The sequence below is a fragment of the Aptenodytes patagonicus genome, chromosome 4 (assembly GCF_965638725.1).
Source record: "Aptenodytes patagonicus chromosome 4, bAptPat1.pri.cur, whole genome shotgun sequence".
Taxonomy (NCBI): domain Eukaryota; kingdom Metazoa; phylum Chordata; class Aves; order Sphenisciformes; family Spheniscidae; genus Aptenodytes; species Aptenodytes patagonicus.
This window is the reverse complement of record NC_134952.1, coordinates 85,247,944-85,312,749: the sequence shown is the minus strand read 5'-3', so window position 1 is coordinate 85,312,749 and position 64,806 is coordinate 85,247,944. Positions and strand designations below refer to the sequence as shown.

At 41.0% G+C, this 64,806-nt stretch overlaps 2 protein-coding genes across 2 annotated transcripts; both read right to left on the bottom strand.

The window, feature by feature from the left end:
• Positions 1–4,338: 4,338 nt before the first annotated feature.
• Positions 4,339–13,972, bottom strand: EPGN (epithelial mitogen). The gene is made up of 5 exons (XM_076337483.1): positions 13,923–13,972; positions 13,327–13,416; positions 7,658–7,778; positions 6,734–6,886; positions 4,339–6,422 (listed from the first exon to the last, which is right to left on the bottom strand). The coding sequence occupies exons 1-5, from the start codon at positions 13,957–13,959 to the stop codon at positions 6,368–6,370; spliced, it is 456 nt and encodes a 151-aa protein (XP_076193598.1). The 5' UTR covers positions 13,960–13,972; the 3' UTR covers positions 4,339–6,367.
• Positions 13,973–16,466: 2,494 nt separating this feature from the next.
• Positions 16,467–57,971, bottom strand: MTHFD2L (methylenetetrahydrofolate dehydrogenase (NADP+ dependent) 2 like). Its single transcript, XM_076337479.1, has 8 exons — positions 57,805–57,971; positions 47,949–48,133; positions 45,618–45,740; positions 39,636–39,788; positions 38,750–38,857; positions 32,929–33,021; positions 26,252–26,377; positions 16,467–17,992 (listed from the first exon to the last, which is right to left on the bottom strand). Exons 1-8 carry the CDS (start codon positions 57,939–57,941, stop codon positions 17,880–17,882), a joined length of 1,038 nt encoding a protein of 345 aa, XP_076193594.1. The 5' UTR covers positions 57,942–57,971; the 3' UTR covers positions 16,467–17,879.
• Between the last annotated feature and the right edge of the window lie 6,835 nt (positions 57,972–64,806).

The following is a 64,806-nucleotide window of genomic DNA, read 5'->3' as shown; positions in this document are numbered from 1 at the left end:
GTGGACCATAACTAACCGTTCAAAATCAGCTACATGGAAAACTCCGTGCAGAAGTCTTCTGAGCATTACGCTTATTTTTGTGTGTCGCTTACTGCTTACGTTTTTACTTCCTTTTCTATGTGAACATTTATCAATTTAAAGCCCCAGCAAGATGGACAAAAAGATTGAGGCTTTAGTGCTACCAATTTCTATCCTTCCACTAACAAGATATCCACCAAATCCAGCAAACGGCAACTCGGCTCTCCTTCGAGGCCTTAGGCCTCTGCCGTGTCCCTTACATATAAGGGCAAAATGTTGGTCCGCAAACAGGAAAAAAGCAGTCATCTAGATCCTGGATGGGTAGGCTAAAGGCCCAGGGTCTATGCCAATGCCTGGCTTCCTGCAACTTAGATAAAGCAACTTGCCCTTTTCTGTGCCTCTATTTCCTCTTCTATCATTTCATCTGGCCTCCTAGGAAAGAGGCATTCACCTCTTCTCCCTGCAGTTATCTAACCTCTCATTTAGGGGCCTGCCTGCCCACACAGGGAATGGGCTTATGTACGGAGTCCAACTCTGCCCTCAGCCAAAACAAGTCCGTGTCCCAGCTTCTAACCCCAGCAGCCACGTGGGAGCGTGCTCTTCCCATCTGCGCACAAAGTAGCAAAAGGGGCCTGGAGTAACAGTGCTCCCAGCAATAGCACAATAAACATTTTACTCGTCTGCACAAATCAGTGGTGTCGGCTGTGCTGTGACACCTCCTTCAGCTTGCTAGGAGCTGCTTCTTACAGAGCCTGCTCTTGCTCCCATTCGATTCAGCGAGAGTAGGAGCAGCCCAAAGTCTAGTCATAGTACAAGATTTTATTGCTGTCATGATAATTACTGACTACTTACACTGAGCTTTTAACGAGTACCTGCACTTTTTTTTGTTTGTTTGTTAACTGGGTCGTAAAGAAGGAGTCCCAAATGATTTCCTGGATTTATGGTACAATAGGGACCTCTGCAGGCGTTTCCTTCTTCAGAGCAAGGCTAATGACATGACATGTACGAGCAGCCACGCATCACATCAGAGCTCTGCAACGCAGAGAGACTACAGAGCGCTGAGCTGTGCAGCCAGCACTTTGACTCTCTCAGTCGGCAGGTCAAGTTGCTCACTGGTACCTTCAGGCCACCCAAGTGACACCTTGAAATGCAAGCAATAACCAGTGCATTTTTCCCCACTCCTCGTTTTTCATGCTTCTTTTTCTAGAAGCTGAATCCAGCTACCCCACTGCCATTCAGTTCCGTGCCAGCGGCTACTGAAATGAGCAGGGCTATTGAAGACCCTACCTATGATGGGCTGGACGTGACTGAATAGAGCCTTCAGATTATTTATCTGCATCATGCAAATTGTCTTATTTCAAACACCTACATTTTGTCATGATACTTTTCTGAATAGCTCCAAAAGTTAAAACACAAACAAAAAAAATTGCACTCATGTCATACAAGATACAGAGTTGAAATGAATATTCAAAAAGAAACTCTTGCTGTTTGCCATCAAACTTCCATTTTACCAAGACTGACCCCTCTTTCCCCGCTCTCAATACTGCTAGCATGTTACTGATCTACTCGAGAACCATTTCTTCAAAGGACTCAAAGGAGCAGAAGAATCATCTATTGGCTACAGCACTATGACGAGGTTTGAAAAGTTTGATGCCTCTCCTTCATGTGACTTTAATCCCTCCCCATCTTAGTTCTCCACTGAACATCATCCCCAAAGCACTGCCTCGCTTCATAGGGATGCTCTAAAGACAAATCCATTACGGACCACAAGCTTCAGGGGTCACGAGAGCTATTCTGAACTTAATTATTAAATCAATTATTTTGCCAAGCTAGCCTTCTCTTTGTGGGATGCTTTTCCAGCTACAGTGTATTTCATGGACCAGAAATTAATCAAAACATATAATGGGTGTAAAGAATGACGAAGCTATAAAATTTTGCTGAGAGCCGTATGATTTTTAGGGGTTTTGGTTGGTTGGTTGGTTGGGTTTTTTTGTTGGTGTTTTTGCATGAAGTCCAGAGTCACTAACAAGTAACCGGTTTCACAGCTAGTTCTTAGGACACAACCCAGTACTTACACTCAGACAATATGCTAGTTAGCCTCGTGCTAGCCACATGAGCACAAATCAGTTTTTTACTTTTAATATGCACTAGAAGAAGCTGCGTTGCCATAGTAAGTGGGAAGGACCAGAAACCCTGCTGTGTTATTATGCAAAACATACGCTTGGTTACTAAGAATAAGACAAAAACCTTCTCTGAGGGAAAACTGTCTCCTACGTACCTGCCTGCCACCAGACCTCTAAGACCTTCTTCAGGAGCCTCTGGCACTGTCTGCAGTTGCTGGCTGGCTATCGGTCTAGACAGGCCAGCGGCCTGGCTATTCCTATGCCCTTGCAGCTCAGATTGCTGAACCAGCCGTGCGCGATCACGCACACCGCTGTTAATCAACAGTGAACCCTATCAGGCAGGGAGGACAGGGACACTGAGGACTCCAAACATTAGCCACCAATACACTTCCTTCCAAGATTAAAAGCAGTATTTTGAAAGGACAGTCATCTTTTCCACAGGCTTGCATCTTGCCATTTTAAATAGACTTTGCTGGGATCAGGTAAACTGCAGGCCACCCACACACTTCAACAGAAAATGGGTGTTGAATTCAGGGGAAGTATTCAAGTCACAGCCAAGCGTTAGCAACAAAGTACACCTGCATGGTGACTGCAGATGCCAGTGAATCAGGTAGAGGGCTGGGTGGCTTAAGGGCAAGTAGGCTCGAGAGATGCGCTGCAGGAAAAGCCAGTGTGGTTCCACCAGCCAGGATCATACACAGAGCGAGTGCTCTGTCCTTTGGAAAGGCAGGTCCCAGTCTTTAACATCTCTCTCTCGGCCCTGCTGAGCTGGTGCTCCAACAAAGCTGATGCAGGACTGCCTAAAAGGCACACAAACACAGGGTCTCCTCTTGAAATGACAGTTTTTGGCACGTGCAGCTAATGGGAAGCAGAAGCTTATGACTCTGTTAATTATGCCATTACAGAAGGAGTCTGAGCCTGATAAATGAGCCAGGAAAGATGATCCTGATCCTCTGACAGGCCAGTTCTGCAGGAAATTCAGCACCGTAAGCAGCAACGCACCATACTAGCCCAGTAGCATCTGTCACTTATCAAGGCAGGGCTCAGCACGGCTGACTCCACGAAGCAATCTGAGGCAACGCAGACTTCCTCAGCCAGGTCACTGCATCAAACAGCAGAGTGATTCATTCATGCAGTGATGCCTCAAACACAGCTTGGGCCTGATGAAATCCCTTAAAACTGCAATGACAACACTCTTCTCCCACATGGGCTACAGCCTGTAAACACTGCAGACTGATGGAGAAAGCTGTCATCTGTGTTGGTGCCACCAGCCTTGGATGTCTAAGAAGCTGGTAGCCTGCTCCAAAGGGCACACAGCACCCAGGTGGCGAGGAACCCATTTCTGGAAGCCTCGATACCATTTGGAAAAAGAAAACTAAAATAAAGTAAAGACCTCCTTTGCCTTTTTCTTCCCATCTTCGTCTTTCCGTTTTATTCTCATTGTGCCCTTACACAAAGTCTCATTTTGCACGGCACAGACTCTCGAGCTTTTCTTCCACTAGCAGAAAAATCTCAGCAAACTTTCACTGGCAGCCCTTCCAAAGCTGCCTTGGACCAGAAAGCAAATCAGAAAAAAAATATTTCACTATTTAGTCTCCTGTTAAATTGTGGCCTTGAAATAAACCTTCCTTTCCAGTCATGTTTAACCAAACATTAACAGAAGGAAGTCAGCGTGTGTTTGTATAGGTACAGAGCGTCTCACTGCAATGAGTAAATACTTTTGAAGAAGCACTTGCATATCCTGCAAGGCACCTGCTTGGCCAACTGGTATGTAAAAGGTGTCAAAAGAGTCAGTAAGAGGACACACAAATGGTTAAAACCAAGCAAAATCCGTCTCTCCCCGGCAGCTTTCTTTGGACAAGTGAAAGTCCAGTTGTTCAAACTCCTGCCCTTAGAGCTCCTTTAATAACTTCGCGTACACCCTGAGCAAGTTGTGTTACTGTGCGGGTCTGCTCCAAGACACAGCCTCTGTGATGCAGAAGGATCGGTCCTCTAGAAGCAAATGCAACACTCGCAACGCGCGTGCAGGAAGAGACAACTCACTACAGAGAAGGAGATTCACTCACATGACAAAAGCTTTAAGGCTTTTCAACCTTTGGCCTATCTAGCTCTAAAATTTTCTCCGAGACCGATGAGAAAGATCTCTCACCTGTGTTTTCCTGATGACATGCATGTTTCTAATAGGTATATCCATTCAGTCTGTCCAGTGTGTGTGAGGGGCGAAGGGTGTTTTTTGCGTGTGTGTGCAGATGCGCAGATTGTAATTCACATCTAATTGCACTCTCACTACATACATGTGACAGAAAACATTAGGGCAACTACTGAAAGGTGACTTGAAAATCGTGAAGAGCAGAAGTTGTCTCTCAGTGGATACTCAGAAAAGGTCAGAAGAATGGAAAGGAGCAAACAATACAGAGATCTGAACATTTAACTTGAGATGAAGAAAACAAAAAGGCTGAAAGTTGGAAAATCAGCTCAGTGCCTCTTACAAAACGCTCATGTCAATGCGTAGAGGAAAGGACTGGTGTCTGTCTCCATCCAGCTCCTCACCAACAATCCTTTCTGCGTACACACGTGTTGCTTGCTCCAGTCTGTTGCACGGGGACTCCAACCAACCAGTGTGTGACGTGTTGTTTTATTTATTGGTATCAAATGGAGAGCCAAGATGACTCAGATACTGACCAGGATCCCCCTGTGTGAGAAGCCCACTGAACTTCAGACCACTCGAGTGCCAAATGTACATTTACCCTTTCAAAACCCAGTCTTTCATAGACATTTCAGCATTATCATTGTAGTCTCACAAATACACAGGGTTTTTTCAACAAATGACATGCATCCTGTTGTGAAAATTAACTCGCATAACAAAGAAATTGAGCTTTCCAGCAGGGCACCTAAATTTAGGAGCCTATATCATCCCATAAAGTCGCAAAGCACCTAACTGCCTTTTTCTCATAGATGACTAAGTATAGCAGATGCGTCTACAAAGTGCAACAGCTGAAATGAAAATCTCTTAGAGCCATCCCCAGTCTCATCAGCACTGGCAAACACTCCAACGGTCAGTGAGAAGTCACAGTTAGTGCCACCATCTTCAGAACCAATTTTCTTCCCTTTTCCTTGAACAAAACCTTTTTACCTTTGCGATTCTTCGCAGACAAGATGAATAAAAACAAGCATCTGATATGTAATCTGTTTGTCCAGGGGGGAACAAAACCCCTACGGTCATTTCTTTCTTATTTGAGCGGTCACATTGTGCACATAATGGGAGAATGGAATAGCGAGAGTCTGTTTCCTGGGCAAAGCTATACTGGAATTTCATAATAAAATTTCAGCTTCTCTAACAACTGAAGTCTTGTGTTGAAATCACGGTGCAGCAAGGTAATGTTCTGCCTGACGTTCCATGAATCTGATGAGCCGCTATACAACGTTAGGGAAGACTAGAGTTCTTTGTCATGAGCACACTCAATAATCCATTTTGAGGAAGATGTCCGATTCCTTTACTTGTGAAAACAGTAAGAACTTGCCATGCCCAGAGGTGTCATGATCTAATTTTCCAGGAATTGCTTACGCTTTATTCCTAAGTTTAAGCAAGCTTTTGAGAACCATCCATTTTCCTCAGTCCAAAGCATTTTATGATTTTGTCCTTGACGGCAACAGAAGCCTATACTTTGCTTAGCACACTGCAGATAACTGCTGTGTTGGAAGAGGGCTGTTAATCCACACACATAGGCAGCAGACACTGAAATCAGAACCCCAACTGTTTCTCGTCAGTACACGATGTTCAGAATACAACTCCGTTGAGAGACAGGTTGTGCTTTTCCTCCAGAAGTGAAAAAAGGAGAAGAAAAAAAAAGAAAAAGAAAAAAAGACAGAAAAGACCAGAGCAGAAAACTGTACCAGGGCTCGAAATGACTGAAAGCAGCTAAAACCAACCAGTCCTGCCCTCAGGAAATACCAGCCACAGGAGAGCATTAAGAGGGCTGCAAGTATCCTTAGCTGTTCGGACCTGCTCATCTAGCAACCTTTACTAAAAAGAGGAAGTCTTTCTTCAAAAGTGAATGGAGCCTGTCAGTTCTGCAGGAGTTCCTTTTATGTACTTGCTCTGTCATTCCCTTTATTTTGTCTCATCAGCGAGGCTGGGGTGCCCTGCCAGATAGCGCTGGGTGGCCTTCCCAGCAGAACTTCCTCTCGTTTACAGGCAAATTGGTAAGTGTCCCAACGCCAGATCTTCACAACGCTGTCTCGCCCATGCAGACTTTGTAGGGTGATTTCAATTTCCTGCATCTAAAATGGACAACATGATACGATTTTAATCAGACAAGTCTAAAATCACAGCAGTCTGAACAGAACCTAAATCTAATCGCCTAACTCATTCAGGCAGCCCCAACGAAATCCCTGTTTCAGAGAATCGCACCATTTGACCTGACTGTCAGATTGGAAAGCAGAGGTATAGAGCGTCAGCTGCTTTAAGATCGCACCGCAGAGCAGTAACAGGCAAGAACACACTCCCAGTGCCCTCAAAATTCTGCACACTGTTTCCTCCGGCCCGCTGTAATTCAGAAGACTGTAATGAGAAGGTTACATATCTCCCGTACCTCTTTCTTACGTAGCAGTAGATGATAGCAAGTATCCCACTTGTCAGTATTCCTACACCAATTCCCACAGCAATGTAGCGTTCGTAAGAATTATGTGCGTATGAATTTAGTGTTAAATGTTCACACCTCTCTCCATTATAACCTGCAAGGCACCTACAAAATAAACATACACCATGCAAAAATCATTCAGAACTTCTTATGCTTTGTATTTCAGAAACACATGTTAGTTTTCGTCAGTTTTAAACAACATAGAACAAGTCTAAAAGAGGATGGGCTGACTCTGCTGCTCAGTCAGAACCTCTTCCCTCCACCAAGACTACCAGTTGCCCCAGTCTATCTAGTTTAAAGCTAGCTGAAGTACTGCAGTCACAGCAGCAAATGCAGTCTAAACATACCCTCATCGCAGAGGGTGTGGATGGAGAGCACTGTGCTCTGCTCATCCTTAGCTGCTATAATGTCTCCAAAGGCCAAAGCTGCCCAGTACGGATCCTAGAAAATTTTAAGGGCACCATAGTCCTGATTGATATTTAAGCAGCTGCGGAATAAGGGAGTTGCAGCTGACATCTTGGAAGATCCTCCCCACTTCATCATGCCCACTGTGAAAATCTACTTATTCCTCTATGACTTACTCTAGCACCAGTTGTGTTTTGAGATGCCATCATGGCAGTGACATACAAAGCTGTGGATTTTCCCTCTCCCTTCCTTAGTATTCACTAGCACAGCACTACTGCCTCGTTAACAATCCTGAGCCACCAGAGCACTCGAGCCTGTGCCAAACTTTAAGCCTGCAAATACTTGACTGGCTCTTGAAAGCTGCGCTCTGCTGAATATTAGTCACATTACATTAGTAACATGTAGCAGACAAAGAAACAATGCTACTGTTGTTATTTTCTAAGAAGGATACTTATAAGCAGCATTCTTTACTTGCATATGGGTTTCCTCAATTCGCTGTGGAAAGCACAGAGCCCGTTGATACAATAGCTGTGGTGTTCTTCAAGACAGGTCTGCATGAGCTTCAAGAGCTTTGGCTGCTCTGTGTAGTCTACTGTAAAAGGGGAAAAAGTCATGTTATATTTAGGGAAAAAAAAAAATCATTTGAATATATTTTCACAACTCAAGTTGAACACACATTGCCTGCAGAAGACACTTAATACATAGACTTACTGTGATATGTGTCATGAGCAGATTCAAACACCGCTAAGCAGAACAAGCTTCTAAGACATTCCAGCATAGTTTTAGGGAAAGAACAAACTGTAAATAAATTAATTGCTCTTGAGAAGCAGGTATAAAAGTGATTATGGAAAATTCACCTGGGGTAACATCAGCACTAGGAATATCGGGGGTTTAGGACACAATGACAGCATTGAATTATTCGCAGTATGCTTCCCAGTCTCAATTCAAATTACTAATTAGTTCCTGTTTTCTTTCTAACTCTCCTGCCTGCCAGCTCTGCAGCTACGAGTGAGTGATGAATGGTGGATTACTCCCTCCATCCATTCTCCACGGTCTAATGTTAGCAGAGTGTCCAATTATGCTTTTAAGAACCCAAGACTGCCCGGATGGTCTCCCTATGCAAAAGCATGGTCTGTGACTATTAAGTTTCTGAACTTGCGCAAAATTATATGCGTCCAAGTCAGTAAGCATGCTTCTCCTTTGAAAGCACAGAAAATGACTACCTTAGTCCCAACCATGGTGGCTCAAATGGGAACAAAGGAAAAGTCAAAACTGTTCTTGGGGATCTTATATCAATATTACATCGGGATAGAAGAGCACCTGAGCCCAGGAGCGAGGCACCCTGCTGTGTAGGAGTGCAGAGGCCGGCATGAATCTGAAACATGGGAGCAGGGGTGCGGCAAGTGAAGAAAAAGCTCAAAAGCTTCACCATCAAAGCAAGTATCTGTTTGAACTGGTCTCTGTACCCAGTTACGGGAATTGCTGGCGGGGTGGGGTGTCCAAGCAATGTCTTACTATTTCAGGGGACTGTTTCAGTGATGGCTGAAGGCGATTTCCTAACCGAGTGTATGTCAACAGCAGCTTTCAGTTATGAACACAAGAAAAATAACATCACGCAGGACGGTGACAAGGTCTGCTCAGAGTGACTAAACAATGGTACAGCAAGCAGAAACCATCCTTTCTGACTAAGTGCTGAATCAAGGTCTGGCGATATTACACTGATGAAACCATTGTGATAGACGTCAGCTTCTAGCTGTTGTCCTGTGGGCAACTCGAGATCCCACGACACATTTTTCAGGAATAACACCACCAACCCCCTAAATTCCCGATAAAATGCCAGTTTGAGTCATTTAATGGCGGGAATCCCCCCCGTGCACTCAACTACACGATTTTTTTTTCTTCTTCCTTTATGCAGCTTCATCAGAGAGATGACAAGCGATGGTAAACAGCTGCTCTACTGTACACCCGCACGTTAGAGCAATTCACAACTTCAGTTGTGAATCATGTGGTTTGGACACCTAAGAGGCATGATGCTATCACTGTTACTCAGCTCAAACAACACTACTTGGAAAATAGTGCCCTCTAAAACATGACAGACTAATCAGACTTCCAGCTTATCAAGAGACTTAGAGAGAACAAATAACAATTCAAGTCTGCTTGGAAAAAAAAAAATGTTCGTTTAGTACACTTTCTCAGGAAAAGCTACAGAGGTGGAAAAAACATGTCTTGCTTTAAAATGAACTTCTCTGGGCTGAGAAAAGGGCATCTTTTTCATTCTTTTAAGGAAAAATCACATAAGTTTCTCTTCGTGCCTAAAGCTAGAAACACAACGCTAGAAACTATAAGGCAAATCCACAGTTTTGGCCTAGCAATCAAGTGACAACACATACACACCAAAGGATATGCCAAGACTGAGGCCCTACCTCTACCGCACACTACGATGCAGCAAGGGAGTACCTGAAGCAGCTCACAGACTAGATTTGCGTGCAGCATCACGTAGCAGTGAGCTCTATGCTACCACAGCTAGGTTGTCCCCATATACTGAAACCAGAACGCTATCTCTGCTATAGAAAGCCCTGTGTAGGGCAGACACACCCATAGCCTTGAACCACACACTCTGCAAGGGAAGAAGTTGGCGCTGGCTACACGCTAGCTCTAGTATCTAGCTCTGGCTGTTTTCTGGCTGGCTCCGGGAACGCTGCCGACAAGCTCCAGGGACAGACTTGTTGGCTGAGAGCACAGTCAGCACAGGACCAGGCCTTGGAGGGACAGATTTAAGGAAGAGAAGAACAACTTAAGAAAGGACAGATTTCAGGAAAAAAAGACAGATTTTATGACAAGAGATGGATGATACTACTTTCTGCACAGGAGGACTGTACAATTCTCACTGCTGGGGAAAGCACAATGGAAAACAAAGCACATCGTAAACACAGCTGCAGGGCTCAGCATGCCAAGGAGATTCAAGATGCAGGAGACATGCAAAAGCCCATTTTCACTCAGGCCTAAAGTACCTGCAGACCAGCTACCAAAGCTCTGCAGGGAAGAGTTCCAGAAAATAGGCAAAGGCACATTCACGCTTCCCCCGTGCCTCTCCTCAAACACTTAAGCACCAACTCTTTTGAATCACCATCAGCACAAGGGGGGCTGAACAGTGCACTACAAAACCGCTAAACATAACCACCCAACAGGACCCTTTAATGTGCGTTTCCTGCCACCCAAAGTACTACTCTTCTACCGGGCCCTGAGAAGATGTCTCCTGCACAGGTTTAATATTTCACTTGTACCAAAGAAAGTGAAAAGAGCGAGGAAAGTACAAATCTATACGCCAGAGGTGCGAAATCCCCAGCCACCTCTACTCAAACTCCCACCAGACCGATTCACGCAGCCAGAACATCCCTCCTCGTTTACCCCACCGCTGCCGAGAGGTGGCAGCCTTCCATCTACCAACGTCTGGAAGAAACCTCGCTTGGTGCAAGTACGCAAAACCTCTTCCCCTGAGTGCTGTGAAAGTCAGTACTGTCATTAGAAACAAAGGTCAGCCTAGAGCAGAAGCCTGCCTAGAAAGCGTTTCAGACAAACATCTTGCTGCGCAGTCGACAAACAAACAATACATTCCTCCCTCGTTGTCAGAAGCAAGAGCTTTGTCCATTGTGGGTTGCAGGATCAGATCTTAAATGTACACAGAAAAATTCTAAGTGCTAATTATTCTGACATTGCAAAAGTACAAATTACCTCTGAAAGAATGAGTCTTGACAACAAAAAGAACGATTTTCTAACCCATCCCAGAGTATCATGCTAATTCATATCATATTATCCACCTAGATACTAAATAAGCTGTTGAATAAACACATCCATGTGCCCTTTCATGTCACGTGAGGAAAGAAAAGCATGCTGTGTAAGCACTTGACAGTTGCCTGCAACTGAGTCATTCGAACAGATACACTTGGCAAGATCTGACATGAAATCAAAACTACAGGTACTTGGAAGCCTGGGCATGCCAAAACTGACAGACTGGCAACAAAAAAGAGTCAGCCACTAAGACCACGACAGCTCAGCCTTCAGGTATGGTGCGTCAGGGAGGAACGGGAGAGTCAGAAAGGGGAGGGAGGGAAAGGGTCAGCCTCAGGTTCAGGGCCTCCCTTACAGGCTGCACAGAAGCAGCAGCTCATGGCAATGAAGGGATCTCATTTTTCCCTCAGTAAAACCAAGCCCTTCCCTACTCCTAGCTGCCCATTTTGCTACAAAGGCTCCCCTTCAGCCCAAACAGCATTAGAAGTTCTTTATCCCTGCCGTGTCAGCTCCCAGCCAGACATCCTGCCCACTACCTCTTCCCCCCGGCTGATCACCGAGCCTAACGTTTCCTAGCCCCCGCACTGGTGACAAGTAAAGCCTACGTAACATAAAATAAGGAAGTAGGACATTATCTTGTAAATAATAGGAGGCAAACGGATTGAGCAGAAGTTAATGGTTTTCCACAGACTGCACCTCAGTCCCCAGAGGACTTGCAATCCCACAACAAACTGTCAGTTCCTCCAGTGATACTTAACGAGGAATTCATTTTCTTAGGATCCGGTATTACTGAACCTTGATTAAAAACCTTACTATAGACTTGCACGGGAACAGGAGCTACGAGAAAACTTGAGAGATACAGCCAGTTTCTTTGGTGACTCTTTAAGCATTTCTTTTCAGTCTTCTTTATGGAAATGCTGTTTTCTAACTTTTCAGAGGCTTTGCAAAGGTCCACCGAAACATACTTTTAACTACCCGTGTAAATGTGTGCTACTACGTTTGTGAATTTGCTTCTACCTTTGAAGGGAACACACTCTCAAATAAAAGCACTGGTATCTAGTTGACTTGCACAGCCACGGCTAGCATAAAGGCACATGGGACAATTACAGACATGTCTGTGTCCCTGTAAATAAGCCTCTTATTTGTTAAAACATGACCCACAACTCCTGCTTTCTACAAATAATACTAACAAGGTACTCAACGAGTCACAGCATATTTCTACTTCATTATACTCCTGTTTGCTGTATGCAGCTCTGGAAGAATCGTGTCACAGACAAATCCACTAAACCAGACCACAGTGCTGCGCTGATAAATCAAACTACTGCAGTCAAAAATCAACATCTTGACTTCACATACATATATTTTACATGCATATAGATGAAACCCACATATATAGTATATGTATGGATGAATGTAGATATATCTATAACACTGTACCACTATGACAAATGAGACAAAAAAAAGAACAGTTTAACTTGTTATGAGAAAAATAAAAAGCATATGGATCTACTAAGAAAAGCTTTTAAGACATCCTGTGATGACTTACAATTACAGAAGATGATTTGTATGCGTGTTTATGTTCTTTTTCAAGTACAAAGTCATTAATAAGTATCACAGTTAAAATCCTTTCCTCCTTTACTGACCTGCCAAAACCTCAGTTCCAGATCGCACAGTTCTCCAAAAGTAATGACATCACTAGCACCTGAAGTAACATCAAGAATGCAGCTTGCAGGATAAACACAGCGCTCTGGTCTCAAATGTTGGCAGGTAAATAGCTTGAGTTCACATTTCAGTCAGAAAAGAAAAAAAGAAAGAAAAGAGAGAGCTAGCACTCTGAAGAGGGCTGTGGAAGCTGCGATAGCCGAAAGCGTAACTTCAACAGAGAAAGAAACTACTGAGTAACAGTAATGAAAGGCATCACTTGAAGTTATGCTTGCTGCATTCTGACTTGTGTGCATAAAGATTCACACTGAAGACAGCTAGAAACCAAGCACTAGTTAAAAATAACAGAAATGGCCGTCAGAAATGCAGATCATCTATCCCAATTAGCCTTAAAGTATCTTCTTCAAATTATAACTGACTGTGGATAAACAATCCTTTAGCTGGTCAACGCTGAGTCTACCCCAGCTGAGTGGCAGCTATTACTTCAGAGAGATTTTTAAGGCTCCATGAAGAAAGCAGCTCATCTCACAAATAACACACATAAAATTCAACAGTGTCCAAGTGACAGGAGCATTATAGAAGCTATCATCATAATAGATTTTGTTGCTGTTTCTTTGTTTTGGTTTTTCTTTCTTTTTTTTTTTTTAAGCAGCAGATCAATAGAGACAAACAGAACAAAAAAGAAATACCTTCAGCGTTGTTTTTTGTCCAGTTATTCCATAAGTCTGGGCTGAGGGATGAAACAGTAACAGCTGACTCTTCACTCAGTGCCCCCATTGCTGTGTAATGCAAATAGATGCTTACTGTAACAGAAAAACTCAGTATATCTATTCAAAGTTCATTTCATCCAGAAAACATGTACCCACTTAGTACAATTCTGATATGATGCAGCAATATAATAACAATTCATTTAAAACATTCTTGCTTCAAACTTCCTTTTGCCACAACATAATTATGATTGTGGGGAAACAAACTATTGTTAGCAAATTTACAAAATACATATCCATTCTGTTCTCCATTCTATTATCTTAAGCAATTTACGACACAGATACTTGTAACATACTACAATGTTACACCTATTTACCAGTGTAAGTAGCTTCTTTCCAAAGAGTCCAAATTACACCCTATCAGTTAAAACTTCATCCAGGTTTAAAATTGCTAAAGTAATTCTGCTTTGCAATGTCTTTGCATGCTTCCCACCCCTACCACTTATTTCAGAAAGAGCGAACTATTGTTCAACAAAGCCTTGTATCTTACAACATTGAAAAGCCTCCTCCAAACCTACCTTTCAGCAAAATATAGATTAGCATTCCAAACGCCATGGCAAGCAGCTGCTTTAACACCTTCTCAACTCTTCTTTCCAGGTGGTTCGCTTGCTCTGCTTATCTGTGCTCTCGTGTTTTCTCTTGCACTTATATGCCATGAAGCGTCATCTGCTGTTCTCACCAATCAAAAAAAGGTGCATCTGGCAACAACCTCAACGCCCGGGGCAACCACACATTTATTTAGGAAACTGCTATTATCTAGCAATGGGATCAGGTTTTCTTTTGAAACCCTGGTTTCCTATTACCTGTGGGCATAATTGTGCATACAAAGATACAGTTTTAAAAAGACACCTGGTATCTGCCAGAGCAGATCAACGAAACACAGCAAAACAGAGATGAACAAAATGAAAAATGACGTAGTGTGAAAAACGTGATCTTTCTTTCCCTTAGCAATATAGGTCTCGTGTTACTTCCAGGAGGATAGTCAGCATTCAGGATGCTGCTCTGGAGTTCAGGGTCCAGGGACCAGCCCCTGCTTTGCTTGTGCTCCTCCCTTGGTCGTCCCTGTACCTCAGTTCTCTGCCATCCAGAAGAAGAACTGCGAGAACAGCTAGTGCAGAGATTAGGAAGTGATCAGACACAATGATAATGGATGATGTTCTCCATCAGTGACTGCCAGCAAGAGGCCTTTGATCACAGGCTCTGGCGAGCCTGAGGGGCATGCTAATCATTCAGCCTTCCCATGTGCACAACACTCTGAAGCAAGGCAGGCTACCAGCCCAGCGCAAGGCCTGGGATTGCTGGCTGGAGCTACGCACGGTTGTGCGGGGCAGAAGTCAAAAGCTGGCAAAGGTCAGGTGCTGAGAAAACACAGACTGAAAGAGCAGGTAAACTGTTGCCCCCTTTATCAGGCGATCCCTTTGTTAGTCCTGTCACTATACTGCCAGAAAAGCCCACCTCTACCTTTTCAAGGAAGTGGGTGTGCATAATGAGAATCATAATACTTTTCACATAAAGCGTTTGTAGGTCTCTAAGACATACCTGTCATACACATTTCTTATACTAAACCACTCTCCACAGCCCCCAACGCTGTCCAACTTCCTTGGTCACAGGCAGCTTGGAACAACTAGGACTGGTCTCTCTGAAGGGTACTTAGGTAGCCAAACATGCTAGAACAGATCATCAGAAAGGCCCAGTTCAATAATGTACACACACACACACCAACAACCCGACTCTCACCGAAGGAGATGCACACACTTCACCCCAGCAACAACTTTCGCTTTCTCAACTGTGAGCTCCAACCAACAAAAACATTTCGCAATTTTTATATTTCAAAACCAAAAGTTCTCTGATAAATGCTCTAATAACTCTGGTCAGCTCAAGTTCTGCCTCTATGCTGCACTCTCTTCAATGATCGGTAGGATTAAATCTAACCACTTCACATGTTAAGGGAAAAACACAAGCTAGTTATGTACATTTTAATTACGCGTTCTCCTGCTCATGGACTGCATTCCAGGAGGCTTTTCCCTTCCTTCGCTATCCTGAATTGCTGCATGCCTGCACACTGATCGAGTGCAGCTTGCACACTCCCTGGATCAACAGGAGTGTTTATGCCTACCTGGATAACCTCTGCTATCAGTCCCGAGCAGGGCTAAGTCTCATGAGCCTTGCTTTCAACACACATCTACACAATGGGAGCTTAATCCGGCTTGAATCCGAGAGGTGGCTTTGTCATTAGGCAATACAGCTGGGTGCGGTAGGCCTGTGAGAAGGCTTCAGCGGATAAGGCCGTGCCTCTGTCCGCCACAGGGCGTTCATGCTTGGACTGGACTTGACCAGGTCTGGCACACGAGCATGCTTTTTGCGTTGGTTAATAGGCCCTTCCCTCTGCATACTCCTTCTGGATGTTCTCCCAGTGGAGAACACTCTCACAGATGTGTCCGGCAGCTCTGAAAATAGCATGGCGTTGACTGAAACTTCAGTCTCACTGGCTTTTATGTAATCCACCATAGGTGAAAAGAGGGAAAACCTTAAAGTGTACGATACATTGTTTGTAGGATGTGAAAGAGGCAGGCTCGCTCAAGTGACTTAAGCAAAATGCCATAAATTGTTATTCTGCCAAAAAAAAAAAAAAAATGCAGAGACGATTATAGCTAAATTGACGAAAACCAATACGAATGTAGAACTGCAATGTAAACGTGAAAAAAAGTCATGACTGACCATGCAAAAGACCTCCATTCGCTCCACTCTTAACACACTAATAAAAAAAAAAGAAAAAACACAACCACCCCCAAAACTGTATTAAAATTTTTCACCAAGACTAACATAACAGTGAACAAGTTTTATTCCACATTAGTCAATGATGGCTTGATCATTCTAACTACTATCTCCATAGGCACCTTGATCCTCCTAACATTTACACTACCGCTTAAATTGCAACAGATAAGCAAGTGTCTGCATTATTGGCACTATATATTTAAAAATGATTCTGTCAACCTCTTTTGTAAATGCTGCCTTAAACAAAACTCTCAGAAAGTCCACCACAAGAACAATCAGCACGGAAGTGATGCTCCATCTTGTTTCTTTTATTACAGTAAGCACACCTTTTTTTGTTTAATGGCAGTAGTATTCAGCCACAATTTTTTTTGCTTCCCCTTTCAAGTTATCTATAGTCTACTGGCAAACACCTAAGGCTCTTGATGCAAATAAATCAAAAGTTATCCCAACTGAGATAAAAACACGAAAATAAAAGTCCAAAGTGGCTCCCACTGACTTTAGTGGGAATTGGGGTAGGCTCTTCACATCAACAGTGCACACACTCAGTTCAACTGGTATCTTAGCAGTAACTCCACTCGAACTTTTACATTGCATGAGACTATTCAAGATCCATCTTGGAACTAAAATTTTTAAGAATAGAAACATACTGATCTTATTATCCCATGTAGCCCTCTCTAAGCAGCAAAACATTGTAGCCAAGGATTCGCAGGGCTGAGCCTTACATCATGGACTAAAAAAAACCCACCAAACAACAAAACACTTCATGCAGTTTCAAAAAGTAAGAGAATAATTAAATGGCTTAAAATTCCAACACAAAAATTTTATCAGGGATAAACATCTGCTTTCCTTTTCCTCTTCTCCCCCCACCCCCCGCATTAGACATAACATACATACATAGTAGTTTTAACTACGTTCTACCTAATTAAAGTCCAATCCAGCCCAGTCATCTATTCATTTTTTTTTTGTGGGATGAGGATGTTATGCACCAAAACATTTTGTCAAACAAATCCAGACATGGAAAGAAAATAATTCTGGCCTCAATTCTAGCTACTTATTCATGTATACCTCTTGCATATGTTTAAGGTCAGAATTTCACCAGCGTTCCACTTCACTTGAGTATTTTAAAACATGTACTGAACATTTGCATTCACGTCAACATTACTGCCTGGCAGCTGAAACAAAAATTTCAGTCTTTCACTCCATTCAGATTCAAGATTTCTGCTGCTATCTCTAAGTGTTTTAAAAAAAATATTTTAAGACTTAAACTACACCCAGAGCGCTTCACGGCCTCAGAACCCAAACCATATTTTTAAAAGATATCTAGCATGTTGAAACTTAGGTTTTATACTTTGATCAAAACGGAGGGCCCCAAGTGCTTATAAGATCTTGGTAATTGCACCCCACCCCCAGATACACAGGTATATTTGCAATTCATGCTTCGTTCTTTGTTTTCACACACGTAATTGACCACCAACACCGTATCTGCATAGCCTGCATTCTCCAATTCATTTTTGCTCACAATAAGTCAGTAGGAGGAAACACAAAGTATTTAAACATTTTGTAAACCATCAGGTTTAGCAGACTTTACATGAAAAAATAAATACAATGTAGAAATAAATATCTTTGTAGTAAAAAATAAATGTTTTGTGTATCAATAAATAGAACAACTTGGATTCTTCTTCCAAGGTAGCCCGCTTGCTCTAGTAAATGAGCTTTTTTGCAACTATGAGTGTGTTCTTCAGAAGCATTGCAACAGTCATAGGTCCTACCCCTCCTGGCACTGGAGTGATAAAGCCAGCCTTCTTCTTCACTTCTAAGAGAAAAGAGAAAAAGGTATTGACTAAGAACGTTTCCCAAAATTTTTTTTTCCTTCAGTTGCCCACATATGCCTAACTGGCTATGAGCATAAAGGACTGAGACTTGGCAAGTACTGGAGAATATGGTAAAAGTTAAGGCAGAAGGCTTATTACAACCACGGTAGTGACAGAATACAGTCAGGACCAGGGCTGCAAGGTAGTTTTCTTCATCTGAAGATTATTACCCAGGGGCTAGTTCTGGGGCACGGTTTTACAACCTGTTCGAGCTGATCTACCTGCAGCAGGCTGCCCTTTCCTCATGGGAGCAACACACACTCATGGAGCCTGTGGTCAGACAGATCGAAGGCTAATCCTGCCAAATTTTTTTGGTAAGGGGCAGTTTTTGACTGTTTGACCTGGCTGACCAGCTGGCCCAGGAACATATAGGTGACTCAAGGGCAGGACGACCCCAGGAGGGCAGCACGGACTTGCCTCACCCCCATCTGCCAACTGTGATACTTCACCTCCAATATCCAGGAGAGCTATGGAAGCTGGGGATCTCATTCTGTAGGTAAAGAGATGACCCCCCCCAAAACTGTGTGCGTTCCTGAGGAGCGGCATGCAGAGCAGGAGTCTGCTGTAACTATCAAAATCGACAGCAGAGCACCAGCAGCAGTTAAGTCACCTATTAAGCCTCTTACCCCGACTCTGGCTTGCGCCTTCTAACAAAGACATTCTACGATCACAAAAGGGAACTTAAAACCGCAGCGGGACTACAGTTTCCTGGTCGATTTGTTTTTCTGCTTCACAATATGGACAAAGAACAAAAATAAGAGTTGTCTTCAAGGAAAAAAAAAGACTCTAGCGGCAAAATTCCCATTGCAACTTCAGCCATAAACACTCAGCTCCTCCAGAACAGACTTCGTTGTTTTTTTTTTTTCTTTTTTTAAACCAGCGTTACTAGGGTGCCTATATTGAACTAAGATCCGGAGGTGCAGATCTTCCCCAAGTCTCAAACAGAAAGGAAACTCTTAGAGCTGAATTAGCTCCAACCACGAACCACGTCAGACTATCCAGAGTTAGTACGCACCTTGAATGCTTGTGTTAAGAGGTAAATACGTACGGATTTTTTTTTTTTAAAGCATTTAAGTTAACACCTGTCAAGTTAACCTCTTTGTACGAGGAATTAATATAACGCAGCAATAAATCCTGACTGGATATTCTTATCTACTGTGCAAAATGCAATCAACTGGAATTGCAGGTTACTTGCAAAGGAATTATATGCAACCGGCTGGGAATTCATCGCATGACAAACTGTAATGAGCAGTTATTTGCTAATAATGGTTAGTCCAAATGGCATATTACTAACCTGATTACTACAGAGGTTTTTTTCCCTCAACTGCCACCGTGAGAGGTTTTTTGTTTGCTAGTTTGATGGTTTTTTTCTTGCTTAGAAATAATTTCTTGGAAACTCACACCCCAGTTATAAAAGCATTGTTTTTCAAAAGGCACACACACATACACAGGAGAAAACTGAGCAAGCGTAACTCGGACACAAGCACATACATTTCCACCGAAGTCACTCCAGGGCAGAATCTACACCTGGCTATGAAAAGAGATCAATGGATGGAAAACTAGGCACCTTGATTTTGGAACAAACAAGATAACTTGCTTCTGCTTTAGTGTATTGGATCCTGAATGTATGTGGTGCTTTACTGTTGAGAATAACAAGGTCTCACAAAAAGAAATATTACAAGAGAATTTGAGAAGCTAGATATTGGGTTTTTTTGACAGAATATTTATTAGATTTTAAGGGGGAGTTAAATGAAATAAAAAACCCCACTGTCTGAACTCCCCAAGGCAGGGTCCTAACAAGAGCATTTGCAGAATGCGAATTCGCCGTAACAGCCAATATCTCACTGAACTGAAGAACAGCAGATTAAGCCTCATTGAGGACAGATGGTAATTACAACTGGGAGGGTTTTAATTACTCAGGTGACTGGTACCACCAGATATACTGTTAAAATGTTTGGAAAGGTAAGCCAATTGCAATGCGGGGGGGGTTTTTTACATGTAAATTTTAACAAATGAATTAAGATCTCATATGACAGTTATTCTTAATATTCTCAAACTCAAAGAATTTGTCTTTTTAATAGTTATACTATTTTGACTTACCTACCACTCGAGATTGGTGTTTATGGTTAATACAGTTACTATGAATTCCCAGATTCATGTCATAATTATTGAAATGTACCCACATCTGAAATAAACACAGTAATTAAAATGCCTAAAATATTTTCAATGTTAAATTGAAATAAGTTTGTTTCCATGGCAATGTTACATACCTCTTTTTGTGGTATTATTCAAACTACTCCTATCTTATTTACAAAGAGGTACAATCCACAACCGGACCATGCCTTACCTAAAGAAAGCCTTCTAATGAATATCATGTACAACATTCATTGCCTCTAGTGTTAGTAACCGTACTCAGCAGTAAACACACAGTACACTGTTTTCACAAGTTATTGCGGAATTTCTCTACCCATAGTCTATCATTATGGAAATCCCTGTGGGTCAGTGTGGCAGAAGACATATTTTGTATCAGTTAGCATAAAACCACCCGGATAGCTTATTCACAAAAGCTGATCCAGATTTTTAAATGCACAACAGGTGTCTGTGTTGGGGAAACTACCATCTGATAAGTTTCCATCCGTAAGAGTAAATACAGATATGGTGAATGCAATTTTCCAAGACAAATGCCAGCGACCAAAGGGGGAAAAATAACCTGGCCCTCAAAAACGTAAATAGATTTTCCTTTCCTCGTGAAGTGTAGTAGGCCAAAGCACAGTTGCAAGACAACACTTCAGTGTGACCTATCTCATGTCAGCAAGTAGGGTGCTGCACTGTCAGTTCCTTCAGAAGGTCTTGTTTCTGCTTCTCAGCGATAGTATAACTTCGTCCCTAGCTTTAAGTCTGCTTTCTCGAGATGCATGCTGTTCTCCCAGGCATTTCTCTGCCAACCTGGAAAATGTTGGTATGCAAATTAGGTGCCTATGGGGGAGGAGCTGCTATTTTGCAGCTTCTGTAGAACCTTAAAATCTTCCTTTGATTCTTCAGAAGAAAAGAAATGTAGATTGTTTCCTTGAAAAACAGGATCCACTGCTTTGGAAACAGCCCTTCATTCCTAGGTTCCTTTAAAGCTAAGGACATCAGACACCTAATAGGGTTAATCACACAAACCAAGAGCAAGTCTCAACCTGAAGGCAGTTCTGGGTCTTGTGCATCTGCATTAAATGATGCAGAGTAATTCCTGCCTAAGCACTGTTTGCACACAGCTTTATTAGTCCCTGTAAAGCTACTCTGGATCACTCCATCCCTGCAGCACTGCATAAGCGCAAATCACGTGCTCGGCAATCACAGCAGATAGCCCATGTTCTGCTCTACATATTCTGGGATTCTTCTCACTACGCGCTGTGGGATATCAACCAGCAACCATCTACCCCATTTCTCATAGTTCCTTCTTTTTGATCTTATCCCTGTTTTTCCTACTGCAGCGATTTTAACAGCAATATAAAGGAAAACGAAGGAATTACGGCCCAGCACTGTAATTCTAATAGTGCATACATCTTTCCTCCTCCAGTACATCTAAAAGCCAAGCAACAAAGGCATATTGGGCAGAAAAATCCAGTGTAAAATTATGCACAACAGCTTCTTTGCATTCAGCTAATTAGCACAGACAAGTGGATGGGATATCGCTGTAGCCATGGGATAACAGGCAGTGGCAGCAGAAATGCAAGATATCAAAGATTACTTACTTATACCCCTGCACGACATACTCTTCTGCAAAGGAGTACCTAGACCTGGCCATCCAGCAGCTTACCGCCACCAGTTAGCAATCGGTCAGTCTGGCCTTCTGGCAGTCACAGCCTAATGCTAACATTCTTATTTATTTCTTGCACTAGTGGAGCATAACAACAGGCAATGCTTCCCCTGATTTTTGCAGAGCAGCAATATGGTGATGAGATTACACAGACTGGACTTTGATTAATTGCAAAATGAATGTCAGGTCTTCAAAATCAACTGAGAAATTAACTAACAAAAGCTATAGCAAAAGCAGCTGGAACATCCGCGTTCTATTTTCACAACTGCTGTTTGGAAAAGCTGCACAGAGAGATAATTTGGAAAGGATTCAATAATCTGAAGAGAAGCCTACAGCCTGGAAGGTAACACAAGAAATGCAAAGCAGCATCAAACAACCATCAGAAGTGACTGCTGTCACAAAGCCTGGTTTTCCCGCAAACTGTAGCTAAGATACAACTGCAGCACCACCATTTCCATTAAGAAATTGGATTCAAAGATTATCGTGGTAAGTCTCTTGACCTACATAAACAAGTTTCAAGAAACTTGTCAACTTGCCCGATTACTTTGTACTCATTAGTCCCGGAGCTGATGAGGACAGGATACATTTCCCTGGTTTTCATTCAACCGATTCTTTCTTTTTGGTACACTTGGTCTATCCAGAAGTGATATGTGAATTTGGTCCATTCTCCACCTTAACAGTATCCAACATGCCATTTCCCTGGTTTCCCTGCATTCACTATGTACATTTATCCCTCTTTCAAAGGAAATTCATAATATACGCCCATCACCCTTCACCATAACGATCATTTGTTGAGGCACTCTTTTCTGCTATTCAGTACCGGGAACCCTCCCTGCTCCTGGTGGCACCCATTTTCCAGAGTCTCTTTTACATTGCCTAGGCTGCGCAAAACAGATCAGTCAAAAGAACAATTCTCATTTATAAACCTCTCCACTGATACCGCAACTACATCACCTACGAACGTCTTGCATAAAGGATTTCTTTTCTATATAGGCATCCAATAAAGACTCAAAACCCAGCATTACCATCTCCTTGTCAAAGATACGGGAGGAAGCATAAAGAAATATAGGCAGCATTTAAAGCAAACCCCACTCGAGTTCTGTACACTTTGATTTCACGGGCATTTCCAGTTCCAGTTTCAAAGGTTACTACCCTGCTCTACCAGTCACTCCTGGAAGTGGCGCTCCACCCAAAAAAAGCTGTTCCAGTTAAATGCTCTGTGTAAGTTGTTGCTTTATTTCATGTTCCTGGTCACCGTAGCCCTCCTCCCCCCTTAGCATTATTGCTGTGGCAACAAAAGCCCTATAAAACAGGGCCAGGTGCACCCACACATGCGTTACCCTGTTCACAGAAACATGTCTCCCTTTCTTTGATTGAAGCTTGCTGCCCAAAAGTGACTAAAATGGCGCTGGCAATAATCTAAGGATGCCACCGCTTCTCCTTCTTCCTGTCACTTCACCCTCCCTCTTGTGGCTCCCAGAAGCTACAAAACGCCCCCTCCCTGGACCATATAATTTGGTAAATTCTTAACATAAATAGGGGTACACTGAATGTGCTGTGCTGGTTATATATGGAGAGATGCACACGCAGTTTAAGATAGCCTTAAATATCAGGCTAGGTACCTCAGCGCGTCGCAGTTGACCTCCACATGCACAGTGTTTTCCTGTCTTGTTCTTATAGATACCTTGGAACTGCACAGTAAACTATTCTGGATAAAAAAATTCCCTTTTTTGATGTGGACGCAGTTTGGAATGTCAAAATAAAGAGAACATATGGGGACGGGGGAAATCACAAATACTGTTTAAAGACATTGTGTAATACAGCCTGGGATTTTTGCCCAAAATAAACAGTTAAGCCTGACAAGCACAGAGGTACCCCAATGCCATCACGACCAAGCCAACCATTATAGCAGCTGTAATAGTGATACGCACAGGTCTGATACTGTTAAATTTTTTTAAGTAAACTAAACAATCTTGTTGCTCCTCCTCGTCTACCAAGGACAGCCAAAGTGTGTTCCTTGGCTTGAGAGCGCGTACACCAGCATATGCCAGCGGTCAGTCCTCAGCCCACTGTTGGAAGCGCTGTCAAGGGCAAGGTCTCCGGCTGCGGGTGACTGCATGCAACTCCGTTGCCTACAGCAGAAGCGGACATGACTCAAACAAATGCAGTTTTTAGAACAGATTTCAGAACTTCAGAACTCACCTTTTGAGCAGCTATCAAATTCTCTTGGCCTGTGGTAGAAATTTTTTCCTCCAGGCATTTCTTACATTGAATTTAATAATGAACGACGTTAGAAAAAAAGAAAATTGAAATGGGATCCTTTTGTTGTTAAAGAGAAAAATAAACTTTAGTGTCTAACCTACCCCCTAGAGATCAGAGGATGGCATCCAAGTATTGCTAGAATATGACAACTGAATCAGAACAGTTTCCACCCATCTAATAAACTTAATTTCCCACTACGGGAGATTTTCAGTCAGATGACCTGGTGAAGTAAGCCATTTCCATCTATTTCTTATAAATCAAATTTAACCTCTGATAGCCCAGTTAAATCTCTGCTCTCCCCACGGCCACATTTTTCTACTTAAAGTGGATGATAAGACAATAGATATTGGTGGGCTACACGATGTTTAACAGGTGCTGTATGTCATGCAGTCATTTAAGTACCTGGCCTTAACCTGCAAAAATCATTTTCACTTAGGCTTAAACATAAATTCAGTCAAGTGATCAAACGGAGGAAAAGGATAAAATGATTTGCTACATCAATACACTGCTTGTTCCATTTCCTAACTGCCAAATCAAATACTTGGCAGGGGTGACTTACTTTTTAATATTTAGAAATGCATACACTGGGATGTTTTTTTTTGGTGTTAGAGATTTAGTGAAACTTTCACCGATACCAATGAACCAACAACAATTTCCCTTTGGCAATGCACAGTGAAATGCTCCTTGCAACTGTAGTGGCATAATCCAAGTTGAAGTTCCTCCCTCTTTTTTGGATCTTCCCTCCCCCCAGGAAAAATCCTGAGAACAACCCACAGCAGACATGACGAGACATATACAGTGGATTGCTGAAACTCTGAATCACGGCCTTGCCACTGAATCTACACCTATATTACATTCAGAAGGTCTCACATGTGAAGAAAAACAAACAAAAAGGATCCAATTTCATGTTTCTCCAAGTTGTAGCTTTTTTCCTCCCATACCTGCTAAAGCAAACAAAAAATCCTGAAAATTCTCTGTACTTTAGTTCAGTTCTGAAAGCAGAAAATATAACCTTTCACTTGTGATGGTACAAGCAGAATAACAAAGCTAAAAAAAAAATTCCAAGTTGTACTCTAAAAGTATTTTTCTACCAGAGCTCTATTGTACACATACAGTTATACATTTCCAAATGCATGCCGAGACAATCACTTAGCTACACTCGTGCGGGTAATTTCATTGACTTTAACAGACAGGTATCATGCATGATGAGTAAAAGCAGCAGGAACTAAGGGAGTGATGTAATGCCAAATACATACAGCTGGCTAGATACGTTTTGAATATAATTAAGCTTTGAGACATTATGACAGCCAAGATGTTAATAACTGTGAAAAAACCTGTGGGTGATTTTCATACTTATCAAAATAAGGAACTGTTGAGAACCATTAATAATGTGGGTAAATGCTGTCTAAGCTTCCCACACTCAACTCTGCCAATAAGCTTTAACTTTCAACAGCAACAATCCTGCTATTCCAGTCTGGAGCTCCTCCGGAGCAGAGATATTTAATCAAGTTACACTGTGAACTTGCTCTGCAACACCTTAAACATAAAAAGATCAATATGTAACACCAATTTTTATCTGTTAGGCTTGCCTGGACCAAGATTTTTCAACAGCTTAAGATGAACCCACATTAAACCTTAGCATAAAGGATACTTCTAAAGCAGAAGTTACCGTTTTCACATACAAGTGTAGAGCGAGAGCATGAAAGGAGGCTTGAGAAGCTGTGGTATAATAATATTTGCTATGGACAGTAGGAGACCCTATACTTGTGAAAGAGCAGAAACTGTTTTTATCGCTTACTCTTGAAACACTACACAGACTCACAAAGCATGAAAGAAACGTGGAGACAACCATCTTCTGCCACCACACTGCTGTAAGAGCTCATCTGCATCTCTTCAAGGTTGCTGGTATGTGTAATTAAAAGTAACACTTCCTCTCTTAAATAACACACCATTTCTTAAGAGCAGATACACGAACATATAGCTTGTTTTCTTATTTAAGTAAATAAATTGGAGAAAATTCCTGCAAGTGTCATTTCATTTGAGACACTGGCTATTCCTAGTATTTATCATGAATGAATCCCACAAGCTTCAATATATTTATCCAACAGGTTCGTATAAAGAGCGTTTCACTGACCTTCAAAGTCCACATCCCCAACTAATTTGGTCTTTCCTGTAAGAGGATCATGGATATGGTTGATGCCTACGTCAATCACAGCTGCACCTTCTTTTACCATATCAGTTGTAATCAACTTTGGGATACCTGGAATCATCAAGATACATTTGATTAACATGGCCAGGTAGTCTTACGTCATCAGTTTCAAATTATATCAAGGGGTGTGCATGCACAAAAAAAAAGATATTTCTTTCACTTGAATTTTTCTTGATACATCACACACAGAAAACAATTATTCCTCAGTTTCACACAGTTTGTAATTATCAGAAGAGAAGGTGATATTTTTTCATTTTGACTAAATATTTTCAGCTAAACCTGCGGTCACAAACATAGTCAATATGATCTCAGTGAAGGAAGGACTTCACTGAGTTTGTGGCACTAAGTCCCTTTCATAGCACTTCCAAAGAAAAGCTGGATGATAAAGATGCTCTGCGAGCCACAAAAAACCGTTAGTCTTGTCAGAGATCTGCTGATCCAGAAGTGTCATCAACTGCTGAAGCAAGCTGTGTATGTTACCTCCACGGCATCTTCTTTAATCTTACCTTTTTTATTATCTGTTTTGGATTTGCGTTACTCTCGACTCCTCTGATTTCCTGTATACTTTACTTGTTAGCTGCACGACATTTCAAGGAGTTACTGAAATAATCAACAAGTACTACATGAAATACCTCTGCTACAAAAAAAAAAAAAAACCTAGCATGGTGAGAGAATCTGATCTATCCTGCCATCTTATTTTTGATTCCTGTCATTTATAAGCAACAGATAGACAACAAGAAAAAATAAAATGGCCAGCTCAGATTTACCCATAATAAGCAGCATCAGCTCAATCTGTAGGAGAGAAGCAACTGCCTTTCAAATAAAACTTTCTCCACCTGATCTTCTCATAAGCAAGCAAAAAAACCATACTGGATGGAAAACCAGCTGGGTAATGGTACCCAGGTAAGAGGTTCCAATGGTACCTTATGAAAATGAAAGCATGTGCGGAGGAAATACCAGAAGGGCCAGGTGTTCGTTTATAATGTCACTACCACGATGGTAGAGAACACTTATTATTTAGCAGTGACACAAGGCACAGATGACACAAAGCTGGTAAGAACTTTAAGCAGATGAGCTTAGATTTCAAGTGCCACTAGAAAAAAGAAGCAAAGCATCAAAAATCATTTGACATTCAACAGGAGGGAAGGAAAAACACCACATTTACATACAAATAATTACCCCTCACAAAGGCAAGACAGCATACAACTGGTTAGGCAGTGATTTTTCAGAAAAAGAATTTGAGATTAGATCAGCTGAACACAGACAGACACAACCATGCTACTGCAAGACACACGTAGAAATCCTAATCTCTTCAACAAATGACATCAGCCGGGATACCATATTCCCTCTGTGGGTGCTAGACTTCTCTGATCTGTCTGTTCACATCTCTATAAAACACCAAGAACAAGGAGGATTATGAGGAAACTTTGCAAAGAATTAACCTTTTAGATCTCATGACAGCCTTCAAGGATATTAAAAACTTTTGGCACAAGAAGAGGAACTATGCTTTTTTCCATGTCCATGATCAATGTGACACAAAATAATAGAGTTAAGTTTGTTTCCCTTGCTGCACTGTCCAGAACTTTTTAACCGCAAGAACAGAGGAACCCTGAAGCAAGTAGTCTGAGGACAGAATAAGGAGGTCTCTAGGACTGGAAATCTGAAAAAGCAGATTGAACTAGTACGTACAAAATAGCACTTTTGGTGCATTAGTATGGACTAGATGGGCTTTCAAAAGACCATTCTCGCCCTGCTTTTCTACCATTTCCACATAGACATAGCAAAGGGGAACCGGGAAGACCTCCTACATTCAAATGTTACCGATGCGCGGAAGACACCGCTCTCTCTTGTACTCTTTAGATAATGAAGCCATTGACACTTGGCAAACACATTTACCAAAATTTGTTAAAGGGTGGAGGATGGCAGCCTGAGACCAAATCTGGGACAGAGGAGGCTTTTCTATGTTAGTTTCTACTAGTACTACATAAAAAAGAAAAAAAAAAAACAACAAAACAAACAAACCGGAAGTTGTACAATGGCATTGTTTTTGGTTCAAGAAACACACTCAACTGATAAACAATTTTAACTGTGTTACTGATAACCCCAGTGCATGACACTGACCTTTCACAGAGGAGCTTCTACAAAACACCATGTCCTGCTATTTAAAGCAAATTGGGAGATCTCCCCACTTGACCAAAGAGGGCCTGGCCTCAGCACTTCACACCTTCATTATCTCTCAGTAGGCTACATCTGTGTAGTGTCCTGGGGTACGATTTTTTTGCTATTAAGAAACTCAAGCTAAAACTGAGTGCTGCAACAAGCCACCTCAGCTCTTTCATCTGCACCGTATGTCTTCAGCACATTTAAATGTAAAGCATCTCGATATTCAACACGAAGATGTTCAACACTCAGGACCCAGAAAACCTAAAAGGTCACTTCAAGTTCCAGACGAAGAGCTGAGTCAATGGCTATATGTCCCCAGTCAGCACAGTTGATCTATCTATATATATATAGCAAGAGACACCAAAACAGTTATTTAGGTATTGAAACAACTTAAGTACAAAAGAGACAACTAAATGACACACAAAATCTGACCTGGGTCCTACTGAAGGTTGTGGCAAAACACCATCTTCTAAGGCAGTAGTCCTGGACAGTAAATGTCTTCCACTTTGTGAAGATCACTGCACGTGGGATTTCAAACTGCAGGTAGCACTACACATTTGCTTTGAGGAGATCAATCCCATCTAGCTTCCCCCATGTGCTGAAGCTAGAGGTAAGACTTATATGGCATGCCAGCTGCTCCCCTTGATGCGCAGAAAAAGACCCCCCTTTCAAGAACAGGAGTTCAATAGGATCCCTCTTTGCAGAGGGCAGTTTTAATTACAGGAAAGGCTATCTTAGAACAAACGTACTAGTACTGCTTTACAAACAGCAGCATCATGTGTGACCAGACATCTGAAAGTTTATGCATGGACAGTCACAACAAATGAAGCGTCTCCTGGAACATTAAGGCAAAGCAGTATCTGAGACCAAAGTCACCGCATGCTTTCAGAGAGCCAAGAATATCAAGTCCTTACACATCATCCGCATTAGCCTATCATACCTTAATTGCAAGAGCAGCAATCTTTTGTCTGTATTCACTTTAAAATGACCTCCTAAATTTCTTTCCCACCATGCAACCTCCAACTCTTGAGAGACGGGAAATTCCAACTTTAAAATTACAATTCACCTTGCTTCTTGAGCAATTCCATCAGTTCTATGTTCTGTGAGGAGTCTCGATCCTAGTAATAGAGTATCTCCCAAAGGGGGAGTCTAAGCTCCCCTCTGCCCACCCAAGCAGCTTTCTCTCAGGTGGAGAGAAGAAAAGAAGGAAAAGAAAGCAAGTCCATATGGTTTGAGACTTTAGTTTTATTGGAGGCAAGCGCTGGTATACAAGGCCTTTGGCTTCATTTAAAGTGCTGGATTGCAGCCAGTTAGTCATTTAGATATAGGCAATACAAGAACCTTCTTTGCTCTCCATTTCTCACTCCCCCATAGGACACAAGCTTGAAACTCTGCTTCTAATGTTGAGCAAGCCAAGACCTCAAATTCTTTCCTATGCCATTTGATAACATCTGGCTGCATCTACTTCATCACGCTCTTATGCAATCAATCGCAAGCTGGCTGGTAATTGGATAATGCCTCAGCCTTATGGGGGTAAATGATCTGTGCGCGATAGGGATGGAAACACATTAACGGAAGCTGAACAGTTACACCCTTTGTAAAATGGTTTGATAATAGGCCAAATACTTAATAGCAACAAATAAACTAACCCCCAAACCAAATGAGCAGATCTATTTACTTAAGCCTACTTTACATACCAAGTAGGAAGAGATAAGCGTTACAGCAGCTATTCCTAAAATGCACTGACTGAAGAATGTGGGAAAACCTTTCACTGGTAGTTTTCGTAGAAAATGATGAATCGCATTTTCAACAAAAAAAGAAACAAAGCCCTACCTAATCCCAGCTTAGGTATATGGTCTGTAAAATAGCCAACTCCTGAGAAAGCTAGCCAGCCACTATCTGAATAAAAGGGTCTGACAAATCAGCAATTCCTATACAAGAGGACCACAGATCACGTCCCAAGGGACAACACAAGTAGTCCCAGAAGAATTTCATCTGGCATTTGGCATCCCCGTTCCTTCTCCTCTTTACCCCCTCTCCAAACCTAGCAGGAAGATGAGTCTTCTCTCACAAGGCAGACTGGAAAGCCAAGACAGCAGAAGCAGCAGGTTGACTAGTCAAAGACTGCCTACCGCCTCCATCACCGCCCTGGAAGTACTGTGGTGGCTATAAAAGCACCATAGGTAAAGCTGCACTTATTCTTCTACTACGGGTCTGGGCCGACGGCAAAAGAACAGACTCCGTGGGATGTCTGTATAGGCAGGGATAGCAGGCAAAGATAGGAAAGGCTACGGTGGGGTGCGAAGTACCAGGTGTGCTTAGGAGGAAACATTATGCTTTGGCTAGAAATGCAAAAGCTGTGTGGTATTGAAAGAGTTCAGGAAGCTCCATGTGGAAGCAGAGACACAGATTTTAGGGAGGGGTAGGCTGGACAAGAGCAGCATTGTTGGAACTTATGATGCAAGGAGCTGGGATAGAACGAGAGGGAAGGAATAAACTGCATGGATAGTTACAATCAAAGTAAGCGGGAAAATTGGGGTCCCAAGGCTGAGGATGAATGAGAGACAACATATGAAGATGGGTATTCTCAAACTCAAGAGTAAAAACAGAAGCACCCGATTTGAAGCGTTACAAAAGACATGAATGCAAGCGAACAGAAAACTCCTCAGAGACGATGTACTACGTCAGAATGAACAGACTCATGGCAACAAGTCACCAAAACGGGAGCCAGAACGCAGATGGCTCTTCTAAAAATATTACATGGTAAGAGGAGAATGAGAATAGGTATCTCGCTCTTATATGCAGACACACACAAAAAGCTGTTTTCCATTTGCACATCTTGCACAGTGGCCTATGACAGCAGCTGTTTCTACCTGGCAGGGTAGAAGTTAGCTTTTTCGCAACACTCACTGAACAGGTCACACATTTCCGGGGAATGCGTGATCCCAAAGGTACAATGTGCACAGTTCTCAAGTAACCAAGAGGAACCTTGGACGGATTCTACCTTTCTAAAGTATAACCTTCCCCAGAGCATCCACTGGGGCAGGGCTGCATACTGTTTGCACAATCTAGCCCTAGGTTTTTTCATCGTTCCAAGTATATCTCATGTTGTGTAATGAGTGTTGTATCATGCTCCTGTTACAAATGGCACGAGAAAAATCATGTGAAGAACAAACACGGTTGAATTGCTACTGAACCGTTTAACTACAAGCATAACTGATGACAAACTATGTTCAGCATAAAAATCAGAAGCGATGACTAAATTGGAAGCAACGAATTTGGATGAAAAGTTACTAGTTTATTTCCAGTTAGCACTCACATTATCGTCTTCATTCACAGCGCGTGAATTCTGGTCAGGCCCACAGTTGAGTAATCACATGTGGGACAACTGAACTGTTTCTTGTTCCTGACCTCGCGTGAGAAAAAGGTAGTGCAGTTAAGCCCTGAAGCAAAGGACATGTCACTTCACGGGAAGTGATGAGCTTTAGACAGGTGCCCTATCTGCCTTCATCTAGAAAATAAGTAAGCAAGACTTTGGTCTTGAGGATGATGAAGAGGGAGGAAGAGAGAAGGAAAGAGGAAAGACACAATCCTCTTGTAGTCCTCCAAAATGGTACGAGAAAGGATATCCTGAGCTGAGAGGGGACGCAGAATTTTACCAAGGTTTTTAGTAAGTTGGATTGTTTGGTTTTGGCTTTTTAAATTAATTTCTACTTCTATTTACAATACCTGTAAAAAAAAAAAAAAAAATCACAGAGGATGCTCAGAAGCAGAGTTCTGTTTGTCTCTTTGTTCTAGACTAGTCAAACTGCAAGTATTTCACTCTACATTGCTTTAAGAATATAGACACTGATCTTTCAAACCCTTTCCTCTAGGCAATTACCATTCTCTTCCTCTATACATGATAATTGCAAAAGAAAAAAATAAAATAAAAATTCAGCCATTAATAACATATGTTACCAAAACTACCAATTAATTTGGCAAGGTTGCCCTTAATTCTAACAGCAAGGGCACGATACTATTGTTTTATGAATGCAGCCTCCAGCTGATTTAAAGAAACCCTCCTGTCAAAATTTAAATGACTCATGATTTTTGCACTGCACAGAGAATGTTTTAATTTACATAATTATACCTGTATAAACTATGCACTGACTGGTTCCCAATCTTGAGTTCACTCTGAAGTCTCCCTAAGGGAAGGGCGTCACATGTGACGAGAAACAGTTTATGAGTCTGCAAATGTGAAGGGCAAGAACAAAAAGCCAAATCACTTGCCCTTCTTACAACAAGAAATCCTACTTACTGCAACACCCTCAGCAAGCACGAGCACCAATTATTTGGTGAAATGTGAAATAGCTTGTAGTGCCACCAACACAGACACGAAAGTCTACTTTTTAGGTTTTAAACGTTGTGAGTGCAGTATTAACAACAACTAGTATTACCTGCAGCTACTATTACAATGTCAGCGAGTTGCGTATGGATCTTGAGCTGCTCTTTTGGTGTGTATCTGTGAGTAATGGTCACTGTAGCATCACCTGAAATGTAACAGATCACCAATTAATTGTCACATATAAAATGCATGTATAGCATTTACTTCCAGGCGCAAATGACTGACTTTGGTGCATTAACAACAGTACAGATGATCATCAGATTTGTCTTGGGACACATAGTTGATTTCACCACAGGCAGAATACTCACAACACTTGCTGTTCACACATACGAAAAATTGTTTATTGTTAAAAATTCTCAGAGGATGAATTCATTTATACACCGTGGACTGACTTATTCCTTATTCAGTTTCATTACGTTTAGTGGAATTACACAGAGCAAACCCAGCATGGAATCCAGCGTCTACCTTATTAAGCACCATTTGTATAGTGTGCCATAAGACTCAGTTGTTTGTCACAAACTAAAGCTTCACGTACAAGATCACCGTGTTCGGATCTCTGTCCTCAACCGCGTTTGTCATTCATCTGTCCTGAATCTCCTTAGATGCTTCCCTTGACATTCTGTTGTATAGACAGGAAGGAAGACCACAGCCTTCCCTGTACCTGTAACCTAACTTCATAATAGCGTTTTCCTCGAGTCAAAGTTTAGTCTTGGGCCCGTGTTTTTGACAGATTTTGGGTGCTCAAGAAATAACTGGTAATTCAAGTTGAATGAAGTGGCACTATTTCTTACTGATATTCCCTCCCTCAAGAATTAACATGGCTGATAATCTGGCCAGCAACAGGAGATCACAACTGAAGCTCTTCTCTTTGTAGGACCTGATTGCGTAGGGAAATAGTCTAGTAGCTATGACAACAAGGACACCCCTGGGCCAAGGGTCTTTGCTTAGAAACCCTGCCAACCAGTAATTGCATGCAAGGGTCAGACAGCAAAATGCCTCTCTTGACTGGAACGCTACCAAGATTTCATCAAGTAGAGGCATCCTTGAACATACATGCGGAACACCATCAACAGCAACATCAGTATTTACAAAACTCCAATTGGACGGATCTGAGAAGGTTTACCACCATAACCACTTAAGGAATCAATACATCCAATGCACATATTTTTCCACACGCTCAAAGCATTCCAAAGCCATCACTTTCTGTAGCTCAAGCGCAGCAACAGGAATGGAAAAGACTAGACAAAAGAATGGTGCTCAGATTTTTGCAGGTGTCCTACAATCTCTTGTATCTCCTGATAAGACAAAAACAGCTGAACCCTTACTTCACACCAGAGTAGGAAATGTTTGAAGTTATGCAAAATAGAAGGACACAACTTTTCGGGAAAACTCAAAAGATCTGGGGCCTGCTCCTGCATGCATCCACTTCTCCTGGCAAGAAGCTACAAATAAACCCTCCTAGTATGACATCAAAAGCCTTGTGCTGTTTGATGGAGATACTGAGGAGAGACCACTACACACAAAATGAATTGTCATAGTGATAGAGACTGAAGTCTCACACTGCATCCAACAGCAAGCGTGGTGATCCTTCAAGGACTGCCCAAGACAATAGTAAAGATAACAGCTATCAAAGGAGACTCCTCCCAACACTCTCCCTGTCAACTATTTGTACTGCACAGCATTCACTACACATCCCCCCATCTCCACCTTCCACTCATCATAGACTCCTAAGCCACATTATTAACCATTAAACTAAAAGTTTTTGCCATCTCAGATGTTACCACCACATCTGCTTCCTCTGGAATGTGTCTGACTGATGTAATCTGTGCCTCTCATCTCATCTCATTAACTCTCTTCCTCAAGCATCTCATCTTCAACCTGTCTGTGTTCTGACTTCTCTGCTCTTTCCCCTCATCTTTGATCCCTCTTCTCCTTCAGTCTCTATACTGCATATCGTCTCCTCAAAAACAAGCAGATCAAGACATTTTCAGGTAATGAGAAAAGTACAGAAGAGCATAAGCAACTCCATGAAGTAAGGGGAATTGCCAGAAGTTAGAAGTCTCTTACTAACTTCCTATAACTTCCCACGAATTTAAGCGCATCAAGAACTTAGACAGCTAATTGTCTTAAAAACATCTCTGCAGCAACCCTTCTTGTGATAGCAACATCCCAGCCAGTACATAAAGCCTGCATGCCAGGATTCCTTCAGCTTTCTTCCTTGAATACCTTTGGGATCATGAAATAACTCATACAGACAAAACGATTGGAACAGGACCGAAGTATTACTCATTGATACTCCCCATTTTGCTAACCTAAACCAGCATGTCTCCAGCTGCTGATTCGTTTCTATGTAGGCCATGGACATACTCTTTTGAGTGAGCAGCATACAGGCTGTATAGATGGTAGGAGTTTTCCTCCTTTGGATGCCTCATTCTCCAAACATATTAGTAACAAATCATTTCACCCCCTGCAGAAGAACCATGCCTATTCTTTCATGTGACACACTTGCCTTTTCTTGGCTAATGCTCTATCAATCACACTAAAACAGGGTTTCTCTGAAGGGCCATCCTTCACACATGAAAGGCAAATAGACTTACCGCTGGATTCTGGAAAGAAAGGCTTGAATAAAATAGACAAGTCTTCTGATACCTCTTTTAAGCAATAGAAGATGGATGTCTTGCCCTAAATCACAATCATTACTTGCAAAAACATACACATAATGAGGCTCTTTTGACCTCTTATCCTGTACTCAGCAGAGAGGCTGAGAAAAAAACAATGGATAAAATCCAAAGTTACAAATATTCACACCTTCCGAAAAATAAAATCAGTGCTATTTTCCCATCAAGATTTTAGTGAGGAATGTGTCTGTAGTCAGCTCCTGAAACTAAGTAATTGCTCTCACTACACTACCAAAAAGGAAAGGAGGAAAAAAAAAAAAAAAAAAAAAAAAAAAGCAAGCCTCTACTTTCACAATAGCAGTCCGGAAGGTTACAGACACCTCAAAAAGGGTAGGTTTTCCGTTTATTTGTGATCATGCCAAAACAGAAAATAAACAACTATTTTTACACTGCTATTTCTGCTGAAAGAAGAGGAGTATACTTAGCAATTGAGATTCTGCATGATACTGCCGAGTCAATTCACTAGCTTATAAAATAGAGAGTCTCTTGACCTGCCTACACACAACACAAAGTGTTTTTTAAGGGTTCAGATAGTTTCCTGATCTGATCAGATATTGCCACCTGCAGGACACGACCATTTCTACATACAAAACATCACAGATGAAGACAGACCCCAGCTTTTCAGTTTTGTTTATAATCTGTTAAAAAAAAAAAACAACTAAAACCTACAACAAAAACAAAGAAAAAAATAGTATCACACACACCTTGCATCACTTATCAATAAAAATTATTTAATCAAATCAGCCCAGTTGCTGATAAAACCCTATCCTACAATAACCTCAGAAAGTTCTTCTTCAGCACTTAACTGTAGGTCTTGTCTGGCCCCCATCCCCCTGAAAAAAAAAAAGAATAAAAAAGCTTCCACTTCACTTGTATTAACAGGTTAAAATTGTTCTAAACACGTGCTTAAGAAGAAAGCCTGCCTTTGGTAAAAAAAAAGATTACCAACTCCAACATGTAATTTTCAACTCCAAAACACACTTCATCTGGAAACTTAACACACTTGCTAAAGCTACCTCATCTTGTATCCTGACAAATGTCTCTGATCATAATGCACAAATTTTGCCCTGCTATTAACCGCTAAGAAAACGGGTGGAAAGGATTATTCCGTTTAAGCTATTATTTTTAATACGTTCACATTCCAATCTTTCTTCTAGCTCTACCTCCTCGATCTCATTATGCTTAAGCTTTATGCATTCTCTTTCACTGTTTATCTCAGCTTTATCTCAACTGCCTTCATTTTTTTCTCTGTCATGACACATTCAGAAATTCTGACAGCCATTGAGGTAAAGCTGAAGCCACCCCCTTGCCTCTCTTCCCTTCCACATGCTGTCCAGGCTGGCCTCTTGTTGCTCAGAGCAGAAGCAGAGAAGGAAGCTAACTGCAGAAGATCAACCAGATCTTGAAGGACAGCCCAATCTGTGAGTTAGAAATGAAAACAATACTAGACTACCCCAGCTACGAAATATTTATCACCATGTACATGACAAATACATACTTAATGCTAATTTATTGTGAAAGAAGTACCAATGTTCCTTTGTTTTCTCATAGCCAGCTGCTTTATACTGTATACTACCGCTTGGCAGGTTGGACAACAAGAACAACTACCTTAAAATTAAATCCATTTCTTCAGAATAAGAAAAGACAACTTCAATGAGTTAACTCTTTCTACATCTAGATTCCAGCATCAATGTCGGTAAGGGAATATCCAAACGTTTTTCTGTCCCTACACAGAATACTTGATATCCATAGCATCAATGACAACGCCAGTAAATAGGGCTCCCAGTGAAGTAATGTGTAATACGTCAGGAATCAGAACGTAGGCAGACGACCGTGAAGCACAATAAAGTTCGTTTTTAGGCCAATAAACTCATGGACTAGCCCCCCAAAACAAGTCATACTACCAGGCAGTCAAATAAGAACTACAAACCCAGGATACAAGTGAACAAAACTGAGCCATGGATCCAACTAACTCCAAAGGTGAAAGCTACAAAATAGTGTTTAGTTACAGCTAAAAAACATCCATGCAACTACTATGGGTTTTGTAATAAGTTGCTGAGAGAATCACGGGTCGCTAAGTCTCCTCATTTCCAACTGAGAAACATGCAAGTAGTTTGCAACATAAGTCTGTGTTGTATAAAGCCTATTTCAAACACCAAACTGCACCGCCAGTAATATATATATATATATATAAAACCCAATATTTGCAGCAAATGGCAAAAATGCTACTAATTTTCATGGGAATGAGGATGACACCAGAACTATGCACTGAAGGTATTTACAATTCAAACACTGAGCGAAGTTTCAAATAGCAACTTTCCCACAGAGGCTGAATGGAAAACCCAACTCGATGATTAGTAAGAAGCTTTTAGTGTTTTATTATATTAATAACAGATTTCACTCTGCTCCTATTAAATATGCCTGGGATTAAACATACATGTTCACCTCATTTGCACACACCACCTTGGAAGTTTCTAACATCAAAATGCAGTTGCAGAAGAACAGTATTCTATTGAAGTTATATTTGTTTTTTCTTTCTACAGCACAAATATAGCAGCACATGCATGCTTCTGTAACTAGAATTACTTCAAAATATTTCCATTCCAACCCCCAATTTCCAGGGGGATGTAAACTGCACTGCAGAAAAATCCCCCAGGCCAATGTGTAATATCATAGAGTTCACACTGAAAAGTTACTTTGTTACTCATTTCGATATTTTCATAATCACCACCTAACTAACATAGAACAACACAGGAATCATGCAATATATTTTAATATATATACACACACATATATATGTGTGCGCCCGTGTATATGAAAAACTTGAAATTAATATTAGATAAGCAGGAGGATAAGGCATTATCTGTATTACTTTGTACAAACATCACATGAACCTCTGTAGCTCTTTAAGGCCACACCGCCAGATATTGTCCTCAACGTTCAGTGCTAACCATGTATAAACAGCAGCTGTTTCAAATGGAAGACAAAATTATGACATAACACCAGAAAAAGTCGAGTCCAGAAACTACTCTCCTAAGAATACATCGGGAAATATATTAGCGAATTTATTTTCTTGCTCTGGTTGCAAATATTGTGTAAGAGACAAAAGCTTTTTCTTTTTATCTGAATCCTCTGACCAGCTTTATTTTAATGATTTCACAAATGAACACATTAAAACAACAGTCATGGACTTACCCCCAGGCCTTTCATGCTCTCCATCAGTATGTAAAAGCATGGAAATAGGCATTCCGACATTCTTCGACCTTCCAGCTACAACGACGTTTTTTCCAAATGTTTGTATTCCTTATAGGGAAAAAAAACAAACCACACACCACAAAAAAAATATTATCAAAAATTTGTATTCTGCTATTTTGATATACCTAAACCCTTCTTCTCAGTCCCCAAAATATAATTATTTGCTGTTGTGGACTGCTGACATCAACATGACTTGAAAATCCACAAGGCTGAACTTGAGGGATGAATCCACAAAACAGCTTTCAGCTTTCACCTTAGAGAAACAAAACTGGCAACTCATTCAGGTTATCTGAATCACCCTTTGGAGGACTTAGTGTATCTTCTCTGACCGCAAAGGGAAATGGAAGCTCTTATGTCTACCAATAAGAACATAAGTATATTATACTTAGAATATAACAACTACTGAACACATATGCATTCTTTTCCCCTTCTAATACTGAATTATATGTTCCCATTTTTGTTCTTGTTTCTTCCCTTTCCCCCATGAGAACTAATGCATTCAAATCTTCTATTTGATAAATAATCAGGAGGTCAGCAATATCACAGAGTGTTCCTTGCAACATTATAAAATGCAGAAAAGAAGTTACCCAAGTGTTTCACCAAGTATTCTATGCGGACTACAGTCTACACTTAATTAATAGTTATGCTACTGGCAAAAGATCTCATCTATTTGGCACCTCCTTATTATTTAGATTAATCCTCTAAATGTTTCTTCTTCAATCAGCCTAATACATTTAGATAACCTACACCTTTCAACTCACACCCGACTTTATCCTTCATTCATCTTCTGAGATAAGAAGAGTTTCAATACAGTCCAGTTTCTCACCTGTCCGTTTTATAATTTCCCACACAGCAGCAGCAGTGGCAGGTATTATAGAAGGCTGATCAAGACACAGACGTCCAATATTCATAATATGAAATCCATCCACATCCTTTTCAGGTGCGATAGCATTACAAACTGTTCGTTCATCTATGTGATCTAGGAAACACATTGCTTTCAAATTACAGTTCTTTCACTTGTCAGGTGTCATCAATACTCTCTGAATCATTACACAGAGAAACAGACAAGTTCGGTCTAGCTAGGGTAATTATTGTTATTCATTATGAATAAACTACACTCCCCCTCTATAGGCAGCAGTTACAACTTCACCTTTTAAAGTTACCTACTGAAAATTAAATGATTCAGTGTGTGACACTGCTAATATAACAGATTCAGTCAAAATATGAGAGGACAATACTCAGCTGAGAATGATGACCGAGTAAATATAAATGTTTAAGCAAGACACTTCAGAGTCACTTCTGCATTCTGGAAGTGTTAATTATCAAGTAGCTCAAAAAAACCCCAGCATCATAGCAGAAAAGTTATTGTGCACGTTATCTGTCTCTCGGATCACAAAGGATACATGACCTAAGTTTTAAACAAATGTACCGAAACCCTAAGCTGAAATAACTTTGCAGGTCTACCTTTCATTTTCCATTTTACAACAATACAACTGTTTTTAGTCATTTGCTAATCAGTAGGACCAAAACATATCCTACTTCATTGGAAAACTGTGAGAATGCATAAAATTGTTTGATATTGATGAGCTCAAAACATGAAGTACGGTTTAAACGATGACACTTGCACATAATTTATTATTCATATCTATTCATAATGAACATTTTTCATATGCACTATTGATATAGGATAGGTCTGCAACTGCTTAAAGCTTATACTGCACAAACATTGGTACTGATTATGAAAAAAACCATGCGTTAGCCAGTCCTACCTGTGTAAAAGTTACAAACCCAAGTATAAAGTGATCGTACCCCTGTACTCGGCCCTGGTGAGGCCGCACCTCGAGTACTGTGTTCAGTTTTGGGCCCCTCACTACAAGAAGGACGTCGAGGTGCTGGAGCGTGTCCAGAGAAGGGCAACGAGGCTGGTGAGGGGTCTGGAGAACAAGTCTGATGAGGAGCGGCTGAGGGAACTGGGGTTGTTTAGCCTGCAGAAAAGGAGGCTGAGGGGAGACCTCATTGCTCTCTACAACTCCCTGAAAGGAGATTGTAGCGAGGTGGGGGTCGGTCTCTTCTCCCAAGTAACAAGCGATAGGACGAGAGGAAATGGCCTCAATTTGTGCCAGGGGAGGTTTAGATTGGACGTGAGGAAAAATTTCTTTACTGGAAGAGTGGTTAAACATTGGAAGAAGCTGCCCATGGAAGTGGTTGAGTCCCCATCCCTGGAGGTATTGAAAAGACGTGTAGATGAGGCGCTTAGGGACATGGTTTAGTAGGCATGGTGGTGTTGGGTTGACGGTTGGACTCAATGATCTTAGAGGTCTTTTCCAACCTCAAAGATTCTATGATTCTATAAAGCTTGTATACGTAAAGATGCTCCAGAGGAACAGCTCTACAAAAGGTCCCCATACTGACCCAGAAAGCAAACTTTGTTTAATAAATGTATTTACCCTGTGGTACCTCAATCACCATTATATATCCATACAATCATAGAATCATAGAACAGTTTGGGTTAGAAGCGACCTTTAAAGGTCATCTAGTTCAACCCCCCTGCAGCAAGTAGGGACATTTTAGTGTACTGCTTCACTGTTTAATAACATCCCAAACTGCTTCCAGGATTACACTTCCAGTTTTACTTCCATCTCAGAATGATTATTTTTTGCATCTTGTATATAATGATACAACACCCATTCTAGGCTAGATCCCTAACAGAACTCTGCAATTGTGAGGTGATATATCCCAGTGTCCAATTCAGGGAGCATAAAGGGATGTTTAAAAAAGCCAAATACAGGGAAAAGAGTGTTGATTATGCAATTCACACATTCCCAGTAAAAATATTTTACAGACATATATAGAATGTTTGAATTTAGTAGTCAACTAGCTCTACTTAGGTATTTTGTGATTTTGCATTAAAAGGACCTAGCTAATTAAAAGATATCATACATGTTATAAAACTTAAAACGTGGTAATCTCTTGTTAAAAGATTTCCAATTTAAAAAAATCCTAGATTTAAACCAGACTGTCATGATTTACAATTAATTCTCCATTTTCTGACGGGAGGAAGTTGCCTTCTGAATCCTAATGAGTAAGGTCCGTGGAAGTTAACATGTTAAGTACATTGATGAAAGAGTCTCTTAGAAGTCAAACTAGCCTAATCCAGATTGAAGGCAACCATATCTTGTTTCTATGTCAACTTGGGGAATGAAAAAAACAAAGACAGAAATTTGGAGTAACCTATTAAACAGTTTTGCAAAAGAGAACTTGATAACCTTAGGCAAGTTATTTGTTCATCAAACAAAAACTTGGCAGCCATGCTTTTCCTTGCACCTGGGATAGGACAGAACACTGCTCTGACAAACACCTCCTCATTACTGTCTGTCTTCAGCTTCCCAGAAATAGACAGCTAATAGATACATTCATGTAAAAGGGAAAGAAATCATGCTTTACATGGTTTTTTTTTTTCCCCCTCACTCAAAACTGATTTGCAGAATTTCAGAAAAGGGCACATAGTACAGGGAAGAAATGCAGCTGCATAGCTGGGAACACATAGGCTGACATGGGCATGAGAAGAGGGGATGCGGACACCTTCCCTTCCTCATCAGAGACACTAGTAAAACGCTATCTTGGGTGGGCCATCCCCAAACAAACAAAACCAATTCAAACTGTACCAACAGTTACTACGTTACTTAATGAGTAGATTTTATTTGCCTCAAGAAATGTATTTTCCTGGTTTGTTTCCACTTGACTGCAGATAGCCTCATTTATTTCCAGAGGAACAAAATAATTTCTTAATTATTTCTTAATTTCTTAATGAAGCATCTGTCAGTCTCATTGAACATGCCTAGCCTCCTCTCAACTGATATTCATACAAACTTACTTGCTGTCATTCCAAGCTACTCTCCATGCCAAGTTCCTCTCTGCACTCACCCTTTCACTTGTTCACCAAACTTGCAAGACCACAACAGGCATCACTTGCGTGCACACAGAGAAACTCTTATTTACACAATAAACAACATGTGCCTCTAATGTTGACATATGAAAAATAAAGACCGGTTTTCAAAAGGGAAGACTGATAAAAATAAAAACATAGCACAAAAGGGATTCGAAAACATACCATGTGGATCAAGAAATACAGACAAGGAGCAAGGAGGAAGCTGTTCAGCAGCACCAATGAGCTCCCTGAAAATAATTTTGAAAAGCTATACTGAGACACTGCTATGATTTTAACGGTCAGCTCCACCAAAGCAGGCCGTGCTTAGGCTGGCACAGCCTTTCAGAACCGAGTGACGACATGTTTGTACTCATTTGTCTCATACTTCTTTGCTGCTTACAACTAAGAAAATTATGAGTTTTTCACATTCTATCTCAAATTTCATAGCCATCTTCCAGGCAATTTAAAAAGATACAGGAAACTCTCCACAAATCATTACCACATAGGAAGTAATGCACTCAAAAGGTGCACAGAAAGGAAGTTTTCCTCAGGCAAAGATGACAGTCCTCAAAGTTAAGTTGCTCCAGCTCACAAAACTGCATGAGAACAAAGCTTTTTTCTGCTTCTATTTTCATCCCAATGTTGATCAAAAGCCACACCTGTGTGTGGTTTACTGCAAAAACCCCAAAACCCCACACAACCACCTCATCTCTGAAATAAGCAGCCTCCACCGATAAAGTTTTCACAACTTCCAGGCTTTGGGTCCTTCCATTACAATGCTAATCAAAAGAATTTTGGAAAATGAGCTAACTTAGCTTTCTGCCCTTCCGTTTCTGAAGTTCCTTTGGGAGAAAAAAAAATAATTCAGTAAACAGAGTTATATCTGACATCTATTTTGGAAAGAACTTCCTGAACGTTTTCAGTTCATGATAATTTGCATGTTTAACCTTACTATACAGACAATGCAATATTGAAAAAGTTCTGCTATTGATTAAATTACTCCAATGTTTTTACTAAGGAAGGCAACAGCCAGGCCTCAAACTAGCAAGTTTTACAGGTTAGAGGAAAGCAAATTAGTCTTCATGTAGTTACTGTGACAGACGTACCGTAGTTCTTGAGAGGGATCTTCAACTGATTACCTCAGGGCTTAAACATTTAAGTGTACTAGCATCAGACATTTGAATTGACACAACTAGAAATACCTTCCGATTTTTTTTTCTTTTGAAATGTTTAACGGGTTTAAATTCACTAAGTTTCAAGACTGAAGTCTGTTGTTGAACTACATATGGATGAAGGCAGACAGCTCAAGAGCAGACTGTAACGACCTGATACCCTCCTCAAAAAAAATGCGTTTTGCAAGCAGTACCTAACAATTTTACCGAGTACCCACACAACTAAGACAAGTGACACATGACACCTCCCATTTCTGGCGAACACAACAGTGCATTGGGCGTCCAGTGGATGAGTCCACCTCCTTTGCTACACGCTTCAGACAGAAAGATTTCCATCCCTAGCCTGTCAGTGCTCCATCTTTTGCATGAGTTCCTACTACTGAAGTGAGAATTTGTTACATTACCTCTTTCCCCATATCTGTTCTTAGCGGGAGAGATGTCTGTTCAGAGTAAACCGACCACATTCTATCAGCTCCCCGAGTTCCTTACTCAGCGGCCAAGATTTCAGTCTCCTTACGTGTGCTGTACTTCCACCTTGTGGCCAACTTATTTCAACAAGTGGCCGATTTCAGTTAGCTTTCATACAATACAAAGTGCAAAACTTCCTAATCACGAATGCTGATGTTTATGGCAAATATAAACAAAGCATCTCTTCCTCTATAACGCTCAGCACCTGCCCCAATTTTTTTGTTTCGTAGATATGAAATAAAGGCAGCAAAAACTGTCTGAAAGTAAGTGAAGACCAAGACTAGGAATAAGAGCGGAAACGAAGAGCTTACTTAGAAACAAAGCTTCGACTTCACCATCATCATCAGAGATACTTATAAACAGTTACCCCTGGAGTCCCAGCTAGTGCTAGAAATCATGCCTACACATGCCAAGACGACAGCTCCTGCCCTTCAGAGCATACAGTATAAACATATGATGAAAGACAACACTTGGAAACACAGACACAGGGGAAACCTAACATGCCAGTCAATTTATTACAATTACTCTAGTAATTTAGGTACCTCTCCACGAGGAAGCATACAGTGGTTTAACTAAGTTGACTTGTGTAGATTTAGATGAAAACTGCAGGTTTTATCACTGTCAAAATACCATTTTGCCAGCTACTGCCAAGTGATATTTTAGTGAGATTTTATCACAAATTAGGAGAAGAGAAATAAAAAACAAGAATATAGTAAAGGCCTTTAAGACCTTAGCACAACGCTCACCTGGAACATTAGGGACAGCATAGAAAACATGAACAAATGTTTAAGGCAAAACCTGGAATCACTGTGAGAAAGGCCGTAGCATCATCCACTAGATAGCGTAACTTGGTATGATATAGGGAATGAAAATATGGCAAAGGTATCGGAGTTCAAGGCAAAACAGTGCAACGTGTTAAAAAAACAACCAAAAAACCAAAAATACACTGGATAAAGAGTGTGTGTGTGTAGGGAAATTCCTTGAAATAACATTCTGACCGAACTTTATAAAAAGGCAAAGTTGACAATATGAAATCATTCTCACGATTTGCTTTTTTGTTTTAAATGAACTGCAGGCTACTATACAACAGAAAAATTTAACATCTCAACTAATCCTTCATTATGCATGTCTCTTTCATGAGCTTCTTATGTCACTGAGATACACTTGCAACCCAAAATTGTCAAACTCTTTCCACTTACATTGACTGTTTGTGAGGAGTGGGACAAAAGACGTCACCTACCTGGGAGAGGTAGTTGAACTAATAAACCACTAACTGTTGAATCCTTGTTGAGTTTTACCGTCATATCTATGAGTTCTTCCTGAGAAATGTCTTTAGGCCGCAGTATGATCTCACTAGAAATGCCTGATAAAAACCAAAACCAGAAGACACATATTAGTATCAGGAAATTTATTTACAGACAGCGTAGTCATGTTGTCTAAGTATCTGTCCGATGCTTAACAACTGTCTGAAATAACCATGGCAGACTTGCTAAAAGTCCTGCTTTTGCTGTCTGGTCTTTAATGCTGTATTTCTAGATGTCAAGTGCAATCATACAACGAAATATACCGGGGGAGCAGGGGGAAATCTATGGTTGGACACAGTAGCTCCAAAATTAAACAACAGTTTAGAAATATTTGGAAAACAAAGCATGTAACTTTTCTACAAATGCACTCTTGAGAATTACAACTAAAACTGAACAGATAAAGCTACACTAGCATTTTATCCGATAGCTTTCCTACTCCTGTATGACAAAACTCGTTATCAGAAAAGAAAATTTTTCAAGTTACTTCACAAGACTGCAGTTTCACTGATACCAACAACATTAAAGCTCCCTGTTTAGGCTACGATACTCTTGCATTTGGAGATGAGATGTTGTAGCGAGTGGGCTTTAACCCAGATGATCAGACACCAAGACGACACCGAGTTGGGCGGGAGTGTTGATCTGCTCGAGGGCAGGAAGGCTCTGCAGAGGGACCTGGACAGGCTGGATCGATGGGCCCAGGCCAATTGTATGAGGTTCAACAAGGCCAAGTGCCGGGTCCTGCACTTGGGTCACAACAACCTCATGCAACGCTACAGGCTTGAGGAAGAGTGGCTGGAAAGCTGCCTGGCGGAAAAGGACCTGGGGGTGTTGGTCGACAGGCGGCTGAACATGAGCCGGCAGTGTGCCCAGGCGGCCAAGAAGGCCAACGGCATCCTGGCCTGTATCAGAAATAGTGTGGCCAGCAGGAGCAGGGAAGCGATAGTGCCCCTCTACTCGGCACTGGTGAGGCCGCACCTCAAGTACTGTGTTCAGTTTTGGGCCCCTCACTACAAGAAGGATGTCGAGGTGCTGGAGCGTGTGCAGAGAAGGGCAACGAGGCTGGTGAGGGGTCTGGAGAACAAGTCTGATGAGGAGCGGCTGAGGGAACTGGGGTTGTTTAGCCTGGAGAAAAGGAGGCTGAGGGGAGACCTCATCGCTCTCTACAACTACCTGAAAGGAGGCTGTAGCAAGGTGGGGGTCGGTCTCTTCTCCCAAGTAACTAGCGATAGGAGGAGAGGAAACGGCCTCAAGTTGTGCCAGGGGAGGTTTAGATTGGACGTGAGGAAAAATTTCTTCACCGAAAGAGTGGTTAAACATTGGAACAGGCTGCCCAGGGAAGTGGTTGAGTCACCATCCCTGGAAGTATTTAAAAGACGTGTAGATGAGGCGCTTAGGGACCATGGTTTAGTGGGCATGGTGATGTTGGGTCGATGGTTGGACTCGATGATCTTAGAAATCTTTTCCAACCTTAACGATTCTATGATCAGTCACTTAGCTTTACTGTTTGATTTCAACACGTCTGAAATTTTGCCCTTCAAATTCAGAGCTGTGAAGCCTTGGGTTTCGATTGGCTTGCCTGGCTCTATTGTGGACCTAAAGCATTCAACAGGACAGATATTCCATGAGATACAGCAGATGCACGTGAAGATTGACATTATGAAGAAATTATTGACATTATGAAGAAAAATGCTCTTCGCGATATCTTCCTGTGAAAGTGGTTACTTAATCACTGTTCTCACCAATCCTGGGGTAGTAGGGTTTGCTACTACAGTTGGAGGTGGGCTGAAAAACCCACATATAAAAGAAGGAATCTAACAGGTATCGAGGAGGCAAGCTCTTAAGCAAATATTTCATATTCAAAAATAAGCAAAGCGTCTTGCAGGAAAAAACCTAAAAACTGACATAATTGCTCTCTGATTATCTTTATTCACCAAGCCTCTCAAAGCCAGTTAAGACATTTAACTATCAAAAAACTTCCCCAGTGTTCTCCTTTAGTTTCCAGTTTCTAACTGTAAGGGTGCAAACTGTTTCCTAACAACATTTTAAGATACAGAATTGAACTTACGGCTACCATTCATGTGCCATCAGAACTACTTTCTTCACATGTCAATGCAACTGCTTTTCTTTAGGTTCATCAGAGAAGATGAGGAAGAAAACAGTGCAAAATTAAATTAAGATACAAAGGGGGCTCCCCTCCCTCTTTTTTTATTTTTAAACAACAGTATCTTGTGCTTAGCAAAGGATCGTTTATATTACATAACACATACCTACAGCTGCAGCTGCTTTTATCTTGTTTCTGACATAGATATGACTAGCTGGATTGTCTCCTACTAATATGACAGTGAGATGGGGTCTCTTGTTTCCAAAGGATATCCAGGATTCTACATCCCTTTGAACTTCTTTCAAAACTTGTTTAGCAAGCTTTGTCCCCGAGATAATGGTTGCTTCATCACTATAAAGACAAAAAGGTACACAATATTTAGGTCTAAAATTTCATAAACAAGACACTTTTAAGTGTGTGATCTACTGTGTTAAATACTTGCACATGCTTCGATTAGTTAATTTGCTAGTATTTCAAGTATTATCTGAAAAAACACTTATGCACTACAAATCCATCTGGGGAAAGAAGTGTTTCCCCACTCTCTTATTTGAAGAGCAGGAAAGTGCCATCAGTGCATACAGAAGAGCAGCTCACCTGCCACACCCCACCTTCCCAACACACGTAGCCAGCCAGGTTGAACACATCTATGAACTCCTGCATTTGGAACAGAACATGAGAACGTTCTTACACCCTTAAGTTTTTCTGTTTTAAAGAATTTTTACCCACCTCCCTTCCCAAATTTCCTTCAAAAAATCTATTTGACATAGGATTTTTCACACTATTCTTCTGTCCAAGCCTAGATGATACTGTTTCTCAGCTTTCTTAGGACTTAACTCATATAAGCCAGTGGTGACTAACTCAAAAGCTTCTGTCATGCCCTCCACACTTTTGTCCTTTCAATTCCCTGTCCTTCCAGTAACCTCCCTCTGCCCCTCAACCAGCACTACAGCAGACAAACATCCTCCGTGGGTGAAGGGCCCACAACCATTGCCCTACCCACGTAGAAAAGCAGAGGAAAACTGAAAAAACCTTGTGCCTTGAACTTGTCCCAGAACTCCTCAGCCCCCCTCTTTCTATCACTGCTGTGATCATCACCCCAACCAAGGATGTGGACCCCCCCACACACACCCCACAAACCTGCAACAAACAAGGAACCTCTCGCATCTGAAAGTTATACATGCTAAGATCTTAATTCCTTTTGTATCAGATAAGCAGCCTTTAGATACTAACTTTATTGCTTGGTGGTGGTGCTTAGAGGGGAGAAAGCAGGAAGAGACAGAAAGCTATAGAGTAAGAAATTGTATCACTGATCCGTTTTAAAACACGGTATTCTATAAGATTCAAAACCGTAACTTTAAGCAGCCAAAAAAAGTAAGTTGCATTTTACTTATTTCAGAAATCTGTGCCAATTACTCTTAGTAAATCTTCATGACCAAAGAAGCTAAATGCACAAGGGTGTGGAAGAAGGAAGGTAAGGGGGGAACAGCAGCGGTGACACCACCACCACCAAAGACAAGACAACCACAAGACCACCCAAAATCACAGACTATCTATGGTCTTATATAAAGAAATCATTCAAACTTAACCTCTGTATCTGATTGATAAAGAAATCCAGTCTACATTTTAGGTTACTGAAGAACGGTTCTATGAGGACTCTGCTACATAGGGAAGAGCAAGATACCTGAAAAAACATTTTTCTAGATTGTAAGTAACAGTATCCAACTCTCTAACTTCTACTACTGCTGCCTAACCCCTTCAATTAAATGAACAACTTGTAAGCAGTAACACGACAACCCCCAAAATGTCCTTTAAAATAAAGTTTATTTCAAATGGCATACCTTAACAGCGCTCTAGAAACACAGCAGAATGGAACGGAAGTCTAATTCCTTACGTAATCTTACAAGCCCTACCCTCACCCTTGAATGCCACTTTGGTGACAATAATATTAAGACTTCAGTAAAGCTCTTAATGTCTTCTATCAACTTGCCATGCTCATCTCACCAGCTAACTGCTCAAAGACCAAGTGCATCTCGACGGAACAGCGCTTCCTTAAGTATTATTTCATTCAGATCTTGCAGGTGTCAGCTTTATCTTACCTTGGTTGTTTTCCTGGTCATAGAATCATAGAATCATTGAGGTTGGAAAAGACCTTTAAGATCATCGAGTCCAACCATTGACCCAACACTACCACCCACTAAACCATGTCCCTAAGCGCCTCATCTACGCGTCTTTTAAATACCTCCAGGGATGGGGACTCAACCACTTCCCTGGGCAGCCTGTTCCAATGTTTAACCACTCTTTCAGTAAAGAAATTTTTCCTTACATCCAATCTAAACCTCCCCTGGCGCAACTTGAGGCCATTTCCGCTCGTCCTAGAGTCTCTGGAGTCTTCTCCATCTTCCTGCCTGCCTGCTCACTGTGAGCAAGCATAGGTGCTCCTCACCTCATGCACGTCCATGGGACATAGTCCACCACAGTTCAAGCTTTTCTCTACACTATCTCCTTCACTAATTGAACCTCTCGTCTTCTCAAAGAAACTCCAAGAATCCTAACATGATACATACATATAGTTAACAGTGTAACCTGTAAAAATGCAGTAAAATAACACCAACTCCTCAGAAGTAAAACTACCGAGACAGACACAAAGTTAAAGTTACTAGTGGACAAGTTCACCCCTCTCCTAATGAGCACAACTGTGCGGCACTGTAAGAAAAAACACGCTCCTGGTTCATCAGCTCCTAACCAAAGGCCATTGACTGATTACTTGATCTTATGTACTAGAAAGTAAGCCTGAGTAGGAGAGCATTTCCCATCTGCAAACATTCTTCACTTCCTTCTTTGAGATGAAGAGCTTTACATGTGTACACGCACACAGATAGTAACCTGTGCTTTGAATTGAATAAATTAATTCAACATGACTACCATTTGTAACTGACATAGTTTAGGAAGGACTCCAGATGAGTTATGATGACTCCGACAAGGTGTCATTATAACTTACAAAAAAAAAAAAAAAAGAAGAAACAAATCACAGTGCCTAGTATTAGGAAAAAAAAAAGTAAAACACACACTCTGCTGAGAATGACTGTTAGGAAAGCAAAGTATTAGAAACACACTTAGCACGCAAAAAACATGAATAACTCGTTCCCTTCCATTTTACACCAGCCTTAGCTACTTCCCAAACACAAGTTTCTGTACTGTTTAACTTAAAAAAAAAAAATATATATATATAAAAAATAATTAAGCCAACAGATGTGGTTTTATTCTTCCCCTATTTGGCCTGCTCTGTATGTGCTCATTTTCATAGATGTCTCTCTCTCATCTTCATTATTTATGTTTCAGCTATACATGCCTTTGGCACAAGACACTTCTTTCCATGTACTCATCATGCCAACTAAATAATTAATGGTCACCTGTATAGCAATGCCATATACATTTAAGAATACAAGGACTTAACAATATTTTGGTGCCAAAAAATACTTTCAATCCATATGAATTTTTATCACATTTCTATGCTATTTTTACTCTAAATGCGTTGCCAAAGGATACGTTTACCTAAACTTTAAGCAACAAGTTTTAAGTGCACGCCGCTTCCTTAAAATCTAGCCACAGACTCATTAAGTTTTCAAGATCTGTCCTCACTTAAATCTGACCATTCTCACCCCATCACGTTCGATCTTCTCAGTCATCCAAGGACCAAAAACAAAACAAATGAACAGAAAAACAGTGCTAAAAAACGCAAAACCACACACACGCAAATATAGAAGAAAAAAACCCTTCACACACACACTATAAGCTAGGACAAAACACACGTAATATATCGTAGCCAGAAGGTGCTGTGATAAGGCTCTTAAACACCTGGATCTTTCTGAAGTTCTACAAGCCTCAGCGTAAGTCAATTGTAAAACACAAAAACTTGCCTGAAAACAGAAATGTTTCAAGACTGCTCTGAAAAATTAATACTCTGGAGCAGCCCAGGTATAGAAGATCAAAATGATTCCAGGTTAGTTTACGTATGCAGAAGAAAACAAGTACAATTATACCTTAGCAAGAAGTTATGGGATGGCCCTACTTTGTAAGAGCTACCCTCTTCTGGCATTCCAACAGCTAAATGGATACTTTGAGGAAGTTACGAAAGGTATCAAAGCAAAGATTAGTTCTATTTTTCATGTTCCTAACTTAAAGGTGCTGGGAAGGGAGACGGTAAATAGCATGTATATTTATGGCAAACGTTTATGAAAGTGACCCCAGGTCTCAAGGAGAAACTCAATGATGACAAAGTACAGGGAAAAGAAATCTTCAGATAAAACTTTCAGCCTTTGCGTTGGAGACCGACCATGAACCACAGAGCAACCGAAATAACCAAATAATCAGAAAACGGAGTGTGAAATGTCAGCTTGGTATCTTACAGAGTTACAGATAAAGAGCCTGTCAAGTTGTAGATACACTGTTCTCTCATTTAAGGAAGGAAAGAACAGCAAGTCTCGTGACTTCCCCCCCCCCACACTAAATTTTACTATTTATTTAAGGCAAGAAAGCTTCCCCCCCATCATCTGCTCAGAGCTGATGATCATACACCTGTCTTGACCCACATGGGCTCAACCACCCATAGTTTACCAGTATCAGTACAATGTCACTAATGCAGGTCTCTTTTGGAACAGAGCTAACAATTTTTATAATGGTTCAGAAACGAAGTGCCCCAGCTGTCACAAGTCCCAAGCTACTCAAAGCACTCCACATATCCACTAGGTTAACTCTGCATTGAAAAACGCCGTCACTGTAACCGGGCTGTAAATATCGCTACTGCAAGAACCACCGCTTAGGTTGAAATGTTCATCATTTCTTACACGTTTCCTAGTAGAAGTTTCCAAATAGATTTGAAAGCTTATGTCATCTTTGTATATAATCAATAGCTTTGCCCTAAATCGGCCAGCACCTAAATTTTTACAAGTCCAAGGCCAAAACCAAGGGTAAAACAAACATTACATCACTTAGAATATAAAGATTATTTTGTTTTTCTTTTACATGGTTAGACATTCCACAATTAGCAGCTATTCATGCATTACCATTCTGCTGGTCTACTGTATTAAACAATGAAAAAAAATAAAAGAACATGAATACTTAGTGTTTACACTTAACCATACACGTCAGTTACACAAACTGAAACCTCAACACTTCAATAGGTGGTACAAGTGAAGACTATCTAGAAATGTCCTAATATGAATTATTTCAGTCTTGATGATGATTTATCTCAGCTGGTCATCATTACAGCACAACAACATACTGTTCTTCCCATGAAAAATTTTAATAAATTAAATTTAATCACCATAATTAATTACTTAATTCTTACACCTAGTGTTTGGCTACTTTGACTTTTGTTGCTTGATACATAAAATAAGTAAAGTATGTGATGGTATTTTACCTCTATTTTCCAGGAAGACAGCAGTATTTATTATTTCTCTTGATCATTATTAGTTCTAGTGCGTTTACAATTTCATCTACAATTTTAAGACAAGGGTACAAATTCAGTATACCATAGAAACATGCATTACTCATTGTGTAACAGAAGTGTGGTTTTAGTTGCAAAGAAAAACCTCCCTGAGAAGAAGTGGGGAAAAAAAGGAAAAAAAAAAAAAAAAAAAAAAAAAAAAAAGAGCCCTAGTAGACCTAGTAGATTAAAAAATGTTTGATTAGGTATTAAGAGAATAAAAGCTTGGCATCCTCAGCAGTAACCTTTTTCTTTGCCTGACTACCCTGAACATCCAGAACTACAACATTTCAACACTCTCTGCAAATATATATGCTTGAAGATTTAATGTATAACTGTACACAAACGCGTTTAACATTGATGTTTAATATATGTTGAGTTAGTTTGCCATGGTGAAAGTAATTCAAAGTCATTGGCAAAAACAATAAAGCATTCTGGTTTTATGTTAAAATTGGACTGGTTTTCAAAGTGCTGCAAGTCTGATCAGTTGCGGTTTTTTTCTGTACTGTATTCTGGGGGAGGAACAAGTCCCCACCTAGAACAACATTTGGGGGGGGGACCCAAACCACCACGCTTTCTGAGATGGTCTAAAACCAGTTTTGCACTCTGTCTCTACTATAAGAAACTACACAACTGGAGTAAAATAACATATGATGAATGTTTTGTTATATTAATAAGATGCATATTTGCCTGTTTATGAGCATACTCAAACACGAGAAATGTTTAACAATTCAACACAGGGGGAAAATATCTAAAAGCCAGCAGACACTATATTTATTTGGAGACACTTATTTAACTTTATAGACACATGGGTGGTAGAACATTAAGGATTTTAAAATATTACCCTAACAGCATATGGAAGAAATGCACAGCGGTGAGTTCTCACACAACTTCTTTCCTCTGCTAGTCTTTAAGATGGGGGGGGGGGGGGGGGAATCACCCAAGCAGCATGAACAAACTGCCAGGAGCATCATCCCACCCAAGGTTCATCCATTTCTTGAGAAGAACTCTTTGCTTAAATAAGATCATATTTGGAAACAGACAGCTGCTGACAGCACTTCTGGAAAAAAACCAAACCTCACAAGCACCTACACATTTTAACTGCACCCAAACCAACAACACAGTCTTCTTGCTACTACCTACCAAGTTACTGAAAGAAACTTCTTTAAATGCCAGTGGCTAAAACAGAAACCATTCCTGGGTTTAGATGCAAATACTAAAAAGGAAACAAATCAGGTGGCAATGCATTGTCATTTACCATTACAAACGGAGAAGTTTATAGTTCTCTTCCTTCTGAGATAATTTGTGGATTCATGAAGGATAGAGAATAATCTTCCCAAAAGCAAGAAAACAGTTGCACTAACATCACTTTTTATGTAACATAGCTGACTTATTTTTATGAAGTATTTTTCATCAAGAACCTACTTTCTGCTACATAGTCACCATCTATTCATACCACATTTTTAAAGTCTCTGGATTTACTCGACAATCATTAAAGCTTTGAGCCTTTCTCCAGATGTGGTATGTAAGGTGCTGAGAGTTTATCCGGGAGAAATGAAGCAGCAGCATACACATACACACCTGCCACACAAAACATACTTAAATTCAGCTCACCTTCCCATTCTAGCAACCTCCTGAGCAACCAGTTTAAATAAAACAAAGGTCACCTTGAAAACATCTATGACTTCCTGAATTCAACTGTCATTTGTCTTCTATGCATTAACTACTATTTTCATACGCGAAATAAATACCAAGAAGAATACTTTACTACAACTCAGTAAATACTATCACATTTGTTATTTGGACCTTCAGAACTCTGTCTCAGCAAAACCACCCAGCTATAAAATAAACTCTCAAGGGAGAAAAAAAAAAGCAAGCTTTAAATATATAGCTAAGGAGAAACTTCCAATACCTTGCCATTTTCCTTAGTTGCTGTAATGCTCTTTAAAGTCTTTTATTTACTTGTTAAAAAGACTGCATATACAATTTCTCAGGTAAAGAAAATTTTTCACAACTGTCAAATATAAAAATAGCAAGTATTATAATATGTTGATGCTTCTTAACTTTAGAATCTAGATAGTTTAAGTCCTTCAATGGAAATATACAAGAAATACACAAAGAAGTAAAGCATCAGCTGTATAGGAAGGTTACACTGCAGCAAGCTATTCAAGACATTGAAAGAAAAAAGTGAATTATTATTTAAATTTTATCCACATGAAAAACTTGACCAGGTATAATGACAGATTTATTACATGTCACTGTGCCATACTGTCCCACTATCATCCTACCCGCTCATGGATGCTCTCACTCTGAACCCTCTGGGAGTTTACAATAGAACAATTCACGTACTGAATCTTTCTTGTTAGCGCACCCAGTGACTTCCAGGACATTACAGAAACAAACATGTCAGCTGCTATTTTAGATCAACCTATACACTAAAAGCCCCAAATCATATGGGGCATCACAATGGGATCTTCTCAGTCCCATACATACCACATGATAACCTCTTGTCCTGGTTTCGGCAGGGATAGAGTTAATTTCCTTCCTAGTAGCTGGTACAGTGCTGTGTTTTGGATTTAGGGTGAGAACAATGTTGATAACACACCGATGTTTTAGTTGTTGCTAGGTAGTGCTTCCACCAGGCAAGGACTTTTCAGCTTCCCATGCTCTACCAACTGAGCAGGCTGGAGGGGCACAAGAAGTTGGGAGGGGGCACGGCCAGGACAGCTGACCCAAACTGGCCAAAGGGACATTCCATACCATGGGACGTCATGCTCAGCATATAAAGCTGGGGGAAGAAGGAAGGGGGGGACGTTTGGAGTGATGGCGTTTGTCTTCCCAAGTAACCGTTACGCGTGATGGAGCCCTGCTTTCCTGGAGATGGCTGAACACCTGCCTGCCCATGGGAAGGAGTGGATGAATTCCTTGTTTTGCTTCCCTTGCGTGCGTGGCTTTTGCTTTGCCTGTTAAACTGTCTTTATCTCAACCCACGAGTTTTCTCACTTTTACCCTTCCGATTCTCTCCCCCATCCCACCGGGGGGGGGAGTGAGCGAGCGGCTGCGTGGTGCTAAGTTGCTGACTGAGATTAAACCACGACACCTCTGTAAAATCATTACTACAGGAGTATCTACTTTCCACAGAACTGGAAAAAACAGTTACTAGCAGCAAAGAACAAAAGTAGACATGCACTGTTCCACCAATACAGCTATTTGTGCCAAAACCAGCACAATCGACTCCTCTGTTATACAGGATATATGGAATATCTAGGTGATCAGATGCTTATTTCAGTTGTCACAGTATGGCTTACTAATCTTTTCATGTTTGAAAACACAAAGCAAAGACAATGCTTTCAGTGTAGGCTACTTGTGACCTGCTGAATCTAGCAAACTTTCAGGTCAGTATTTAAGACAACTCCAGTACAAATAACAAGGCTGACAAGCAAGAGCTCAGCTGAAACCCTCCCATCCACACCTAGACAACCGCTCGTAGTTGCCATGCCGCAACACCAACACGAGATACTCAGTCCAGCCAGCACATTAAATGAAACACGGGGTAACGTCAGGAGACTGGTCCTCGCTGTTTTACACTGCGTCCTGCTCGCCCTAGGGATCCAGGCTTTCAGCAAACACTGGCAGAACCCTGCCCGCTGCAATGCTATGTGAGCCACAGTGTGACTACATTGTTTTTATTGATTTATTTATTTAAAATTTTTTCTTATTTTATTTTTATTTTAAAATTTATATTCATTTTTTCAAGAACAAAGGAGCACCACAGTATCACACCACCTGCCTTGCTGAGGACAGGGAAATGCAATGGGATGGGCTGTCACCATCACATGTCCCTTCATACAGACAGTAATATTCTTTAGCAAAGATTAAAATACTCGCCTACCAGCCATCAGCAAAGATAATCATACATGCCAAAAAATTAATTTATACAGTAATTCTGTGTAAATCAACTGAGAGGCTCTTTAAGGTACCAGGAACAAACAAATGTTTAATAGCCACATTCCCCTCCGGGAGGAGGCAGGAAGGCCACATTGCAAGGGCTCCCCCATTTCAGTGCACCGTCTAAATCCCCACTGGATCAACAACGCCAGTGCCGCAGCCCGCCCACCTACCTTCCCTCCCTCCCTCCCTCCCTCCCGGTACCTCTGCCCGCTGGCACAGACCCCGCAGAGCCCCATTTTCCCGCGGAGAACTGCAACTCCGCCGGGGTCCGGGGGCAACCACCCCTGAGGCGACCGACGCGGGAGACGAGCCTCCCGGGAGCGGGCGCCGGGCCGGGCCGGGCCGGGCACTGCCCTCCCCTCCCGTCCCCTCCCCTCAGACGGTTGGCGCCCGCTCTGCCCGCCGCGCGCTCGCGGGCTTCCAGCGCGACCGTTAAACGGCGCGGCGCGCGCCGCGGCCGCCCGGCCCGCCGTTCCCCAGAACGCTCCCCGCCGCACCGGGCGGGGGGGGAGGAGGAGGAGGAGGAGGAGGAGAAGAAGAAGAGAGAGGGAGTGAGGACGAAGATGCCCCGACCGGTGCGGCGTACCTGGCGGCGCTGCGAGGGGAGCTGCTAGTGCTGTAGGCGGTCCGGGGCGCCAGGCGCGAGAGGGCTCGCCATCTCCTCAGCGGCGCCAAACCCGGGCGCAGCACTGAGGAGGAGGAGAAGGCGGTCGCCGCCGCCATGTCGGTCCCGACGCACGATAGCGCCGCCGCAACCAAACGACGAGGGGAGGAGCCCGGGCAAGTAACGGGCCCGGGCGCGTTGCTGAGGGGCGGGGGGAGCTGCCGGTTGTCGTGACAGGACCAGCGGGCCTGAGGGGTGAGGCGAATACACCGCCCGGCAAAATTGAAAGGGCGGCGGCAGCGCCTCTAGTGAAGGCACACCTGTGGGCAGGCCATCACCCGTCTGATGGCGTGGGGTTGGCAAACCGTGCCCGGGGCTGGGAAACCCTGAGGGTTTGTGTGCTGAGAGGGCGAGCGGCACAGCCCCTACCCACCTCCCCAGCCCATGCCACCCTGCAGTGCTTCGGGGAATTGTGGCAAGAACCTCTGCAGATGATGGTGCAAAAGGCGGTCTTCATTTGCATCCTTTGATTCGTATGAACTTCTGTTCCCGCCAAAATGTGGTATGGGCAAAGCCGACACCGAGTCAGAGCTACACAGACAAGCATCGATGCCCTTGGTAATTTTCAACTGCACCCTCCTGTTTTCTCAGGGGAAGTCTTTTGGACTTTCTTGCAGTTCACATATTAATGCTTTCTGCCATGTTTTATGGCAGATTTTTCACTAAAAAGTGTGAAAAAATTCTGTGCAGAGGGGAAGAAGAAAACAAACTGAGATCTGAAATGGCATATACAAAGCACGCCAAAATAATAACGGCAATCTTACCTGCAATACTGAGCCTACTGACAGTTGGCAAATTCCTTTATGAAGCTGGCGAAAGCTTTGAAAAGATGAAACAGATTACTGAGGCTGCAGTTTCTGCTATGGTACTGGCAAATTTTTTGATCAGTTGGGCATTTGTGTGAGGAACATGGCTCAGGTGCTTCCACAGACAATGTGCGTACTGTTTTTTAATGACTTGTCCTCTTAGAAGCTTATTCTTTTCCAGTATTGTAGATATTATGTATATCTTCCCCTTTAGGTTGCCATCTTTTATTTTATAAACAGTAGCGACATCAAACTTTACACACCATCTAGCACGTACATACCGCATCATAAAGCTTTTTTGAAAAAGGACACTTACCCAAGATTCATTGACACAGTTATATACACTGTCCCTTACTCCCATGATTATTTCTTGTTACTATCCTGTTTGGAGAAAAATGAACATGTGATGATATAGGAAGTCCTGTGAAAATTTACAGTCCTGAACAGATAGTAGATCTTTAAGATTGTTACAAAGATCTTCAAATGCTAATCTATCCTATCCAGCTTCTAAAGAACTGAAGATTATGAATGTAAATTGAATATTTAAGCTCATTTATATAAAATTAGTCATTTTTGGAATGCTGTTTTTTTTAGGACTGTCATATCAATGGTTCCATAAAAAAAGAAATGTTCAAATACGGATAGACTGACACTTTCTGTGGTGGTGCGAAAAGGAATTGCCAGTAATCCTAAAAAAGGGAGTAGGTTACTCAAAGGAGGTATATATATGTCACAAAGAATAGGCAAGATATTAAAGAAAAGCTGAAGAGGATAACAGAAAACAGAATGGGGAAATGAAAAAAATATCAGTAGTCCTAAAAGTTGGTATTACAGAGAAGAGAATTCCATCAAAACTTTCTTTTTGTCTAGGATGAAAAAGGTTGTCCATTTTTTTTATGGAAGGTTTGTATACTTGACTACAAAACTTTGAATTGCTGTTGTTAAAATTTTCCACAAACGGAATGTCCACCACATATTTTTCTACCAAATTAGTACACTAGAAAAAAGCAGTTGTACTATAAATGATTTTGATAAAATTTAGTATGAAAATTGTGACTGAAGAATTGCTTTACTTCAAAAGTGTATCAGTTACAAAATGTTTGACAAATGTAGGTGAGCATATTCTTACAGTCAGTGATGCTGAACACAACAACAACAACAAAGTTATCCATTATCTTTTATGCAAACTCACCTTTTGTACCAGTTGGATTCCTGCTATTCATACTGACCACTACAGACAAATACAGGTTTTCAGTAATATGAGGATGAAACCTTTTTTCTTGACCTGAGTTAACTCTGTAGGTTTTAAATCCCATTTGAGTTTGTAAATTAAAGATCACAACTTTAAAAAAAAAAAGCTAAACACCACAACATTTTAAATTAACTTTCACACCAATCAAATTGCACCATACTGGTGACCTCAGGTTTGACCTCAAATCTGTGTGTGGTAATGCACATATAAAAAAATGCTACCCATATCACTCATTCACACCAAAATAATGTACTGCCTTTTCGTATCGTTCCTGAAAAAAAAAACCTGAAAGCTCGCCACTGCTATAATACAATATTTATAATTAACAGTTTGCAGAGCATAGCCTACAAAAAGTGACCACATTACTATTGCTCAAAATCTACTGAAGACATTATCTAGAAAATCTTATGAAAATACTACAATAATAAATAACAGTATGCATACGATCCACAAAAATGCACTGATGAAATTGGTACAAAGGATAAAGCTGAAAATATGCAATTTGGTTTGCGTAACAGTTAGAGCTAGGCATTGACAGCTGTGAAGAAGGTGGGTATTCTTAACAGGTTGTTTCAGAGTCTGTTATACTTGGAGTATTTTTATGTGCATATGATTAAGGACTACAGTAATAAAATACTGTCTTGGGCATTAACAATTCCATTAGCTTAAAATTATCTCTTAATAACTATTTGTGTGTGAAGAGGAAGTCAAACATGGTTGGTTGGTAAGAACCGTTGTTCTCTTATCTTGTGACAACCTGTATCAGGCAATGTTGCTGTACAAAAAAATTTGTGAGTAATTTCTTTTTATATCCTGGGAGAATATTACGTCTTTCTGTCCACTTCTCCACTTTTTTCTTCTCTGTTTTGCCTTCCCCGCTGCTGGAAGGTGTACATTTGTATGAGACAAAGAGGCTGAGAAGAAAGGTGAACCACCTCGTATTTTGCAGTCTTACTTTAAGGAAAAAATGAATCTTAGTTTAGGAAAAGAATAGTTTGCGAAAAATTTCGTTTAAGAGAAAAGCTTCTTACCTTTGGGAAGCTTTGTATTTTAAGAAAATTTATTGCTGGCCTTTTTCAGCTTTCTAGCAGTCCTACTCCCACCCCATCCGCAGCCTCTATTTTCAAAGGACACCAGTACTGGGGATGAACATGTTACTGTACTTTAAGAAACCCTGCTCAAGATCCCATCATCTGGCACTTTCAGCACCTGCTGTAGAGTCGGCTTTCTACAGCAACAAACGGTGTATAAAACCTGGGCCCTGACAGCAGAATACCGTGAATTTTTGGAGCGTGAGCAAAACTGAGAGTCACGGCTATTGCTGGAGCCGGGAGAGATACTAAAGGAAAAAGATGCGTTACCGATTTATTTAACAGATATATATTTTGCACCTTGGTCCAACATCACTCAACTTCTGTTCGCAAGTGGTGGTTCACAAGGAGGAAAAGAAGGCGGTACAGAACATTGCTTGAAGCCTGAAGGGTTTTCCTCCATCAGTACATTCTGGATTGCGTCTGTGCCTGTGCATGTGTGTTACTATGTGCCGTGACTGTCTTAAAGTGCGCATCAATAATCCGGACCGTGCCTTCACCTTGTGTTTGTATAGAAAGTCTGTTTCTGTAGTAGGATAATTACAAAGGCAAGTGTTTGCCTTCCCTGGTTTGCGATGCCATACAGGAAGCTAGCCACCAGGAGGCACTCATCCCACACGTTAGTCTCGCCTTACACTGATCCCTCCTGCTGCCGCCTTCGTAAATACACTACTGGAGAAGCCAAAGTTCGGTTTGAATGTCATGACGATGTTTAGTGATGGCCTTAACTACATCTATTGCTATGTAGTCATTATTCTGAAACGTAAAATAAGAGCCTCCAGTCAGTTCACTTGTTTTAATATCTTACTTTTCCTTAGGACCTGCTCCCGGGTGATGGTGGCAGGGAAACAAACAGAAGCACAAGTTCTGTTCACCGTAGGTGTCAGCTGAAATAGAAAACACATATTAAATTGTTCTGTAGGAAATGAAAGAGAACTAGATTCCAGATGGAAATTCATATTTAGGATCTTGAAGAGAAGTAGAGACATCAAAGCACAGGCGATCTTTTCAAAACGCTTTTCCTATGCTTTTCATGCAACTATTAGGAGTCCTCAGACTACCAGTGAACACTGTGTGTTTAGAAAAATCGTGGCTCAAATACACAGTTTTAAGGCACGAACTGAAGAAATAAATACCCAGCCAAGTCTGTTTTAATGAGAGTTTTTAATCTTAGTTATTTTGGCATCCCTTTCTACAGATGTCAAGGCAGTAAATCAATGCTCTCAGAGTGCTAAAGTTTATGGATAGATGCATTTTTGATTAATAACTAGCATTTATTGTCTGGCATGATCTGACTCTGAAATGTCTTCTTAAATGAGCACAGTATTGGAAGCACTGATGCGAGGTAGGTAGATAGTGTCGTTCAGTAACAGTGCATTGTATTTCTACAGAGGTCCTAAACATTGAACGTGTTTTTTTCTCGGCTTTCTCTAGCACAATTAAAATAAATTAAGGTGTTCCTTTTCTCTGCACCCTGTCTTACTAGGGCACTCTAAAGAACCTTGCAGTGGAAACAACAGAAAGTACCTTTTTATGTGAAAAAGGAAAATTCTAGCATTTGGTGTGGGATCGAATTTGGAGCAAAGGTTCTGGTATTATTTTTAAAAAGTAAATAAAATAGGACTCATTAACCACAGTGATAAACATTTATAATGCCTTTCACAAATATTATTGGATCCTTTAAATGCATGTTTTCATGGAGAAGCAAGGAAATTATTTTGATTTTATTTTAAATGAAATAACAGTTTGTGTTATTACAAAATCATTGGTAGACAGTACTATTATTAATAGTAACAGCTATTCCTAAATAGTAACAAGCTCCAAATTCTGTCATATATTTGCATAAGTATGTAATATTTTGACTTTTTCATTGTTTTTCATTATTAGTCAGACAAACCAAGTAGACTATTTGAATTGCAAGGAATGTAAAATGTGCTGTAAGTTTAAGCAGATTCTATTCAAACTGCATCATTTCCCAGCCGAGTTTAGATTAGTTAAATTTGTGATAGTCACGTATATTTCTCTGCCATGACTCTTCTTGAAAACTGTGACTCATTCTAGAACTTTGCACGAGTGAAAATGAGGTATCTAATTGGTGCTTGAGCTCTTTGCTACGAGTACAACAGCAGGGAACATGGATTTTTCAGCCCTGGGAAGCTTCTCTTAAGCTTGATTGACATGTCTTAATTGCATTTATAGTCTCTTTCAGGTTATTCTAAAATAATCATTAAAAATTCTAAACATTGCCAAGACTTCCAGCATGTAGTTTAACCACACATTACAAATTATGTCTGATAAAGGGATCTTCACGTGGATCTTATGTTGAAGCTTATTCTACTAAAAAAAGAAAACCACAAATGAAAATTATTTTTCTAATAACATACATCACCAAAACATGAACCCAGCATTTTATGTTCCTTTTACTTTGCTATGCAGATACAATTAGCACTGCTACTGAAGTCAACAGATGTCTTTATGAGTTTAAAACAAAGTAAATCCACATTGAAGTTCCCAGCAAACCCATGCTAGTTATCTTCATTCTTCAGCTGTCTTTGTTTTTGATAGATCTACTCACTAGATGACTAAAGTTTTTGGTAAAGCACTAATTTGTAGACAATCCCAGAAAGTAACTTCTTTCCAGTCCATTCGGATCACTAGAAAAACCTGGAAATTCTATAAAGTCAGGTCACCATTTTCAATATGGTTTTCATGTTAAAAACTCAGAAAAGATGTTGTATTGCTAATGTTATCTGTATGAGACTCTCTAAGCTCGTGGCATTTTCTTTATTGAAAATGTGTATTGTCCCAAATCTTCCTGAAAATTATGTAGACTCCAAAATAGCTGTCATCTGCGTATTACAGTTGCTATTCCCTTATATATCTTCACAATTTCACCATCCTTCTTTGCGGGGAATTAGAGATATAGCAGCAGTAATGTGCCACTGGTGCAAAGTTCCCATCTCTTCATATCTAATTTCGGGTTTTTGACAGCACAGTTTCTGTCCCATAGAGAGTTGAAATTGTCTATCTTTCCATCGCTGACTTTTTGTTCTGTGTTTTTTCTTTCAGGCAAGGACAGATGGTTCCTACCCGTTTTGCTTCTGGGGTCTAAAGAGGTGTTTCGTTCTGAGTGAACTGTGGAACGGTGGCATTTGTGGCTGAGGTGAGCAGCTGATTGAACATTATAAGCAGGGCTGTAAAGGGCTAAAAATCACCTGGGGAAAAGCTACAAACACCATGGTGGGCTGGAGTTGGGGAAAGACAGAAGTAGATTTGCATTAGGTTGCTCTGAGCACTCTTCTTTTTGGAAGACACCTGTATGTGCTGATGAGGGTTGGTAAATTGGTATCCAGGGTCTAAGGGATTTGGGTGCGTCACTGTTGGAGAGCCTGTGTGCTGGCAGCTGTCTAGGATCAGCAGGAGAATTACAGAAAAAATGCTTAAATGAATGTATGAAACTGTGTAGCTGATCTTGGGTCTTTTCTCTTGGAGAGAAGGACATGGGAGAAAACATATAAAGAAATGTCTCAAAATGTTCTAGTTTGTTTTAAGTGTAGAAAGAAAAAGGGTCCATTTTACATGTAAAAATCTAGTTTAATACCCTTATGATGAGGAGTGTAGTGTTCCTGGAAAGCAGGAGATGCTGGTCAAAATGAAAGCGCGAGTAAAAGTTAGAAAAATCTGGTATGTTACATGAACACGGTCTGACAAAGAATAAATAGGCCTTGTAAAAGCAAGCCCATGTTCAATGCATTTCTCTGGATCTGAATTTGTT

Coding starts and splice junctions, on each gene's coding strand:
- MTHFD2L (XM_076337479.1), bottom strand. CDS start 57,941: ATGGCGGCGGCGACCGCCTTCTCCTCCTCCTCAGTGCTGCGCCCGGGT. Junction 39,789..45,617: donor AGTTCAACTACCTCTCCCAG/GTAGGTGACGTC, acceptor TGTGTTTCCTAG/ATCACATAGATGAACGAACA. Junction 26,378..32,928: donor CATTGTAATAGTAGCTGCAG/GTAATACTAGTT, acceptor TGATGATTCCAG/GTATCCCAAAGTTGATTACA.
- EPGN (XM_076337483.1), bottom strand. CDS start 13,959: ATGGCGTTTGGAATGCTAATCTATATTTTGCTGAAAG. Junction 13,417..13,922: donor AATCTATATTTTGCTGAAAG/GTAGGTTTGGAG, acceptor TGCATTACACAG/CAATGGGGGCACTGAGTGAA. Junction 6,887..7,657: donor TTGAGGAAACCCATATGCAA/GTAAAGAATGCT, acceptor TTTATTTTGTAG/GTGCCTTGCAGGTTATAATG.